Here is a 60,948-nt window from a genome sequence, read left to right as displayed (position 1 = left end):
ACATTATTTTAATGAAATCATGTTCACTAGGCTTTACACTGTTTTTCAAAGATTACATATTTTTAATTTAGTAATTTATCTATTTTTTTTTTAATTTCCAAGACAAGAAATGAATACTAACGACAATAGCATGTGTTATTCTTGTCACTTTTTCAACCCTTAGACATAAAAAATAGCTTCAATTCAAAGGCATCAAAACTTTTGACAGCAAAAGACAACAACCAGAACTCCTAAAACTTAGGGCTTCAAATTCAAAATCCCTTTTGTTGAAAATATATCACAAAGTGACAGGATTGCAATCACACTTCTTCTCAGGCAGAGATATTTTATTTTAATCGACACGTGCTGAAGACTGTCATCATCTCTCTCGCTTGTTATGACTGGAGAAAATCTCTTCACTTTTAAAGTTCACTGATGCTGCACTTTCTCATGGCTGTTCATATCCCTCTGGCATACAGCTGTAGAAAACACAAATACACAGAGAGAGAGAGAGAGAGAGAGAGAGAGAGAGTGGAGAGAGAGAGAGAGAGAGAGAGACGGTAAGTGAAAGTGAGCACGAGGAGGCAAACGAGAATCCCCTCGCTCTCAGTTTTCATCCTCGTTTAGGAGAGGGCAGCAGTGAAAGAGAGGAAAAGACGAGGAATCAAAGCCACACTCATTCATACAGCTTCTGTCTGTGAACATTTCACTTCTTCATCATCACAGCTGCTTCTGAACACAGAGGTACGTCTTTCTTTTTTATTTCTTAAAAGCAATTCAATAATCCATTCATTATTATTTATATTAATGCTTTTTTGCCATCTTTCCTATTTTAATTTTTTCCTCCTTTCCTCCATTGCGTTCAAAGTGTGCTTGCTTGTGGTGATGCTTTTTCCCTCTCTTTTGTAGTTCTGTCTATCAGAGTGAAATGTAGCACAGTGTTGCTTTTAATAGTTTCACTCCCAGCACAGAGCTGCATTGCAGATACATATGTGATTGGCTCATGAAGAGAAATCTGAACCATGACAAAGTCATCAATACTGTGAGAATCTGGCTCTCGTTTCTCCAGCAGCTATTTCAGTGAAACCCATTCAGTTCAGACGCCGCAGTTTGTGCAGGTGATCATTAATCATGTGTGAATGTGGCTCACTTCTCTGGGACTCTGCATGCACGTTTATGTTTACTTTAGCATGTATGGGTCACTGAATACACTGATGCACAAAAAGGTTTTGGGTAAATTTAAAAATCTGAAAAAGAAAAAAAAACCTGTTTACATCTTATGATGTGCATCCCTGTAGTTCTGCATAGTACAAACCTGTTGATGATATGTATACTGTATATATGTGCCCACATATTTACACAATCAATACTAATGACTTTCTTAATAATTATCTTAACAGACTTCAGTATGTTTATTAATGCTGTTATACTGCTGAGTGAATCTCATAAGACTATGACAGTTTCATATTGAACGCAAAATCAAAATAACAAAAATAAATACAAATTTCTGCATTTTGCTTGAACAAAATTAGTCCTAATTTTAGGACTTTTTTTATTATTATTATTGTGACATTTCATGAAAATTAACCATATTTATAGTTCACATTACTATAATGGATTTGTTTATTATATTATTGTAATGTAGATATATTATCAATAATAATATAATTCTAGATAATTCTAAGGATTTTACACAAAATATTTGTTGTACTGTCTTTAATTTATTCATATTGTATTACAGTCATTTTAATGCAACATTTCTATCATATTACAGTAGGTTTTCTTCAAATTTTGATTCTAAGTATATATATATTTGTTATATTAAAATATATTTGTAATTACACATTTATAATGATGAAGTTCTAATTTAGTACATTTAAATATATTAACTTAAAGTGTAATATAGAATAACACACTACAGTTAATTTATTTTTATTTTGAAATTAATTATTAGTTATCAGCCTTAATGAGAATCTAATAGTAAATTATCAATGAAAAAAATTACATTCATTGTTGCTGATTTTTTTTTTTTTTTTTTTGCTTTTTTTCAATGATTTATACAATCATTGCATGAAAAATTACTATAACATTAATGAGAATTTAATGAGAATCATCATTTAGAATAATTGGAATTAAACACACACACAAACTCAAAAGTAAAATGTCTGAATGTAATGAGATATTACAGTAATGAGACTTTTAACTGTCATAAAAAATGTAACAATGCAAAAAACTTTATGTTTCTTAAACATGCTTTATTTTATATGTGCAAAATAAAATTGTTTATTTTTTTTTCTTTCATTATGGGGTAAAATGTGACCTAAACATGTTTACATGAGATTTTCTTGCTGTTTTTTAGGCTTATTTTGTAACAGACAGCATGTAGCATCTTGACTGAGCAGTAGAGCAAAACTCAAAAATGTTCAAAGGTTTTTCTAAAATAGTAAGCAGGCAGCAGTGTGTGTGTGTGTGTGTGTGTGTGTGTGTGTGTGTGTGTGTGTGTGTGTGTGTGTGTGTGTGTGTGTGTGTGTTTTGCAGCTTTGATGCAAGTCCTGTGAGGATGTTTATCATGGCCTACATTCCCTTTGAATGAAGGCAGCAGTCTGGGGAGTTGATGTGTTTCCGTGTCATTATGGCAGTTACTGCCTTCCCACTGCTGTAATACCTCGTCCAGAGAACGAGAGCGGATATTTGAAAACTCACAGTTCGTTAATCTTAAATTAACGTTTTCAATTATGTTCAATCATGAGGCAAAGCGGATGATCACTTCAGGCCACACACACATGTCCTCTGTGACAAATTGCACTGCATGTGCGCTTGAAGTGTAGTTCAAAACTTAAATGTATACAGATAATATAATTTCACTGAAATAAATGGTCACTGAAGTGTCTCTCTCTTATCACATTTCTAAAAAGTGTACTTTGTAATATTGTCAAATTAAAAAAGTTTTATCTTAAACTACTAAAATCGTTGTTTCAATAAATGTATGTCATGTTTTAAAGAAGTACACTTATTTGTATGTTGAATAACATACTAAATCACATGCAGGCACGTGATTATAATTTCAGCTGTACTGTATTATTTAATATTGCATTTAAAGTTAATATATTTTAAGTGTACTAAATTGCAACTTCATTAGTACAAATGTGTAATTACAAGTAAATACATGGCATAAAAGTTTCAATAGAAATGACATTAAAGTACATTTTAGTTTACCACAAATGCTTGTCAGTACATTCAGCAGTACGCTTTAACCATATTTCAAAAACAACAGAAGTAATTATGAAATTACATGTAAAGATGTACTGAAAAATTCATTTAATTACAAATAACATGAGTCCGAAAACATTCAATTTAGTACACACTTAAGTATGTTCTTTAAAGTATAATATTTCTGTAATAAATTCTCATTTAAAAGTGTATTTCTCTTTCCTAAGGGTTGCCATATGTCTCCGAGCCAAAGCATTCATGTGTGAAGTACTTGCTGTAAAACATATTCTCATTTTCTGGCATGCTCACATTTGTGCCATCCAGCGTTTCCATGCCAGTCTCTTGGCATTGCTCTGCCTCAGCATACAGTCCATACGGGAGATTTATAACAAAATACACCAAATCTGTGATATTTGAGCTTACATGTACATTTTACATATACAATTGACCCCTATTTGGACACTTATCGAGTAGGTAAAAATGTAAATATCAAAGAGCAAAACCAAAGAACAACTGAATGAAGGCAATGAAAGGAGGACAAGAAAGAGAGGTGGTTATAAACCACCTGCTCTCTCTCTCTCTCTCTCTCTCTCTCTCTCAGAGTTATGGGAGTTTCTCAGAGCACAAGGGCAGATACAGTAATAGATTGTGTGACTTCACATTACTCTAGAGTCAGCAGTCACAGGGACAGGAAATGACAGCTAATCAAACACACAGTCTCGTTCACTGCACTTCACACTCATGACAGTAATCACACACTGGAGGAGAGCAGAGAGCATTACTCACACATCACACAGCGGGCTTATTATACCTCCTCTGAGAGGCAGCAGTCGGGTCATTCTGTGAAATCGGCCTACCGGTTTAATTAGATGATCAGCTAAATAATGCATTTACCTGTTGATAGACTGCATTGTGCCATCTAGATTAATACTGTATATTTAATGGTTTAATTTAGGGATATAACTATGTATTCGTTAAACGTAACAGGGTGAATGGCAACAGAGTTGAGTTTAACTGGAGACTGCGAGGTTACAAAGCACCTCTTGGGAATTTCATTCTGATAGTTCTGTAAATATCCACTTTTTAATGATCAGTTGTTTTCAGTACAAATCATGGTAACATTTTATGATTGATTCCTACTGACTGAAGTGATAAAGTGATAAATATGAGATTTAGATTTGTGCTGAAAGAATTCTTGAAAGAATAATGATGTCACCATGTCAACGGATTATGTAAAAGTATTTTTTTTCCCCATAATATATATGGTAACGGGGTTCAGTAACCCATGTAGAAGCGTTTTTATTTTTATTTTACATAAAACTCTATTTGCTACTGTTGAAAAGTTTGGGGTCGGTACAAATTTGTTCATGTTTTTGAAAGAAGTCTCTTACCAAGGCTGCATTTATTTGATTTTTTAAAAATAGTCAAACTAGTAAAATTGTGAAATATTACTGCAATTTAAAATAAATATTTTCTATTTGAATATATTTGAAATGTAATCTATTCCTGTGATGCAAATCCGAATTTTCAGCATCATTACTCCAGTTTTCAGTGTCACATTATCCTTCAGAAATTATTTTAATAAGCTGATTTGCTACTCAAGAAACATTTCTGGTTATTATCAATGTTGAAAACAGTTGTGCTGCTTAATATTTTATGAAAACCATGATGCATTTTTTCCAGAAGCCTTTGATTTACAGAAGGTTCAAAACAATAACATTTATTTTAAAATATTTATATTAAAAAAATGTTTTTACTGTCACCTTTGATCAGTTTAATGCATCTTTGCTGAATAAAAGTATTTAATCATTTTAAATGTAATATTACATTTTGAAAGGTAGTGTATATAGACATTAAAAATGACATACTTTCTTTGCATATTTTTTATCATCATTAGCTTATTTGCAAGGAAACGTTGAAAAAACAGGCAAGACATCATCATGAAGAAAGAAAAAAACATTTAAAATAAATTTACTGGATTTATTCATTTATTTATGTGTTTATGTTACCAAAAAAAAGTCAACATTATCTATACATTGTTTAAATTAGTTTTGCATATGTACCTCACTGTTTTGTACAATTTGTAGCATTTACATCCATAATGACATTGCTATATCTTAAGCTTTCAAGCATAAGCACATTTAACCCTCAGTTGACCCTTTTCTTTAAAAAAACAAAGTGGCAAATGAATAAATGATGAGTAATACTGTGTCTGAAACCAGCATCTGTCTGTAAGTCAATGACTAAACCGACTCTTATGACATCTTGAGGAAACTGGTTTCAGACCGGCTAAATGGACATTTATAACTTAATATACTAATTTATAGATCAATTTAATTCATACTGAAGGCAGTATTCTGTGTGAGGGGAGGGTTATCTGTCTTATTCAGCTGAAGGGTCATCTATTCACAGGTTAATTGAATTTCATCTGAGGTCAGATTGTTTTTTCCCCACTGACTGGCTGTAATTTTTCTCTGTTTGACAGTTTCTCGTGCTCTGTTCCTGCAGGCGATGGCTGAGGTGGAGCTGCTCTCCACACCTCATAATATTCAGATCAGCGATGTGACCTGTGACTCGTTCCGGATCACCTGGGAAATGGCCCATGAGGACACGTCCCGAGTGACGCATTACTTCATCGACTTGAGCCGTAAAGAGGGCAGCGAGCACAACCGCTTCAAGCACAGAGTCAGTATCCGCCGTCATTGTGTCATTTAGATCTCGTTCTGCTCCACTGCTCTCTCTGTGATCACACAGGATTAAACACAACCCTGATTTGGTGTCGCACAACGAGTGCCAGTGGAATCTGTGAACTTATTATGAACTTATGACAGGGACAGTCCCTTCAGAACAATCTGGGGTTAAACAGGGACACTGGACATATCTCTGAGGACTGTGTGGGGATCACTGGACAGGACCATTAACTGAGGACTCGGTGTCAAGACATGATTTTCACTGTCAAAAAGACATCTTTCAGTATAAACTCAGAGGTGGAAAGTAACGAATTACATTTACTCGCGTTACTGTAATTGAGTAGCTTTTTTGTGTACTTCTACTTTTTTAAGTGTTTTTTTTAAATCTGTAATTTTACTTACTTAAGTACATTTTGTTTGAAGTATTGTACTTCGCCACATTTTAAAATACATTAAATACCCCTGGAAACTACGTCAGTAAATAATGGGCAGGAGGGCAAACTGCGCGCTAAAATCACAAGAAAGATGCAGACGCACAAAACAGGCGTTAGTGGTGCAGACACGGCTGAAAACGAAAACCCCGTCATATTCTGAAGGTGAACTCGAAGGAAATGAAGGAACCCCTGGCCATATTCATGCTTTATTGTGCAGTGTAAGCTGTGCTCTGCTTCCTAGGGAGACCAAACTAGCAGCTTATCTAAAATCTCGACAAGACATCAACCCTTCGCAAGCATGTAGAGGGCTTTCGTTTGAATTGGTGCATTTGGTGTTTAAACTGTCAAGAGGTTTTGCACAAATTAGTCAAAAACACAGTGTGCGATATCGTCTGCGATAATAAATTGTTGTTTTAATGATGTGCGCGCGCATTTATAGTGCGTTCTTTCACTGTGTGATTCAGTAATGTTGAAAATTTTAGAATGATCACAAAATTGAAGATATAAGGGCAGAAAATGTACATATTTTTATATCATTTCATATAGTAAATCAAAATCACACAAAGAATGCCGTCTTTTCCTCTAAAAACCATCATAATCACACACACACACACACACACACACACACACACACACACACACATATAGTATATATAATATAGTTTTTTTTTTTTTTTTTTTTTACAACAGGATCCTCAGTAAACTAGTTAATTAAAGAGACTTGCGTTTTAGGCACACAATTGCGTTTCATAAGCGCATATATTGCCTGTTTTTGCTCTATTTATACAACAAAAAGAATCCCAAACACAGCCACCAAAGCACTAGTTTTTGCGTCTCTGATTTGACAGTGTTTCGTTCCTGAAGAATCAACAGTTTTAAATGATTCGGTTTCAATCGCAATGACCCCCACTTATTAACAGTGACTTGCTGACACATACTGGCCATTTTAAACATTTAAAGTATCTTTCTTTTTTTTTTTTTAAATAAATAATTTCTTATTTCAAATGAGTATTCAACATTTTATGTCACATGCATTTCTAACAGCAGGGCAGTTATAATGCATTCTTGTCCTGCACTAAAAACAGTGTGTAAATACATCTAAATGCCACTTCCGACTTCTGCCTTTTCCTCTGCATTGAAAAGATGAGTTTGTTTGATATTATTCTAAATAACTGATTCCTTTAATTAAAAACAACTAGTTTGAGATTAATAGGCCTATCCCAGGGGTGTCAAACTCAGTTCGTGGAGGGCCGTAGCCCGTAGTTTAGTTCTAACCCTGCTCCAGCACACATACCATGTAGTTTTCAAATAATATAAATGATTAGATTTAACTGGATCACAAACTGTGCATGACTGTGCCCTCCAGGAACTTGAGACCTCCCTCCCACTGTTAAAATGTAACTAAAGACTTTTAAAAAAAATGTTTTTTTACTTTTTTACTTGAAGATTTTTAGACTGGTACTTTTACTTGTACTGAAGTAAAATTTCATTAATGTAATGGTATTTTACTTGAGTAGAATATTTTTGTACTCTTTCCACCTGATTATTTTTGGAAAATTTGGCAGGTAATCAATTGAATTTTAATTTTTTACAAATTTTAACAACAATTTTAATCAAAGGCCGAAATCAATTCAGTCCAATAAACCCGGTCCAAAACTCAATTTTAACAATCTAAATAAATTGTTAAAACTCAATCAGTCATAAAGTTCAAACAGAACAGTTTTAACATTAATGTTCTCAAACACACACACACACACACACACACACACACACACACATAATAAAAATTATAAATAATTTTATTATGTTTTTTTTTTCTTAAAAATATACTAAAACCACATGCAACAACTATTAAAGAAAAAAAATAACAAATACAAAAACAAAAAAAAAATCATAAAACTGTAAAATGTTAAAATTAATACAACTTAATCTCACATATAACAACTGCATAAAAAAAATTCGTTTTCACAAATTATGAACATCAACTTAAATCTCACATGATAACAATTTTTTTAAACTGCATACAATTTAAAATTTTCACAAATTATGAATATTAGAATTTTTTTTATTTTTTTTTATTTAAATTTTAAACAAAAGAAGTAGAATGTGATGCTTGCAACGTCATGATCATAGGTTTGATTCTTATCAAAAATAACATGCATGAACTATTAAAAATGTATGTCTTCAACACAGTGTATGTTTCTTCGGATAACAGCATTTGCCAAATGCATAAATGTAGCTAAATGTAAATATCCTGAGCTAACAAAAAACATAGTAACATTTTATTTTAAGGACCAATTCTCAATATATGCATATTTCTAGCATACTGGCTATTTATTAGTGAATATTTCTGGCATATTGGCATGCACAGACCTCCAGAGGGGCAGGGGAGAAATGTCATTAAGAGGGCACAATGGAGGTGGTTGGGGGGGTGTCTGGGGGCACCTAGATTGGACCGAAAGGGCATTTTAAATTTGCCGAATAAATTAGTTAAGATGAATTAGTCTTTAATCTGTTTGTATGTTATATTTCTTTAAGCTGAACATCCTCTGCTTTCCTGTCTGTGTAAAGGTTAAATTAAGGACAGACAGAATAAAGCAGACGCTGGAGAGGCAGATGGTAGGATGGGGAGCAGGATGGGGGTGTAGAAGGTGGCTGTAGGTGTGTTGGTTATGAGCACATCTGACAGCTCAGCGCAGGGCAGCCCTTCAGGGCTTCTGTGATGCTCATGTCTCTTCTAATACAGGAGCATGAGAAACTGACCGAAACTGCTGTGAGCGGATAATGACTCACCAGGACATGTTTCCTCCCCAACAAACACATAAACCCCCACCCAATCCCAGGCCAAGCACCCCTTTAAAAGCATGTATAATATTGCTTTGAAAAAACAGTCTAATTTAGTACACTAGTAATTTAGGGCATCATGCATTTTTTTATGTATTAGTAACAAAACACTTTTTTTTTATCAAAAATTATTTTGTCCATGCAATCCCAGGCTAACAATCCTTTTCAAAAATAAAACCAAAAATACATATACATACATACACTTGTAATTTTGACCACCTATTTAATTTTTATAGTTTTTCTTTTTTTTCTTTTTTTTGATGAGTCCTTTCCATTTGCATATGAATATCTGCAGCAGTGTTTTAAAAAGACACACATTCTTTCATATAAAATAATTGTGAAACTTAATTATCAAGTCTAATTTTCTTGAAAGCTGCATTCAAAGCCTGCTTTACTGTAAAATATGAGAAGACACAATAAAAACTTAATTGTCAATTTAGTGTGCTATTGAGAGAATACTGGTGAGATGATCATAACGGAATAAATGTATAACTTCTTTGTGTTTAGTTTTTAAAAATGACATAATGTAGGAGCATTACCAGTATCTCTTTTGCACTTATTGTTTGCCAGAAATAATACAGGCATGAACTGCTGCTAAATGCATCTGAAATTACATCTGATTTTGCCATGGCTCTAATATTGCATTTGCGGGTGAAAGGAAAGGACTTGCTGAGGGGGTTGCTATGGTTACGCCCCTCTGAGCATTTCATAATCGGTTCTGCTTGTCAGAAACTCGAGCCTCCACAACAAGACTAATTAGCTGTGATAGATATGTGAGAGGAAATACGATACGCTTTAGTGAAGTTTGAAAATGTCTTTCACCTTCCAGTCCGAAGAGTCATAACACATAACAGGCGTAAGATTACAGCACTGGATGTTACATACAGATACGGATGCGGATGTTATCTGCTCAGAAATCATATTTTCTCACTGATTAGGCTGCTTATATAAGTATCAATGAATCACAAACTTTATTGCATAATATTATAATGTATAAGTAAATTATAAGGAAAATATTGTAGATTAGAAATCATGACTCTCCACTTTAAAGTAACACACAAATTACTCTTAAATTATAGACAACAATTATCAAATAATAAGCAAATAACCAAGTTCATTGCATTGAGGTCTATGCATTGTCATTTTCTAGATTAAAAATCATTGCTTGTGGTTTTTATTCAGTGAGAGCAGTGTTTCAGCTTTCCTCACCTTGGCAAAGTCTCTGACAAGCTGACACCTCCTAATCCAGGCAAGTGACAGCTCTGCTGACAGGAGGCTAAAGGGTTCCTTCACAATTAAATCCTGACAAGCCTTTTGCAGGTTTTGCACCTTTTCTTCTTTACACTCTTTTTTTTAACCCCAGTGGACTGTTAATCAAGCCAATCATTGTCAAACTACTGAGGCCTTATAATAAGACAATCAAATATCATCTGATGGCTGTAGCTTTCTGCAGTGCAGACTTTTCAGTTTCAATTAGATCTCTCTTCGCTGACCAGATCACACTTTATACCAGACTTAGGGGTAATCTGTAAATCTGTGTTTGGTTGTTGTTCTCTTGAAAGCAAAACACAAGCCCTGTAAGCCAACAATTAACTATAAGCCCCCTCTGGTGTTTGGCGTTTCAGGATGTCCCCACCAAGCTAGTGGCAAAAGCAGGACCTTTGCCGATGGCTGTGAGAGGCCACTGGTTCCTGAGCCCTCGAAAGGAGTACTGTGTCGCTGTGCAGACCGCCATCAGACAGCCGGACGGAGACTATCAGGTGTCTGAATGGAGCCAAGTAGTGGAGTTCTGCACTGGGGGTAAGCAGAGACGGAGTAACAGAGATTGAAATGTGTTTTCACTGTTAAAATACCTCCTCCTAGCTATACAAAGACAACTGACAAAAAGATATTTCTTAGAGTTGATCGCATTAAAAAAGGAGTAAACTCTGTGACTCTGTCAAATCTTAAGCAGCCCAACACAGCAACAGGCTCAACCAATGATGTGAGTTTGGGGGAGGGGCCAGTTTTGTCCAACCAATAAATAAACAGAAGGACTATTTGGGGAAACCTGTCTGGAAATAACCATCAAATTACTCACTACAGCACATAAGTGTCATGAGTATCTTAACTTAATCTTAATGTCACGAATTTGTCACTGAATACTAATGCTAAAAATATTACAAATAAATAGCTTATTTATTGTTGACTCTGTATGTAATGCTCAGATAGAAGACACAACCAATCGTGACACATCTTCCTTTTTCTTGCCTTCAGTGTCATGTTTATTGTCCTAAGTGCTTTATAGGAAGTATTTATGTTTTATGTTTATTAGTAATGGTTTAATAAATGGGTTCTTTTCTGCAGATTATGCCATGGAGCATCTCCAGCAGCTATTAGATAAAGCTCAGGCCGCTTCTGGGAGGATGCTCAGGTTCTCTGTCTTCTACCGCAATCAGAGTCCTGAATATTTCCAGTATGTGAGGTTAGTGTCATCTGTCCTCCTCAGTCTCTCTGCATGCTGCTTTCGACATATATCTTTCCTTGACAGCTCTGAGACTGCAGTGTCTGATTTATCATGAAATCACAATTCCTTTGTATTCCTAAGGCCATAGCAAATTATCCATTGTTGGCGATTACTGTTTGTAATTAATGCCACCCAAGAATAGAAATTTACACAAATGCGGGGATCAAATATAAAAGTTTATAATGTCTGTCAAAAGAGCAAGATGTTCCAGATGGTGTAGTTCTGGCATCTACCAGCAGAGGCTAACAGAGTCATGCTAACTAGACCACATTCAAACTTACATTCAGGTCTGGCTTCATTCTCTAATGGAACGTCCACTTTTCACAATCTAATCACTTCACCATGTGTTTAATAGGCATTCATACTGAAGACATTAACTATAATGTTAATTAGAGTCCTCCAAAAGTGCTTGAGCATTTAAAGCAATGGACAACATTACTACAGCTTACGCTTAGGATAAACATCAACTGGTGTGGACGTTAAAGGAGACATCAGTTGCCCATTTTCAACAAGCTGGTGTGATTCTTTAGGGTTTTCGTGAAATGTCTGTAACATAGTTTGGTTAAAATTCCTCAATGGATGTGTAAAACAACATTTTGTACCTGTTTCGGTGCATGTCTCTTTGAATTATAATGGGCTCTGCTTACCCCGCCCCTCTCCTGTTTTTTTGTGTAGTTGGTGGTGAGTTACCATGGAAAAAAAATGAGTGGTTGTGGGTGGGGCTTCAGCAGTATGACATCATACTGCTCAGAAAATCAAAACAGCTTGATAATTGAGACTAGGTTTTTGGGGGGATTAAAAAAAAGAGTGAATAGATTTTTATCATTGTAGGGTGGTTGTGTTCACACACTGCTGAGACACATTTATATGCAAACCATATAAAAGTGAATTTTGCATCCGATGTTCCCTTTAGTTTAGTTTGCATTACAGTTATTGTTATAGTTATTGTTCTTGGTGTAAATGGTCCTTACAAGGGGTAATATGATGTTGCTAAAAAAACATTATGTTGTTTTTTCTGGTGTAATGTGTTTATGCGGTTTAAGGTTAAAAAAACACATTATTTTCCACATACTGTACATTATTGTTGCTCCTCTATGCCCCGTCTTCTGAAACATGTCGATTTTTAAAAAAGCTCATCGTTCTGAAAAGCAAGGTGTATGCTAATTGGCCAGCTATCCAGTGCATTATGATTGGCCGAATACCTTAAGCGTGTGATGGAAATGTTATGCCCCGTACCATACTATGATGCCGTGTCCCACAAAACCAATAAAACGACGAAACAAAACCAATAAAACCCATTACAAACGAGGCATTTGTTGCATCCAGTGGGGACATAATTATTGATTATAATGACTTATACTGTCTTTTTACGCGTTGTGTTGCGTATCGCGCCACGTAAACATAAAACCATGTCTGTATTTGTGATCGGAGAAACAACAAACAACAAGCCTACTCTACACTACTCAAAACTCACGTTTGAATCATCAGTGGCAAATCCTTTAAATATGAAAACGTACTTACAGGCTGTGAGTCAGAAGCGGCAGACTGTACTTGCAAAGTTGGAACTGCCCAACTTTATAGAAACAGCCTTTGTGCACAGACGGCATTATAGTCTACTCTTCCAGTTTCAGGAAACAGTCCTCTGTAAAATGCACTGCACACATCTGAATATTTGGGTTGGACTGTTCTGGAACAGTGTTGAAAATACAACTTAGCCACTGATTTCTAGTTGTGTCCTCTTTTGGAAGGCCAAACAAAGTAGTTTTGCTTTCACAATGAAACAGAGACTCCACAACATGGCGCCGTCGGCAACAATACTACAGCGAGAATAAAAGTTATGCCCTCTTTCTTTGGGTGAACATTTGGGCAGCGTTATGCAATCTTCCCACATTGTGACGTAGACATGTGGGGGCCTGTTTAAACGAGGCGTTTTAGGAGGGCGCAGACAAGTCTTAACTTTTATAAAGAATATCTCTTAGGGTTTGAGACTTCAGTCTTTGCAACTTTAGGGATCTTATCTATTCACAAACAGCTTGTAACACTCAAAAGAGAAAGGAAAATTTGAAATGGCATCATACGACCCCTTTAAATGAAACCCTGCCTTTCATTTTTTCACATTGATTATTCTACTTTACTCTGAAATACATGACATCAAGGTTTCTTCTGTATTGTGATGTACATTAGCGTGAAAGGGATTATGGGGGAAAAATTTATGGCAGGACTTTGTTTTGTCTATCAGTTGTTGATTGGGCGGAGGAAGATCTGAATGTGAGCTTGCAGTGTATTATAAGAAAAGGGCAGGTTTATGACTATATGATTGGAGAAGTCCAGCATATTGTTTGTCACCAGAGAAGACAGTCATTTCACCAGAAGATCTATGATATTTGGATTTAATATTAGGGGGTGAATTTTTTTTAAACATATGCACAGATGAATTGTCAACAAAAAGATCAGATGCATTTAGAAAATAGAATTTTCATTTCAGACTTTTAAGGAGTCATGAACTGAGAAATCAAAATTCCCTTTAGCTTTTGACATATAAGAAGTCATTGTATCATGAAAACAGTAGGCCCTATTTAAACGATCTAAGCGGATGGTCTAAAGCGCACGGTGCAGGTGCACTCGGGGCATGTCCAAATCCACTTTTGCTAGTTTAACGACAAGAAAATGGTTGGCGCCCAGACGCATGGTCTAAACGGGTTGTCCCTATTCTCTTAATGAGTAATGGGTGTTTTTTGGGCATAACGTCATCTCTCATCCCCTTTAAAAGAGGTTCGCTATTTACATGGCGCAGTGTAATTTTTCATTTTTAAAAATGTTTGTGTGCTGCTGCTCATCCCTGTGTGTGTAATATTCAAAGTGAATATTGTGGCTGAAACTAGCAAAAATACTTCCAGTTGTATGATAGGGCCCAATAAGTTTTAGGACTCAAAACTTTCTGGTTAGTCTAAGAACAGCTTATATTGAGGCCTATCTGCCAAAACAACAGATTGAATGTGCCACTTTATGACATAATAGTGTGGCTAAACCCTACCTCCTCAGAAGAAGATCAACGCCTGCTTCTACATCACTGCGTGTTTATCCCCGCCCACCGATTCTACATCACTGCCTGTTTAGCCCCGCCCACCGATTCTGCCTGTTTAGTCCCGCCCACCAATTTGCGCATGCAGTGTAAACAATGAGAGAAGCAAACGAAGGTCTACACCAAAACCAAAAGATAAAGATGACTCTGAAGACAACAATACACTGCAGTGCTAAGTTGTGGAAAAACATTCTTTGCATTGTCTTCATTCTGATCTCAACATTAGGAAAGAGAAGATGAACTTTATTTGTAATGAAGTTCCAAACTGCGCCAGTAAGAACCTGGTCTTTTATTCACTTAATTTTGCCGTGGATTCCTTTACAAACAAGGCACAATTCGATTCAGGATTTTCAGAAAGACTGACACTTAGAGACCATGCTGTGCTACTATATTGGATCCGACATTAATGTCGCACCACACAAGTGTGAGAAACTGTTTTTATTAGTGGTCACTATTGCTTTGTCTGTTATTGATATGTACTTTTGTTTAACCTAAATCACAGCGGTGTCCATCTATGAAGGATGTAGGCTGTCAAACATACACAACTGTTAGCCAATCATAGCAGTGGGTGTTTACTTCTGAGTCTACAATCCAAACAGAGCGTTCTGATGAAGGAGCTCAAACCAGGACAGAAAATAGCATATTACTTCTAAATTATGTTTTTTGATGTTAAAATCTTGAAAATAATAAAAAGACAGTTCATGACCCCTTTAATCTCAACATTTCTGTTTTATGGTGTTTGAAATGGTAGATTACTGATTATTCTACATCTCTCTATATAGATCAGAGTGTGGAGGTGCAATGCTCCCATCTTTCAAAGACAACAGTGGAAGTCACGGCTCCCCCATTAACGGAAAGCTCCGTGGCGTCTTCCTCAGCTGCAACACAGAGTTTGACACAGGCCTTCCTCCCAAAGATTCCCCATATGGTCCTCTGCGCTTCCAAATTTCTGCCGAATGTCTCCTCAACCCGAGTACAAACCTCTACTTTGCTGACTTCTACTGCATGTACACAGCATACCATTATGTAGTGTTGGTGCTGGCCCCTGCTGGATCGGAGGGGGATAGCTTTTGCAAGAGCCACCTTCCACAACAGGACCTAACAACCAATCGTTTCCTGACATACACGCCCGGAGACGCACCGGTCTTCTGTCACGCCAGTGACGTCATTCTAGAGGTGCTGTACACAGAGCCCTTGCTTCTGGAGCACGGCATCCTGTCTCAGATCAGCGGCCGTCACCAGCTCATGAGCCTTTCCACTGCAAATGCCAAAAAAGACCCGAGCTGTAAGGTGTGCAATATCAGTGTGGGCCGCTGAACTGTGAATGGCAGCTGTCACTGGAAGTGCAACTGGAAGCCAAATCATGAGCACCTCAATGGTCTGGAAAGGGACCCAAAGTTCTAATGAGAATCTGAATAAATATTCACTCTTTATAAAAAGTGGTATTTGGAATTTTTAAATATGCCAAAGGCATTGCACACAAGAGTCAAGAATAAATAATAAGAACATGAAAAATGAATGAGGTCATGATAGTCTGGTTACTAGTCTAGCCACTTGTTATGAAATCCAGCCATATGATCTGTGAGGCAACTATTCAGATCTTAAAGAGACAGTTCACCCAAAAATGTTTCATCATTTACTCACTGTTTTAAAACCTGTATTATACAAAATGGAGGTAAAAGCAGTCCAGGGTCATTTGGGGTATCACCTGTAATAATATTAATGTCTTGAGTCTTTGTGTCTGTAGAAAATGTGAAATTAAGTGTACAGAATGTTTTAACAAATAATAAAACACTTCTGTGAGTTTCTGCATGTTACTTTTGTAGGTTGTCTGTTGATTATATCGAAAAACATGTAATGGATGTATTTCACCTAAGATCAGATTGTATTTCAGTTCACCTCTAAACAAGTTTTAGTTATTGTGATACATAAAATATTGCAAGAAGCTTATTAAATATAGTACTGCATGGGTGTCATGGAGCAAGCCATTCACATCTCTCTCTTTGCTTCAGAGATCCATGTCAAAACAGTGACAGGCCTTGACTTTTCAGTATTTGAGTGCAAGCGAGAATGCCTGCGCTCCAAAACCTTAATGAAGTCTACAAATGTTCCAAAATGGAAATATATGGATAACTGCCTGAAATTGACATTTCCAAATGATATAATGTCACACTGTATTCCACAATGTTAATTTACAGAGCGCATAGCAGTCATTAAATCACTGTTACAGATTCCAAAACCTTTTCAGGAAGTAATATTTGATAACTGGAGGTGGCCAGTGTCTGCATGTAATACATAATCTGATCAAGGCTGATTATGAAAAGGCCACTCATAATCAGACTGAACAAGCACTGATCTCTCTGTCTGTCTGACCGCAGCTGAGAGCAGGATTTATCTGTGCTGGCAGCCTGGCACGTCCTTAAAACTCTCACATGAATGAAATAAATTACAATGCTGGCTCTCAATTTCCGTGCCAGCAGGGATGATTTCCTTATGGCTTCTGCAAAGCATTTTACACAGCAGTGCTATATCCTAGAGGTCAAATGAAAGATTTCAGTTGGTTTTCCACTTAAAATGCAATGTCACAAACCTAATACAAAGAATAAAATCACAATTCTCAGATAAACAACCCATCAAACTACATTAATGACATATTCAGTTTCCAATCAAGGGTTCTCGCGTCAGTCAAAAGCTCCATGTCGGGTACCAATCCTGGGAATTAATAGATTTAAATGGATTATGCTTTGTGTCCAAGACAAAAACGTTCTGGGATTTGAATGAACATCCTTGATCCTAGTTTGTGCCAGGGCTGTATTACTCGAGTCCGGACTTGGACTCGAGTCCGGACTCGAGACATTTTTCTATCGTCTCGGACTTGTCTCGGACTCGGTGGTGTTTGCACTCGGACTTGTCTCGGACTTGGTCATTGGACTCGCTGTCGAGTCCAGCAAAAAAAAAAAAAAAATTCTCCTTCAAAACAGCTGCTGCCATTTGCATGTCGCGACTGAAAACGCATGGAAAACGCTAGGCGCGCCGCTTTCTCCTTTTTTCCAAAGCACTCTGTAGCCTGCGCTCTATGCTTGCGCTCCAGTGGCGTCTGCTGCTGCTGCTAAGAAAACCATCACCCATGCTATCCATGAAGACGCACAAGTTTCAGCAAAAAATAAATGGATTTCCAGCACTAAAAATCCATTGCAATAGCTCTGCTAATAAATTAATTTTAAAAATGGCTATCCTTGTACAGCTATGATCACCTGTTTCTCCATCTTGGCTTAGCTTTCAATTTTGTTATGGAAAGGATGTGCATGACCACTGGCGCACTTGTTGCGTTCTGAAATGTTTAGATGTTTCTAATTTAATTTTCTACCTGTTAGATTGTGTTTTATTTACGTCTACACATAGGTAGCCTAAATTTACCAATAATGAAATACTTATTAATGTTGTACAGTATAGGGGTTGCAAGACTACTGATTTCTACTAGTCGATTTTTTATTTTATTTTAGTTACTCAACTTCTCGTGGTTCATGCTATTGTAAATGAAAACACATTAAATCGTTTTTTTTAATCAATAAACGCTTATTAATTTATAGCCTTATGCAACCAATTACATATGTAAATTTGCAAAACTTTATAATTATGACATTACATATTAAAATTTTCATGTAACAGCCAGTATTTGTAGCAATCACAACATTTTTCGTATCTGCATTCGGATACAACGTCGTACAGTTACTTGACAAGACCGTTATGACTTTTTATCTTTTTTTCATAGGTTATCACTGAAGTAAAAAACAAGTATGTCGTGTTAAAACAAAAATAACTATTAATTTCTAAAATGATATTTATCATGCAAGCAGAGAGATGTCATGACAAACATTTAGTGATCATTTGAACACGACTGAATCCATTCAATGTGCACATTTTCATTACGCAGAACTCTTTAAGCAAGTCTCAATGTTTAGTGAACTTCACTAAACAAATGTGGGTGTGCCGCGCAAACCAGCAAAAGATAAAGATGCAAACATGTAGGACAAGTAGAAAATGTATCCGTATCTACGCTAATTATTATCCTACTCTTGAGAGAGAACTGGTTTGGTTTTTAAGAGACTGAGACCCGCAACGCGGCTGTTTGATTGTTGAGCGCGCTGTGCTTATTCCATTCATTCGTATCATATCGTAGCCTAAGGTTTAAATCATTGCCTTTTAAATATATACAAATAATATAACGTGTATGATGTATTATTATAGGTGATATTACTCCTGCCAAGCTCTGATTTCTGAGAGATGCACAGAGAGGAAACACTAATGCGGTGTTTGATTTGTGCTCTTTTCGCTCATAAAGTTTACATTCATTCACTTCACACTCGTGACTATAGAGGTCTGTGTATACTATTGCGCTGATCACATGACTCAGCTGTTATCTAGCAAACACCGACTGTGCCAGCTTCAGCCGATTCTTCAGGCAGAATTCGTCCGTTATTCGTTTTTGAAGCCATTATCCAGGTATTAGGCTTTAGGCACACGCCTAATTATTACATTACATATTTTATTTTTACATGCAACATAGATAAGGTCATAGAAAGTAACAGCTCCACGCAATATTGTAATCCTAAAATTCACGCACTTGCAAAACTCTTTGTATGCATTATGGTTTATACATGCTCGAGTAGTCGTTTGTTTCCGACAAGCCCTAGTACAGTATTACAAAAATTTCGCTGTATTTATGTGCGCATGCCCAGTAGAGCCAAACGTATCCCTTCTAGCCTTAACTGCGCGCATTGTCATATCCCGAGCTTTGCGTGTGTGTGCTGCGCCAAGGCATCAGTCATTTTAATTTTTGACCACAGACATAATGTCAGCAACAGCAGCATTATAAAGTAAATAAAATGTAATAAAGTACATAAAAAATAATTTGACCCTACAGCTCCAATCTCGGTCCTGGAGGGCCGGTGTCCTTTAGAGTTTAGCTCCAACCCTAATTAAACACACTTGAACCAGCTAATCAAGCTCTTACTAGACACACTAGAAAACATCCAGATAGTGTTAAGGCCAGTTGGACCTAAACTCTGCAGGGCACTGGCCCTCCAGGATTTAGTTTGGAGACCCCTGTCCTACAGAGTTGTTACTTTGCACATGCTTTTGATCATTTACAAATAATAATGTAAAATTATTTTCTTAGAATAGGATGCTGTCTCTCGCATCACATACATTAGTTACGTAAGTGGTCTTGAAGAGGATCCTTTTTTTCTCTCATTTGGACTCGGTCTTGACTTGGACTCGAAACTTTTGGACTTGGACTTGACTTGGACTCGAACCTCTTTGGACTCGGTCTTGACTTGGACTCGAAACTTTTGGACTTGGACTTGACTTGGACTCGACAAAGCTGGACTTGACTACAGCTCTAGTTTGTGCCCCATTTGAAATCATTTTAGCTAGTAACATTTGTCACCCAACTGAATACCACAAATAGAACTCGAAGCATAACTGACCACAGAAACTTTCTTTGAGAGAAAACAGCAATAGATAAATGCAAGAGATAATGAACAGTCATTTGAAGCAATTTCAGTGATCTTTATTTTATGCAATAAAATATTTTCTATAAAAACTTTATTAAATTACCCACAGTATGAAAGTGTTTTATAAACATGTTAAAGTGCTCAAGTTCAAAATAAATAAATGTAAAACTCCATTTTAAAAATAGAAAACATAAATCACATTTTTGATACAATGTCAAAAATATTTTCCACAGCATGCAAGGTTTAATAAACATTTCCACAGTATATGCGAGATATTTACGCACATTTGTCGAGTTGCCAAATATTATTTAAATATATAAGATAGGCTACGTTTGAGTGCTCAGAGAAGCACTCTGTGATCGTGGGACAGCGTTTCAGTCAGTATGTGCTAAACTGGTCAGCAATCAAAGTTCGTAGTTGTAAGTTTGTACAGACGCAGTGTAAACCAGCACATTCAGTCACACACGTGAATGCAGTAGTTGTCGCCGTTATTATTGTCCCACAGAGCAGCACTGAACGCAGCCGGAAAGTAAGAGACGCAGAACTCGATGCGCTCCCGCGGGTCTAACCGCTCTGGGACGCGGATGTTAAACTCAAACACGTCGGTTCCAGGTTCCCCGTAACTCTGATCCAGGTAAGTACACGCCACGTCCTGGTGACTGCGCCAGGTGTCGAAAGTTATACGGATTTGCACCGCTTTCTCAAAGCAGACGTTCTTGACGCGCACGGTGCCGAGGATGGAGCACCTGGTGACGTGACAGCTCTCCAAAACAACCATGTGATCTTGAAGCCGACTCCTGAACGCCTGGAAATCTCTACAAGGCTGCTCGAACCCAAGCCTCAACCGCGAAGCATTATTAACAGTCTCTTTAGCGCAGCTCGGCTTCTTCTTCAGCCGTGGTGTTTTCAGCGGTTCACGCGGGATCTTGTCCTCTTTCTCGGAGAACAGGCGCACCGTGATGAGCGAAAGTCCTTTGGCGTCCGCAAACGCGACGCGTTTTTCCCTGCGGCTGCTTTTCTTGGCTGTGTGGAGGCCTGTGGAAGGGGAGTGTCTGTACTCGAACACCGGCTGATGGGCGAGGCAGGGCCGCAGGGGTTTGGGCGAAGACACGGCGAGCAGGTGGTTGATGTTTGGTGATCCTCTGCACCTGAAGCCCACGGTCATGTCCACAGACCTCACGGACACCGGCGGGCCAAACCTCGACATCACACTGCAGGGGCAGAAACACCACAAAATGATGACTTGCATGCTTTTTACTTTATAGTCTCATTTTACAGGGTCCCAACACTTTTTAACCAATGAATGTGTGTTTTCAGCCCTGTTTGCACGCACTCACAAACAATGACTTCAAGTTGAAGAAACATTTTTTATATTTATACTAAAAATAAATATTGAATAAATAAACACTAATTACAAAAAAATCACTTTTCATTACTTATTGAGGCCTGGAAACCACACTTTTTGAAATTCCTCCAGTATTTTCTTTTTTTTTTTTTTTTTCTTTTTTTTTTTTTTGTGACTGTGGAAACCCTGGCTTTAGTAGGTTATCTTATTCAGACAATAAACTTACTTTGCACAAGTCATCTTCAGCATGTAATAGTGAAATCGTCCTGCAGAATTATTATTTCCTTTCCTCCCAAAGTGGTCGCACACTTTAAATGCTGATGCTGTAAAAACAGACATAAGTGGTTTTAACAATTTCAAGTTATTTAATCAATATATATTTTTTTAATAAAACATGAGGAAAAAACAAATCTTACTGTGCTTTCATTTAATCATTGGATTATCCTATGAAATCTTTTTTTTTAATATTTTTTGTTTAGTTTTTTGTATTGTAGGACATAAGTTTGAGATGCCTCGGTCTACCTGCTCAGCTGAGCTTCAGGAAGCATTGTGTGAAAGCTTGCGTCACTTCGTCTTTTATAGTAGCTTGATCCCTCCTCCAAACTCAAGCCAATGAGCTTTTCAAAGACCGGATAAGACTTAACCAGCTATTTATGACCTGATCTGTGGGCTAAAGAGTAGGAGACTAAATCCTAGGGAAAATATATGGATGCTTGACAAATATCAGGAACATGAATTTTAAAAAATCATTAAGATTTTAGGTTATCATTCATATCAATGTTTAGGGAAAACAGCTATATTGAAGGTCTTGTGTCTTTTTTCTTTAATTTTTAAATTATTTAATTATATTATTATTATTATTATTATTATTTCTTAATTTATGTTTTATTTTATATCTATATTTTTTTCTGCAGGTGACTTAAATAGTCCTTCAGAGTGACAAATGAATTCTTCAAGTTATAAATACGCCATGTGCTCTCAACTAATGTAAGTAAAAACTGCATCTTTAAACACTGTGTAGACTTTCAGCATATTATACAGCAAACCTTCACTGTTTGAAATTTCATTTATAGCCTAAAGGAATAAAGTGAAGTTTATTTAGCAAGTAAATTACTCTTACAGGGAATATCTGACAAATGAGCAAGAAAAAAAATCTGCACAAATGCATTGATTATTTATTTATTTATTTACAAAAAAGAGCTTCGTGAAAAATTTCCAACAAATCTGGAAAAACAGTGATGATATTTCTATTGTGATTTATGTAAATGTCATGAAATTAATGTAATTATGCCTTAGGACAATCAGGAAATGCATGAAAACTCGAGGCCATCTACCCATAAAACAACCCAGTGAGCATGATTTTAAACCTCATTAGGCTTTCATTCTTCATGATTGAGCTTCTTTTACAAAGAGAGACAGAGCAAGAGAGAAAATTACCATATAGCTGCCATATCAGACCTGTAGTTAGGCACGTAGCGCACATAAATGTGGTTTGAACCCTTGCCAGTCATTGCCTCAAAAACAGAAATGCCAAACTGACTCAATGACGGTTTGCTTAACCAATTCTAGCTATAAGCAAAAATAACTTGGTAATGGTAAGCAGTGCAAATGACATTCATGGCCAAATATATGGGCACGAATGCATACTAAAGAAGCCAGTCTGGGCCTAAACATTGCAATATTTCACATGGAAGAGTCTACTAAATATAGTAGTGTTGCAGTGTAAAATCACATTGACATGATCAGACATGAAGATTCTTGGGGTGTTTTGGGGGAAAGCATCAAACTAAAACTAACATCACAGAGTTAAGATGAGGTACAAGTCTGGATGTGACATCTCTTAGTTGTTTTTTTTTTAGGCTGAAAATGCATGATAATCAAATTGACAGAAATGCACTGCTGTGCGGTTCTTTGAAACGCTGCCTCGGTCGACTGCTTCCTGCTGCGATGACTTCATGCAGATCTGTGGGTGTCAAAATATCTAAGATCAGTGTTTCCAAAGCCTTTTTTGTCTCATGCACTGTCACAAAACCATCAGCGAGGCTCAAGAAACCCTAAATCATCACCAAACCTGAAATGTGCTTGTATTAATTCATAATGGATATCATTTAGCATCATCAGAAACACCATTATAATACTCATTATTGCAATGATTCACTTTTGAACTTGAAACTGTAGCAAAGAATCTCATTTCATAACTGCCTTTAGTTTGCTAGCAAACTTCCATTGTATTTTTTGGAACAGCATAAGCAGTGTTTTATATGTCTGTAATGCAAGTTTACAGATGTCTTGTTTGTATTCCTGATTATTGGGTGATGTGTGCACTTCCAGTGCCTCAAAACAAAAGACTATTCATTCCAGTATTTGTATAATGCATTAGCCAATAGCTGGATTCTGACCTAGTTTACGAAAACAGATGAACAGTTCTGTGTAATTTCTGCCAGATCTGATGATGGATGGCGTGGGCTTCCTGTCACTCTAGGGTTAAAGGAAGTCACTGTGAAATCGGAAGCTGTGACAGGGGTTAATAAGCTAGCTTGAGTTTACAAAAAACCCACATTACCAAGAACTATGTTAATTGACGTCAACAAACTCTGGGTGTGGTTGTCTGACCAAAAGTAGCTGATAAAAATATAACAGCAATTCTGTTATATTTTTGAGGGGATATTTCACCCAAAAATGTACATCTTGTCATCATTTAGATGTTGTTCCAAACCAGTATGAAAGGTGTGGGGTTTTTTTGTCTTGTTTTGTTTTTCAATACAATGAAAGTCAGTGGGGTCCAATATTATCTTGTTCTGGACCGCATTGACTTTCATTATATTTTCAAATTTTTATACAGATTTGGAGCGACTGTAAATGATGACAGAATTTAAATGCTTGAACTATGCCCTCAAAGGACATTTAATAATAAATTGGCAAGCGTATCTATTACTTTCATTGTATGAACAAAAAGAGTTCACATTCTTTAAAATATCTTCCTTTGTGTTCCACAGAAGAAAATTATACAGGTTTGGAAAGACATGAGGGTGAGTAAATGATGACAACATTTTTTTGGGGAAATAGTAATATAAATACATTAAATACAATATGAACGTGATATTTGTATTAATCCAGTGATAAAGATATGTTTTGTCCTGCACAACAAAACTAACTGTGTATATATAGTGACTTATAGGGATAGTTCACCCAAAAATAGGAATATCCTCTTATTTTACTCAACCTCAGGCCATCCAAGATGTATAGGTGACTTTTTTCTTCTGTAGAACAGAATTTTATTTATTTATTTTAAGCTAAAAACTGTGGTGCTTTGTGATTCATGAAATGCAAGTCAGTGCCTACCAAAAAAAAAAAAAAAAAAAAAAAGGTCAAAAGAAGTGTATCAGGCAACACAAAATTAATATCTATGGTTTATCTTATGAAGCGAACAGATCAGTCTGTGCAAGAAACTGAACATTATTTATGAATCCATAGCCTCAGGCAAACAGTGATGTTTCACGAGAATTATTCCTCCAGCAGTCACTGAACTGAGGAAACAGTTCACACCCGGACCAAAGACCGATGAGGCGGTGATATGTGCAAACGTGAATGAAGAGGCAGAATTAAACACTTAATGGTTCCTTAGTGTTTATTCACATAATATGCTTTAGACATGTAACTCCTCTGCATTTCACATCATTATCGTGTTTTAATAATATTGTGTATATGTTACATCATTGTGTGATTACATAAACACAGTGGTGAATTTCTGAAAGAACCAGTTTGCGGTAAAGAATCAGATTTCCCCGTTGCCTGAGGGTATGGATTACAAGTAGCATGTTGTAAATGTAATGTTCAGTTTCTTGCACGGACTGATCGTTTCACTTCATAAGACCTCAATATATTGTCAGGAGCAATTAGGATTGCTTTTGTGTTGCCTGATTAGTTTTTTGACTCAGTAGTCATTGACTTGCTCTTTATGAATCAGTAAGATCCAGTTTCAGTTAAAAACTTTAACTTTACTGTTCTGCCGAAGAAAAATAATCTGAATCTTGGATGGCCTGAGGATGAGTAATTTAACAGCAATTTTTCATTTTAAGGTGAACTGTCCCTTTAAGATGCATTCACATTTACTGCTGCTCAACAAACGTTCGAAGGCAAAATCCAGTCAGTATGAATCCATAATTTTGGGAGTCAAATCATGAAGAAAACAGTCATTCATGTTCAAGTAGGCCTCTTGAATTCTTCACGCTGACCAACAGAAATCGGCTTGTTTGTGACTTTTGTGTGAGCTGTGCTTCATACATTTCATACAATAGACAGTTTTTTCCTCTGTGAAATTGTGCTGAAATATCACTAATGTGTCTGCGGTTTTACTCATCGTGTTACTCTTTACCAGTTACAACCAGTTTACGTCGCATTAAGGGGCGTTGACCGTATGATTTACACATGCTTCAGTATTAGCTGGCTACATTTCCATGATTCAAATGTTAATCTTGATGTGAATCATGATTCTAGATGAGATTTCCACCTGTGTTCCACCACATTTCACAACACTGAAATTACAATAAAACACTTCTACTGCTAGTTCAAGCCTGTAGGCAGAGGTTTCGGCATGTGAAGCCACCACAGGTGTATAATTCACATAAACACTGAGGAATGATCACATACAGTGCACAACACTGGAGGAGTGGTAAGAGTGTCAGCACAGGATATGGAGCAATAGGTGTATTTCTCAGGGTGGAATAAGAAAGGGCAAAGCGTGAGATCAGGCAATGTTATCTTCTGCAGAGTCAGGTCACAAAGGTGAACGCAGGGCATAGTGGCTTTTATTTACCTCGAACATTAGAGCGATGTGTGGTTTCATGAGAATTCAGCTGAAATCACCACTTGCTGATTTAAATAATACTGAATGAATAATATTGGACCCACTAAAATCAGGGCATTTTAACCCCATAACACCTGATATATAAATCTATAATTTTTTAAATGGAATGGTTTATTGAAACTTTGGACAAAGTATATAAACATCTAAAAAAGTATAAAGTTGCATATATGTTTTATGTTTTGTATCATATTTGATAAATCAGGCTTTTATGGCCCTTATAATATTATATAAGAGAAAATGGAACTCATTATGAAATTCATAATTATGGGGCGGTTTTCCACTTTTTTGCACAGACCCAAACCATAACATAAAATACAATAAAATATAAAATGAAAGTGCAATAAAAATGCAAAGATGACTGAGATATGAACAAATAAATTTTATAATCAAGTACATCAAAGTTGCTTCAGTTCAATAAGTGTTCACCTTACTAATAATATAAAAGTTATTCTTATGTATAATTTATAAGAATTTCACAGCAAAAAGCCGTGAATCACAGGCTGAAGGGGGATTTTTTTTTTTTTTTTTTTTTTTACAATTACAGGTCTTAAAGTATGAATTGTTATTCAGACGAAATAAGGCATGTAATAGATTGGGTACAATAGGTATTTCTGCAAAGTTTTATCATGTCTTATCACAGAAATTGATGCATCAAACATGACATAATAACCTTTATCTAGTTATTAAAAATTCAATTAGACAAATTCTGCTTTAGTCATCCTGAAATTGAACTTTTAAAGTGTGTTTCAAAGTACTTATAAATGCACTCAGAATAGAATGATAGAATTTTGATTTCGAAACACAAAAACTGGTGACTCCTATAATAAAATACAAGATACCCATCGCTGAAGTATGTCACTATAAATGTGTTTTTCAGAAACTGAGGATCAAAATTATTTTAAGTTGTAATTGACATTATGCCATAAATCCTGTTGACAGACTTACAGAGTCAGATCATTCTAGCAGCAAGCTATAATATACAACAAAACAGCATGCAGCAAACAACACAAAAAACATGGTGGCCCAGTATAGAAACATAAATAATGCAATTTTATTCTAACACACCAGCAAAACCCCAATGACCATTTAAACGACCGCATACATCCAAACCAGCAACTTCCCATTTACAGAGAAAACCACAGCTTCCGCTTCAGAGCAAGCGTGTCAGGTTCACCAGTTTCTGATCAGACTGCAATAACTGAGCTGTCAATTAGTGATGAAATATTGCAGGGAGGTTGCAATAACCCAAGACAATCCAAACAACCAGAATACACAGAAGAATGTTTGTTCTTATAGATTACTTTCAAAGTCAACAATAACAATCTATACTGCTTTCATGTCAGTTTCATGATGAGAATGAGCCATTTTAAAATAGAAATGCTTTTAGATTCAGAGATGCAGACATGCTCAGGGTCCAGACTGGATCTGTAATGAAGCTGGGATACTATGTTTCAGGCGGATGGGTGTTCAAGCATGTAAGGGTGCTCCTCTGTGGCGTCTTCATTCCGTTCCTGAGGCTCTGCAGGTTTAAATGAGTTGCACTGCACCGCTGGCCACTAGAGGTGCTATAGTACGGTAACGCATCAGGTGCTGCGAACCTTTGTCCAAGTCCACAACATACTCCCTGAGAGAGACAACAGCAAAGATGTCTAAATAAATACTGTTTATAAACTCACTTTGCTATATCATCTCAGCCAGCTGATTAAAATGAAAACAAATGCTGTCTACTATAGGACATTGTGCATTTTGATAAGAAAATCCATGGCATTTTATTAATTTAAATTCATTTTTGTGTTTGGTTATGAGGCAGCAAGCTCTGTTCCAAAAACTAGAGAGCATCTTTGCTGTCTCCTGCCCACAAGCCACTGCCCTCTGACACCAACCAGATTAGTGATCATCCAGTATGGGATTTTCAGCGTGTGACTGCTGAATGAAAAGGATGGTGTTCTTACCTCTGCTCGTCCGTCTCAGGCTCCACCAGGATATTCTCCTGCCTCTCTTTCACTCTCAGGAACACAAACGAGTCCAGACACGGCTCAGGAACTCACACAAACACACACATCCACCAATTAATCAACCAATCACTGCCACCTGATAAAACCTCATTCTCATTTGTAAGTCGCTTTGGATAAAAGCGTCTGCTAAATGATTAAATGTAAATGTAAATAAAACCACCATCTGGCTCAAAGCATCTGGAATCAAAAAATTAAATAAATAAATGACTAATATTACAAATACAGCTCCTGCTATCAACTAATAGTGAAATTGGTGATTACAGCATTCCATTCAGGTCTAGTCTGAAAAATGCAAGATGTTTTAACATTTCTGAAACCCTCTTATGCTCACCAAGGCTGTATTTATTTTTAAAAATACAGTAAAACAGTATTAGAATTTAAATCATTTTCTATTGTAATATACTTTAAAATGTAATTTATTCCTGTGATGTAGAGCTGAATTTTCAGCATCATTACTCTAGTCTTCAGAGTCACATGATCCTTCAGAAATCATTTGGATATGCTAATTTGCTATTCAAGAATTTTTTATTATTATTATTATTATTATTATCCATTCTAAAAACACTTGTGCTGCTTAATATTTTCGTGGAAACTGATACATTTCTTCCAGCATTCTATGACGAATATACAGTTCAAAAGATCAGCATTTATTTGAAATAGAAACTTTGGTAGGAATTTCAAAGTCCTTATGTTTACTTTTAATCAATTTAATGCAATCTTGCTCTATAAATTCTTTTAAACAAACAAACTTATTGACTGCAAACTTTTGAACAGTACTCTAAATGCTTTTCTGATCTATTTTTTTATATAAATGCAGTACACATTTGTACCTTACTTACCACTATAGGGTCCATAATACCTTGAAGGTACTGCCCCAGAGAGAGCTTTTGTACCTTTATTTGTTATGTGTTCACTGCCAATGTAATTCAAGTTATTTACTGTAAATTCCCGCTATCCAAATTAATGGATTTCTGTGAAGTTGTGTTGGTTAATTCTTAAAAAACAATGAAACGTTTCTCACCGGCCTTCAGCATGTCAATGCTCTGCAGGTTTGGGGGCATGTGTTTTAGAGCCACATTTCGGAGATACACCTCTGTGTTGGCCAGAAACCTGAACACACAACATATAATGTTTAGAGACCACACACATCACTTTGTGAATTATGTGAATTAGATGACTAACAGACAGTGCCAAATAACACTCAACGTTCTGCCCAAAACAGTCATTCTCAAAGAAATGAAGAGAACGTTCTGGCTCTGTTTGCACTTTACCACACCGTCTGTCTATCGGCTGACACGGACAACAGAGAGCATTCAGAATGAACTCACTCTTTAGCGAAGGCAAACTCTTCAGGAGAGAGAAATGAAGGATCTCCATCAGCCCGTGACTTTTCTTTCTCCAAAACATGAGGGAAAAACCTCTCTATCTGCAGATGAGACAACAACCATAAATGTATAAACAAGTACCTACAGTGCAGTTTACCTTTGCTTCATCTTAAAATCTTAAATACATCTTAAAGGGATACTCCACCCCAAAATGAAAATTGTGTCATTAATCACTTACCCCCATGTCGTTCCAAACCCGTAAAAGCTTCGTTCGTCTTCAGAACACAATTAAAGATATTTTGGATGAAAACCGGGAGGCCTTGTGACTGTCCCATAGACTGCCAAATAAATAACAGTGTCAAGGTCCATAAAAGGTATGAAAGTCGTCTTCAGAATACTCCATCTGCCATCAGACGTGCAATCTGGATTATATGAAGCGACAGGAACACTTTTTGTAAGCGAAGAAAACAAAAATAATGATTTTATTCAACAATTCCTTTGTCAACGGTCTTCTCTGCGTCTCTCCATATCACTGTATGCTCTTCTGTGTCATCCGTGCCACAAGTCACAAGCCTCCCGGTTTTCATCCAAAATATCTTAAATTGTGTTCCAAAGACAAACAGAGCTTTTACGGGTTTGGTAAAAAGCTGTCTGTGTAATACGTGTAGTTTAAGTCAATAAAATGACTGTGGAGTCATGTTCAGGATACCTTCTGCAGTCTTGAGCGCAGGTAGCTGCTCAGAACGAAGCGGATGCGATCGATCTCCATGCGATGCACACTGGCCTTCACATCACCTTTCCTCACCCGCTGCAGATTTTCCTCCTGCACACAAACATAAATGACTCATTGATAAGGAATTTAATGCTATATTTCATCCAGAATCTTTTTTAATAACATTTAAACATTTTAAGCATTTTTTTTTTTGATTTTCAAAATTCTAAAATTAAAATTATACATTTTTTTAATTCTTGCATAATAATTTTTTACACATGCTGCTAAATGTTTTCATGTTTCTTATTTTAACTTGAAAACCTAATACTGACCACACACAGCTGAATTTTTTAATTACATATGTTTATGATTTCTATATGTTTTTCCAATCTGTTCTTTAATATAAATGCTGAGGTGGACATCAAGATTTTTAAAAAATAAATAAACTCATAAATAAACATACCATGTGTGTGAGCTGCTCCATCACACACTCCACCAACTCTGACTTGTTCTCCATCAGTTCTGGAGAAAACTTCTCATTGAGCCAAGCCTGAAACACAAGAGATTGACTGAGACGCATTCAAAAACACTGCTCCTTGAAAACATGTGCAATAAGACTCATATTACAGACTCTATCTAATGCATGCATTTATTTTTCCAATTAATTACTCCCAAAAAGTACAGCATTTTTTACATACTAATGATTTTTTAGCAAAAGTTTGAGCTTAAAAACATACATTTGACTGAATTTCAATGCTTCTAATCAGTTTTGGACTTAGTTTTACACAGATGAGTCTACATATGAATTTCTTTCATTACATTCTACATGCTTCAGATTCTCCATCAAACAAATGTCCAGCATACAAGTGAACTCATTCAATACTGTTTAAAATAATCACAGGATGCAGCTCATATAATAGACATATAATAGCGAAAGTTTGGAAACACTATGACTTTTAAATGTTTTAATCAAGTCTATTCTGCTCTCCAAGGCTCACATTTGTGAGCTCAAAAACACAGTAAAAACAGTAATATTGTGAAACAGTTTTACAATTTCAAATTTCTAGTTGAATATATTTTAAAATACATATTTTTTCTGATTAAAGCTGAATTTTCAGCATCATTACTCCAGTCTTCAGTGTCACATGATCTTCAGAGATCATTCTAATATTCTGATTTGCTGCTCAAGAATATTTGTTTATTATCAATTACTGAAATCACTCAATATTTATGCAGAAACCATGAAACACTATCATTCAAATGTTTGGGGTATGTGTGTGTGTTTAATAGAAAATAATGCTTTTATTCAGCAAATATGCATTAAACTGATCAAAACTGACAGCAAAACATTTATAGTGTTACGAAAGATTGTATTTCACATAAATGTTGTTCTTTTGAACTTTCCATTCATCAAAAAATCAAACAGTTTCCACAAAATACTAACCAGCAAAAACAGTTTTAACATAAATAATAAGAAGAGCCACAATTAATAACTGAGCACCAATAATAAACAAACATCAAATCAGCATCTGAATGATCGTGTGACTCTGAAGACTGGAGTAATGATGCTGGAAATTCAGATTTGATCACAGAAATAAATGACATTTTATACATTTAAACAAAAAAACAATTACTTCAAATTATACTAATATTTCTCAATATAATATGCAAATAAATGCAGCCTTGCTGAACAGAAGAGACTTCTTTCAAACACATTACAAATCTTACTGTACTTTCATCTTAACATTTACATTGATGCATTTAGCAGACGCTTTTATCCAAAGCGACTTACAGTGCATTTAGGCTATACTTTATTTATTTATTTATTTATTACCAGTATGTGTTCCCTGGGGATTGAACCCACGACCTTCTGCGTGGGTCTTAAAGTAACTGTCAAATCTTAGCTTTTATGAAAACACGCCGCACTGTCAGCATGCAGTGTTGATTTCAGTGATTTCAGTGTGATTGTTGATTTGAGCAGCCGTTAGATGTAGTCTGACCTGCTCCAGTCTGGCGATGAGCTCCGCGGGGGTCATCGTCACTTCCTCCCGGCTCTCCTCTCCTCCGCTGAGATCACTGTCCGACACTCCTTCTGCCATCCTGACACCCTGCAGCCGCTTCAGACAGACACCGCTCTTCGAGTATCAGCGCAGCACCAAACTTCACAAGACACGCGGAATCAATCCCGAGCTCTGCGCTGTTTACATTCGCGCACGCGACCACCGCGGAACCTTCAGACGGAGACTTTCGCGCCAAAACAACAACAACAACGTGACGCCGCGATGACGTCAGCGTGTCCTCAAGCCGGTTAGAGTCGCGCGAGTCTGCGCAATGCGCGCCAAAACAAAAGATGAGGTGTTTTAATTAAAAATGTATTATTATTATTATTATTATTATTATTATTATTATTATTATTATTATTATTACTATTATTATTATTATTATAAACAAATGTAACAGAATGACAGTATAAAATATGCCAGGGAGCAAGACAATAATGTAATGAAACAGTTTTCATAGCTTTCTTATTAGAAGAGTCAGAAATCAAACACTTTTTTTTTTTAAGTTTTAAATCACATTTTTTTAATGAGTTTTAAATCTTCAAGATTTAAAAAATTCTAAAATTCTAAAGAAAGGCTTACGATTACAAAATTGACATTTATGTATAAAATATTTAGCCAGGAACAAAATAAGGTTGAATAAATAAAAAACACCGTTAACTCTCGTGTGTAACGTTAGCTATATCCACAACATTTCCTTATTTCAAAAAAAAAAAAAAAAAAAAAAAAAAAAAAAAAAAAAAAAAAAAAAAAAAAACTTAGTATATTAACAATACAATAAAAATAAAAAAAATCACAAAAGGAGCAAGTTACATCAAAGTCATCAGAGATAAACCTTTGTAGAAAACACTTTGTGTTTTAAAAAAGATGAGATGAGATGCGTGTTTTCTAGCGATATATCTATATATTCAATAATACAATTTTAATATATAATTTTAGTTCCCAATCGAAATAGAAAATTCAGATGTTGTGGAATTTTTGTTTTTGTACATTTTAGACATTGTTTAATACTGTCTCCACAAGACTGTAGCCCAAGATTAGATTTTTGCTGATTGCTTATGTTGTTTTCTAAATTAAAATTAAAATAATAATTAAAAAAACTTTATACTAAAACTTAATATTATACATATATAAAAAACGTTTTATTGATAATAGTAATACTTTTGCTGAATGGACACATTTTGACACATTTTCATTCGTCCAGACCGCTAGATGTCAGCATTGAGCTTCATATGAGGCGCGCAGCAGCAGCGGCGCATGCGCAGTGTCTCGCTCAGACCGGCGCCGCGCGTGTTTTGAGATCAGCGGCTCGCGCTGTTGATGTTGTTTACAGTCTTACAGTCTCAGGGGACTGGCTTCTCGAGGTAACTTACTTACTGCTCGATCAAAGGCTTTATTTTGTGTGCGTGTTTGGACGGTTAGCGCTGGAAAATACAGCTTGGGTCGAAGTGTTATCGCCTGTTTGAGGAGCACTTGCAGGAAATAGTTTGTTGCACACTAACAGTAATGGCATGGAAAAATAGATTTGCCTTTCATGCCAATTTCTGCCACATAAGCCAAAAATGACTAAGTACATCGTAATTGTGTTAATAATTACAAAATAGCATTCAAGAGATAAAAGTCGAGTCATAATTAAATCGAGTCATAATTATGATAACTCGAAATTATGACCAAAAAGTGTATCTTTTTATTATACTTATGAGGTCTTGTATCATAACTGTAAAATATAGACCAATAATTATAACAAAAGCATAATTAATTTGGCATTGAAATAACAAGGCATAATTATAAAAACTCAAATTATGATCAAAAAGTTATTTTTTGTTGTTGTTAAATTTATGACATCTCATGTCATAACTGTGACTTTCTCAGAAGTTTTACTTTTTGTCGTAATTTTTACTTGTGTCATGCTCATAATTATATCTTAGTATGTCATAATTTCAATTTATTTCATAATAATTGTTTTTTTTTCCCCTTAAGAGGCTGAAACGGGCTTCCAGTAGTACCTTTAAGTAGTTCAAGACAAATGATTTGCAAAAAAAATGTGGAGAACAACAGAAATAAAATGCTTGTGAACATTAATACGCCTTGCAAACGTGGTCTGTAATATTATTAATTTATAAACTTGTGTTCAGGCATCCCTACAGATGATGAGCAGGCCACCGGTCTGGAGTAGATCGTGTTAGAGGCATCCAAGAAAGGAACTTGTACTGTGTGCTATTGTACTGTTGTGGCTTCTTGTGAAATAAAGAGTGCTGTGTGAGCAAACAATGCTGTCTTCTTCACTAGGATCCATACAGCATCTTAAAACCGCAGGAGTATGCAGGCTCCAAACACGATTTGACATAAGAGCCCCTTAACAAGAACCCTCTTATTGTCTCCTCTGTAACCAACGAGAGGATTGCTGGTTGTGTTTGTAAGTGATAGTATAATTTAACCATCATTTTGATATCAGTTAAATTGTGTAGTCATACCAGTTCTATGTGTTTCTTATCAGTATGAGCCATCGTGACAACATAGTGATCTTTGGTCAAACCCATTAACCTCTGTGTCTGTTTTATGAAGATGAAGAGGACAAAACTGCAGTGGTTTGGTTTTGGTTACATCAGGGTGAGGCCCAGCGCTGCCCATGCTGTGGCTCTAACTACAAACTTGTTCCACACGAGTTACCCCACTGAAATATACACTTCACCGCAGAGGCAGCCTGGACACTCCCATACTGACTCAGACACCATAGATACTCTTATAATGCACAGTCCCCTTGGATGTTCCCTGTTCTGAAGAGTAGAATTGCACTTTATAGTGGCCTAGTTAATTGTTTCTCATTGGTTGCTTCACGAAAGCAGACTTAACATAAAGAAAACAGGCTTGCTTCAAATCTCGGCAGTGTTTTCCTAATTGTGAATGTTGGTTTCATTATTTTTAGAAGAGTCGTTTACATGCCCTGTTGTTTGCTGTGCAGTATCAGCTGCTTAAACACATTCCTGATTTTCCTTACAAATGCAATGCATTCCTTGCCCTGTTACATAAATGAGCTGTTACTTTTGCACATTCTTGCAAATGAGATAATGTCTACAGGCACTGTATTTGATTTTTTTCAATGTTTAGACAAAGATTGTACACTCCCAGTTATGTGGGACTTACTGTGAAAGTCTTGAGACTGTATGCTCTCTTTGTGGAACTATTCTTTAAAATAAATTTAGTGTTTCAACATGTGTGATGTGTCTTGTGTGCATCTCATTGCTAGAATCTTTGCAGCTGATTCACAGGAAGTGTCTTGAAGACCTGACATGATCTTGTAAAATTTATTTTATACAAAAGTATATTTTCAGTTTGCAATGTACAACTTTACATTACAGACATTTTTTTTACATTATTGGTGTGTTTTCAAACACATTGATCTTGTTGAGGGTCTTGAGACTGTGATATAAATGTAAAAAAAAAATTAAAAAATTAAAAACAATTTCTAGGATGTACCCTTATGTGAATATTCCTATCTGAGCCAGACCAACCCTGGAGATTATTTATCAAGATATACAAGAAACTTGATTATTCACATTGGACTCTGAATTGTACCACAAAGTAATTGGTATTCATACGAAGAATGGCATTAAAAAGATTATTTATACCTATTCCACATCAACTAGGAGGCTATTCTCTTTTGCAGATATAGATACACTGATGAACATATCAACATGTAACATTTACATTTGCAGATGCTTTTATCCAAAGTGATTTACAGTGCATTCACTGCTACATTTTATCAGTATTGTGTATACACTGGGCATTGATTCCAAAACCTTGCAGTTGCAAGTTTCATGCTCTACCAGCTGAGCTACAGGACCGTGTATGAAACTCCTAAAGGTAGCATTAGTTTTTAAAATCAACATGAAACAAATCGCAACCCATTGTACTTCATGTAAAACCATCCTGAAAGTTGATCAAGAAAACTGCCTTGATCCTTCAGTATCTGAGTTTTTTAGTAACATGTGAAGGAGTCTGTATTGAGAAAGTAAACTCATCCATTTTGGTTTCATGTTGACCTATAGATCTGAAGGACCAGTCGTTTCAGAATCATTCAGTATGGCTGCAGGCCTGCCATGCTGTACCCAGCGGGTGGATGCCAGATGGATAATGGGTAAGGGTAGGAGGACAAAGCAGTCTCGTAAGACCCAGGAAAGGGGGTGCCCACTGGAGGGCAATGCATAGAGTGGGTCTGAGCAGGAGGTATTGTTAGATGGGTTGGAAGAAGGACATGTTGAAGAGGTAGAGCCTTCAACTGTTCGGTTAAGTCTGCCCGAGCTCTTGGCAGGTAGGGCATTGTTACACCGGCATGAGGGTGGTAGAAGAACTGCTGGGTAGGCAGAGGCTTGGGCAACTCTGTCTTTGCTTTATCTTTCCTGTCGATAAGGCGGAGTGGAGAGCCCACTTGTGTCTTCTTCAAGTAGGCTTCATCGGTGATGGGCCTCTTTAGGAGGTGCTGGTGGTAGGACATGTGTGGTTTAAAAGTGGGCTGTAGTGACACAGGTCTACAAGGATCTCGTGGTAAGACCTTGGAGAAGCTGGAGGCATGAGGGACCCAGCAGGGTTTGGTGTATGCAGGCGAAGGCATCCTGTAGGATGTAAGTCTGGTGCTGGATTTACCATCCAAGGTCCACGGCGAAAGACTCCTCTGGGTCTTTTCGCTATGGGGTGGGCCACCTGGCAGGAAATCCCTGTAATGGTTGCGGTGATAGTTGACAAGTTCTTTGCTGCTGGGATAACATCCGAGAGGCTTGCAAACTCCTGTGCTAGCAGCCTTGGACGTGGGGAGAGCAGACAAACGAGAAGGTGTCTTACTTTCGGTATCTTTGGAAGGAGACTTCTGGGTCGGCACGGCTATACAGTCCTCAGAGGAGACAGAGCAAGGAGAGAGGCTACGGGACAAGGAGCCAGACGGAGAGGAGACCGGGAGGGGTGAGCCATCGGAAGAGTGGCGAGTGCGATTGGAAGAAGGACACACAGGAGACTGGGAACAGTGGGACAGCTGAATAACAGAGGGTCTCTCCAGTTCTGCACCGTCCTCCAAGGCACCAGAGGCAGGGATGGTCAGGCTAGCCTGGGCCAGACGCTTCTTCTTCTCCAAGGGAGAGATCACCTCAGTCGGGGTGGGAGTATGAAGGAGGGGGATCTCTCTGGAGCAGGTGCCTGGGTGGGGACCATGGACAGAAACCACGGATGACTGCTCAGAGTCCAGGCGATCGGAGGATGCCAACCATGTACTGTGATGGGAACACATGCCTCTCTCACAGTGATGATCTGATCCCATTTTCTCCTGAGAACAAAAAGGACATGCTTCAGCACAAGGAGCAGACAGATACATCTCCACACATAGGACATTTGGAGATATATTCTATGCATCACTTAGATTTATATTGTTGTATGTAGGGTTTGGTGATAGATGATTATGCTGTTGATATAAAATCAAGCAACATTGTGAATATTGCTAAAGTTCTAATGTGTATTTTATTTGGCCATTGAGTTTCTTAAAGAATGTTATTTGGATAGTCCAGTAATCCCTCCTTCTCCCAAGACTTGAACATGGGAGCATTTAGACCAGGGGTGTCAAACTCATCTCTTAGAGAGCCACAGTCCTGCAGAGTTTAACACCAACCTGCTCCAACACGGCTACCTTTAGCTTTCAAGTAATCCCGAAGACCTTGATTAGCTGGGTGAGGTGTGTTTAAACTCTGCTGTTGCCCTCCAGGAACTGTTTGACATCACTGATTTAGACAGTAACATAAATAGCACTAGATTAATTTCCATTAATGGGCTCAAACAGCTAACCGTCCAGCTAACCGCCTATGGCCTGAGCCACTGGGACTGGCTCCAGATGCCCCTGACCCTACAAAGGGCAATTGGTTTAAAGAATGGACGGCGGGTTCAGATAGTTCATTTCAATGAATCAATTTAACAATCTGTTTGCGTCATTACTTAAAAATGTCCCATTAAAAAGCTGAAGTTCACATAGCACTGTCCCCACCCTAACTATACATTCGACAAAGACTTTCTTTGATCCGAGTACATTTTCTTCCTGCTCACCTCGCACTCTTCTCTCTCCATCTTCCTCTTCTTCTTGCTCTCTGGCTTACTTCCCCTGTTCTCAGGGCTCCTCTTGTACTGTTTTCGAGGTTTGGAAGGTGGCAGTGGTTTGTCCTCCTCCCCTCTGAGTTGCCGCTCAAAGGGCAACACCAACCTGCACAAAGAAAGAGTTTTACTGTTGAAGCCATGGCCTAGTGGTCAATGCAAGTGCTCTGAAACTTTGATCAGTTGTGTGCATGTAGGCAATGTGAGTTTGAGTATAGCTAAGCAATCCAACATACAATTTTTGATTGGTGAATTAAAAAATGCATGGTTCGTTACAGTTAAAAGTGAGTTTACCTTTCGTAGTGTCTGCGTGTGCAGGTGGCTGCACTGGTACTGCCTGGACTACCTCCCAGCTCATCGTACACATTCTTCCATAGCCTCCGCACTGTTACCTGTGAGCAAACACAACATTATTACACACCCTTAGAAGAAAAGACAACTGAATTTAACTACCTACTGCATATAGCAACTTCTCTGACAATGATTCACTTAGAAACCCAGATGCTAATGACTAATTCACGAGTTTGCACTTACATATATTCAGATATGTAATTCTGAACATGAATTTGCCTTGACCAATGTAACGCTGTTTAATTGGAAAGTGACCACTGAGTAAACGGCACTACATGCATCATTATTGACAATGGACAACGTTTTTTAATGCGATAGCGCCTTAAGGCTAAATGTGTTTAATGTGCAATTCTAAATTAGCATCTGTGCTTGCATTTTGTTTTCTTGGACTGACAGTGTGTGTATTGCATGCACTGCATTATCATTCTGATCAGCTCTTGTCATAGTGGAACTTCATGATTAGTCACTGGTTAGTTTCAGAGGTTGCCTCAAAGTACAAAAAGTAAATACCCTAAATTTATTTTCACAGGCTGATAAAAGTTTCAGCTTTACAATGCTAATACCACCCTTACTGCCTGACACATTGCTAAATCAATTAATGACCACGGTACTTTTTATTTACAGGTGTCAGTCCTCTGAACTTCGTTTAGTCACAGCAAACACCTTCCGTTTAGTTGTGTTACTGGAAAAAAGTTTGACTGATGCAATAATGGCATTTTTTTTTCAGCATGACTCTTTTTTGAGTACAATGTCAGACTTTCCACTTCCAGACCCATTTCACACACAGAAACAAGACCCCCTTTGGGTCAGACAGACAGACAGACATTGTTTTGTCAAACATCGGTTTTACTGACCACACGCACACTCATTAAAAATACAAACACTTTAGCACCTTAGAGTGAGTGGAAACTTAAGGGTGAGAAAACCAAGCTTTGAAGCAGTGGGTTTGGGCAGAAAGAGCTAGGCGGAAGATGGACCCTCGTTCTCATTGTGGTCATAACGGTCACTGTTGTATGTATGGTGTGGCCTACAGCCATCATAGTTTCCACTGTGCAAGAGCAAGTGGCAAGTGCATGACCTGCTTCTCAACTTCCTCGTTAGATGCGGAAGCCTCGGGCAGTTGGCATACTTGCACAATATATCGACATGATAATTCTATCAGTGGTATGAATGAGAGATGAGGGAGATAGACCAGCACCAGGTTGTGAAAGGTCTGTCTGGAGGTCTGTTTGCTCAAGGTTGTGTGAGGATACTTACCGCATCATATCCTCCAAGTGTCTCCACAGCTTTGTAGATTTTCCACAGGTTGACTGGAAAAAAGACAAAGACACGATTGCGTCAACACACAATCTTAAAGATCAAGTTATGAGATGTAGATGGCACTTCTCATCAAAACTGTGATCAGTGAAAATCAGTGAAATGAGGTGCTCCTCATCTCAAGGAAGTCAGACTAAATCTTATAAGAGCTGTTTTGTTTTCTATTCATTTTATATGTGATATGCAACCCTGTTACCAAATGTTGGGACATCTTGAAATACAGTTTAAAACTTTAAAAATACAATGCCAGACGGGGTAACAGGGTTGCAAATTTAGCATAAATATAGCCTCACTCAGTAGTGGCTAGCTAGTTTGGTTTGTACTTATTAATAAACATTTTCCATGAATTAAAGAAAATATTTGGTAACATTTTACAATAAGATGTTAGTTCCTGTTAATTCACAGTGCAATAACTAATGTTAACAAACACAACTTTTGATTTTAATAATGCATTAGTAAATGCTGAAATTAATCAACTAATGCTGTAGAAGTATTGTTCATTTGTAGTTCATGTTAACTAAAGTAGTGAACGAATGTTAACTAATGAAACGTTACTGTAAAGTGTTACCAGTATTTTTACAACATTGTGGTTAACAGACTTGCATGTTTGAGCTCAACACAGCAACATTTTAAAAAACTGACAAAATGTACTGTCTTTCTGTCCCATTATAAAAAATCCAAATTAAGTCGTGTGTAATGATGAAAAATCACTTTGTAACATAACTATGCAAAATGTGGGACTACAGATTACATTTTTAAAAAAAAATTATATTTAAAAAAAAAAAGTAATACAATGAATTAAATATGAGTTCAAAATTCTGACTAATGATAATTAATTAATTAATTTTACATCTGTTTTATTTTTGTTTTAACAGTTAACACGACATTCGACATGATTTCTGCCTCATGGTTTAAAAGAAAAAGTCCTGACACACCAAAGTGTACCGCATTATTGGAAAGTGGCAAATACAGTACATGATTTAGTCAGCATGTTGTTGCTTTTTAATATGGTGCTGCATCACCACCCAAAAAACGGTTGCGGTTGTGTTCTGTGCTGAAAAATCAAGCTAAATGTAAGTAATAAAATGCAATTATCTAAATAGTTGTACATAGTTGGAATAGCATAATAAATAGGCTGTTCAACTTTTAAAAGGAAGGAGAAAACCTTTAACTTTGTTACTGATGTCAAAGTTGGTGTATCTGACCTTTCACTAATAAAAGTTAGTCAAATCAGAGAGATGCCAACACGTAACATGCCCTCATACTCAAAAACCATGAACAAAACTATAGAAGGTAAAACTATAGATGAGCCCGAGACAACACTAAACACAGGTTCATTTGGATTGTGACGACCACAGAGTGTTTTGGTATGGCTGCAGAGAGATTGAAACTCATTTTTTTCATATTGCAGGGCCTGGACAGTTCTTGGTAATAGAAAAACAATTACATTTACATTTACATTACATTCATTGAATTGCATTGCATTTGCATGATTTTGAGGGCTGAGGTTTTTGTGTTGTGTTATTACATAATGTTCAATGTAAAATCTACATCTTGAAGCAAAACTAGTTGAAAAGCACTGATTTAAATGTTGTAATATTATATGCAACAGTATTCAGACTCACTCTGTTTAAAGCCAAGATGGGGAATTCTCTCTATAGGCGTGCCTCTTTCCTTCATGAAACAGTACAGATTGGTCACAAAGGTTCTCTCTTCACTCTCAGATTTTTCAGTTCTGGATCCTTCCTCGCTGCTATTGGTGGAAACCATGTTCTCCATCTCCCTGTTGGTCTAGTGGAAAAATAGTGTACGGTTAAAAGTCACAAAATCACAAAAGTTGCCAAAAAATTTATTTAATTGTCAATTTCTGTCCAGTTCAGGAGTTCCCAACATAACAGTTCAGTAACCAATAAATCTAAACTATGCATGTGCACTGTACACAATATAGACAATATATGAATATATGTGGGTGAGTTTGTGTCATTTACAGGAAGCAGCGTAACTGTGCTTCGAACAACTCCAAATTTCACTTTCACACAAATAGCCTGATAAATCTGCTCACTGATTCATTTTCTCAAAGTCTCATGCAAAATTGCAGGTGATATAGGTGTTCATGCAACCCCGTTCCGAGACCAGTCATATTCAGAGTGTGAGACTGAAAACACAACAGCTTTGGCTTTCACCACCACTTTCAATAAGTAACCAGACATCCTGTTTGAAGGGAAACCGAACCACTGGTGGGGTTTTCACAAAAGAAAGCTGCACTGGTGCTGTACTCCACGCTATGATAAAGACACAAGTGGTGCAAACGTGAGAAACTTTGCAGTTACTGCAAGAGGGCGGGAGTTTGATGTAGGCAAATCTTGTGATTTTCAGCTGAAGCACAAGAGCATGAAAGTAGCCTTCCTTATCTATATGATACTAAAAAGGTGAAGTGGGATTATGAGATATGTTCCTCAGATCACACTTTCGCACAATCTGATCAAAAGACTTTGTGGAAGAAGCTAAACTCCAGAATAAAGGGCTGTTCATGATAACTACAGTTATAATGCTTTAATAGTTCACACCACAACTATAACAATAACGACACAGAGGAACAATGACGTTGAAATCACTTTCAGAATGATTTTTTTCCAGCTGATGAATAATGATAAAAACATTCACCGTAAATCAGAGTCCACCCAACTTTAAAGCAGCAGACTATAAAACTGCAGCACACGGTTATAATAAGCAATATGTTATCGTCCATTATTGTGGGCACTTGCATTGTTATCTTAATATTCATCATTCTTGGTGTGATCGGGTCTGGACCACACAATCAGCCGTTGTGAAAAAGAAGTGCGTTTAACTGTATTGCATGTGCACTTGTATTCTGAATCTTAAAAAAAAAAAATACTTTCAGATATTGCAATATTAATGATAAAAGGCCACTTAAGTATACTTTTATGACTATGTTTCTAAACACAATTAAGTACACTTTAAAAAGTGCACTTTGTAATCACTTAAATGTACATTTTAAATAATTGTTTTAATATTTTATCATGATTTATAGAGTTATGATGTGTTGACTAACATATTAAAGCGCATGTAAAGTACTTGATTGCAATTTAAAATGTGTTAATATTACATTTAAATGTACTAAACTGCAACTTCATCATTACAAATGTGTAATTACAAATATATTTAAACACATGACACACGTTTCAACAGAGATGACATTAAAGTATATTTTAGTTTCGCATAAATGCTTGTTAGTATTTAAAATGTGCAATTAAGTATCCGAAAACATATTTATTTTGCACATAGATAGGCCTACATCCTTTAAAGTATATTATTTCCATAAGAAATAGTATACAGCCTAATATAGACAAAAACACAGGTTTTCAGTAAATGTGAGCGGTTCTTGCACTTGCAAAACTTGCTGCTATGTATGTTAGCATTGCTGTACAAATGCTTTCTGAATGTATATAAGCAATAGGATATTTAGAAAGGAAAATTTAAGATAGAAAAAGAAGAATTAGGGCACGTTATTAGGGCCATTATGTAAATTATACGTAATCATGTAATCTATAAAAAGTAACTGATACAGTAACTGTAATCTAATTATGAGCACTTTAAAATGTAATATAATCTAAGTACAAGTAATTAATATTTTAAATCTGATTACGTCTTAATCCCTCCTTTAGTGTACTTTTATTGTTTTTTTGTTTTGCCTGTTTAACTGTCTGCCATGTGATAACTCAGAAACACCTCTTCTCATGATTTGGGGTATGATCCATGTCTTTAGCAGAAACTGTTCAGGATAAGTTACGCACTGATGCTCTCGCCTTAGCAAACACCACTAATAACAGGTTAGCATAGACTATCAGCACCTTATAAACCTTGTTGATGTTCTTGCAAAGCAAGGAAGGAACAAGCCCTGTTGAAAAAGGGAAGTAAGTGAACGTTATCTACAGAAAAACAGCACATTCACCCTGAGTGGCAAAGTGCTATAAGATGATCAGGCCAAAGTGGAACTGCTAGCATCTAGCGCACAAGCACACAGGACAATGACCCACAGTGCAGGCAGGCCGCAAGTGAGAAACGAAAGAGTGAAGGCATGCAGAAATGAATGCCAACCGTCACACAGGATCGCCCAGTCAGTAACAATACACATGACTTATAGGGGGGAGGCAGAAAAGTTGGTAAACCCTAGAAAATAAGTTCATGTAAGCAAATTATGACAAAAGCTGCTTATGTACAGCTGGTATATAAACTGTGGCTTGATGCATGTCAGGCCAACTGCAACTGAGATTAAAACTATGATTTTACAGAATTGTCAGAAGTTAGTCAATCACAAAAGAGGTCATTTACATAAGCAGTTCTTAAAGATACGGTAACGGTGGAAAATGATAAAAGAGAAATGAACTTTGATGAAAGAAACCTTGACCAACATCAACACTGAACTGACTCGAGCTGAATAACGAACGAAAGAACAGCATTGCTGCCTTTTGTAGAACTACTTATAGCTGAATTGAACTTGGTTCAAAATTGATGAACTTCACACTGTTATTGATCTGAATTGACACAGCTGACTTGTGCTAAATAATGACAAATTTTATTGCTTTAAAGCTGCTTTACAGCAGAATCTGCATTGTCTTTATAGATGATTTCTCATAATTGATTCTGTTATTTTGCTGTTTATCTTTGTGAAGCTGCTTTGGAACAATCTGTATTGTATAAAGCGCTAAAGAAATAAAGCTGCCTTGACATGAGTAACAATATAAAATGACATGAAAACTTAATTTGTATACAAAAGTGTGTAATATGAACCCCTTGCCCTGCCTTTTTTTTTGTTTTGTTTTTTGAAACCAACCTAAACTGGTTTGCTGGTCTCAGTTGGTCATCCAGCCTGGTCTGTTTGCTTGGTTCTGGGACTTCTCAGCTAAGCTTAGACTGGTTTCAGCAGGTTTTTTAGCAGGCTTAATTGTTTGTGGAAAAAGACAAAAACAATGCATAACAGCTTGCGAATAGAAATTCCCCGGTGACTATATACACTACGCACAGAAAGCTTTGGATTTCCATTTGATGACTTTGGTGGTTGTTCTCTGCCAAAGCGATGTTCAGTCAGAAAGTTTCACACTGAATAGAGTTCCTCAGAGAGCGTAACTTCTTCCCAGAATAAGGCCTTTACAATGACTAATATTGTGCGCATAGGGCTTTATTCTAGCTACTGAGTAATATAGAAGCTAAGAAGGCCCCTTTTCAGCGAACTGAAATGAGTAAACATTGAGGCCAAAGATTACATCTCTCTCATGTGAAGGGAATAATATCATACATGTAGGCCTAAAAGCTGGGGCAATCTAAAAGAGTCTGATTCATTCTTTCCCTCACTTCAGTCGTAAATACAACAGAGAAAAATTGACACGTCTATTTCTATGGCTGCTGCTGAGCTCCAGTGTGTCCTGAATTGAGTCATCTTCACTGAAATTTCATATACGGCCTTATCTGATTGCCATCTACCCAAACACTTCCTGTTATATTGACAACACTGATAACCAGCTTTGAGGAATAGTTTGTTAGCACTAGTTCTTGGAATAAATATTTGAATATCTTTTAATCAAGGGGAAGTGCTTTTTTGAGAAAGACGCAGATGGTATTTTCTTCTGAAATTGGTTTATAACGGTCTGTTAATATTGTATTACACATAGCCAATGTATACATTTTGTGCATTTTGTGTCTTTTATCTAATGAAATTGTAACAAAATCATTCTTTAGCCACAAATGTCATCAAAGAAGAGATTTAACTGGTGGGATGCATATATTAAAATGCTTGAAGCATGCTCTCATGAAACTATTTTGGCCAATTGACACATTACTAAAAATTTAAGATCAGTCGTTCAATTTAATACAGTCATATCAAGACCACAATAGGGAAGAGCTTAGCTCTTAAACGCTACCTTCAAGTTTCAAACAGGAAGGGTTTTTTTGTGTTGAGAACTGTGCCCCCAACCCTCTTGAACTGTGGCTAAAAGTAGCACAGGCCCAAGTGTGAGAGACTTTCTGCGAGCTGCAGCTCTTCAATTTCCACCTCATTCAAATTTCGGAAAAGTGCGTGGGTTAGTCTGCAGCGGACGTGTCAATAACACTCAGAATGAGAGTTTATAAATGTTGATGAAGACGCAGTGGCATGGCCAGCGCTCACCACCAAAACCACAAGGCTTTCAACTTCTGACGCCACCCTGGAAATATGATGCATCTTTGCACTAGCATAACAAACACTGTTTTCAATTACCAGAAGTGTGAGAGAGAAAAAACATCTGTGATTGTTTATATGAGTATCCATGTGCGTCGCATAAAAGAAATGACTATAGATGTCACATCTTACCAACCCCCTGCAATCTAACACTAAAAACTCACTCATTCACTTGTTATTCTGATGTACTACAGAAATGAAGAACCGAAAACTGTAACCGAAATAAAAGTGGCCAGAGGATGTTGCGTCAACACATGTAAATATACTGGAATATGGATTTTTCCAGCACACATTAGAGGAAAAAAAAATAATTCTTGCAAAATGAAAGTCAAATGGACATTCGGTAACTGTGTCATATCGTGTCAAGTGACTAACTACTGTTACTGACATCAGCATTCTCCGTAACCGAAATATTGCAATGATACCAGAAATCAATTTGGCAACAGTCATTAGACCGAAAGGGGAAGTGAGATGTTATTTTTACAAGCAAAATTTGCACTTCAGCCACATCAGGAGAATCAGTTATGTGAAATTTACATAAACTCCATTCAAATTCAAATTCACGTTCACAGTTAAATTATGGGAGACGATCCATGATCATGCCTTAAACGGACAGTTCACCCAAAATAATGCAAATTCTCTCATCACTTACTCATTTTCAGTGGAACACAAAAGCAGAATTTTTGAGAACTGTTACGTAACTTTTGCCACAGAATGACCACCATAAAAATAGTCAGTATGACTGAAGTCATTTGATAGCCTGTGGCAAACTATGAACTATCAAGAAATGTTCTCTACAGTGTTTATTTCCACAGGGAATAACACCATACATGCTTAAAATGACAAGAGGAGGAGTGAATCATGAGGCACATGTGCTGCCGTGTGTCTTACCTGGTTTGGTGAATTCAGCTCCTGCTTTTTCTTTTCACAGTCTTCTAGTTCCCCTTCTCCAACATCGACCTCTCCTCGAGGGTCCAACACTAAAACAAAGCCCAGCATACTAGTTACACACAAATGAAGGTGTAAGCACGCAAATACATCAAAAGAATGCACACAGTGTTTGAAACTTTCAGTTAGAGGTCAGCTGAGTTTTTCAGTGGCTACCGTAGATGCAGGTATCTAGAAAGGAGGCCGGCTGGTCGCCTTTATAAAAGTGATAGAATTCTTCAGTGATAGCCATTCAAAACTGATTTTGGGAACAGAGAGATAGAGGTCTTTTCCAGAGACACCACAGAAAATCAATGGAAAGCGATTGGGTAACTATAGAACTGGTTCACCCAGAAATCGATATACTGTACAAATTCTGTCAAATTTCAGTGTTAATTATATTCCAGTTAAGAATTTATTAACATTTTGAATGAGCTTTTTGTTTTTATATTTTCAGTTTTCCTTTTATTTTATTTTATTTTTTTAGCTTAAGTTTGAGTAATTTTGCTACATGTTTTTAATTTTTTTACTTTTATTTTTTATATAACTTTAGTGAATTTTTATTTCAGTTTTAGTTTTAAGAATTTTAGCACTTCAACATTTCATTTTAGTTTTCTTTTTTTTAGTTTGTGCTTCTGTCACTTTTATTAGTTCTTAGGGTTTTCTATATATATTTACTGAATTGTTTATTTCAGTTTTAGTAATTTCAATACTTCAGCTTATGCCGAAATGCTGCCAAGATGACATTTCTAGTTTTCAAGTTTTTTTAAATTTAAGTTTTTAATCTAATAAAAATATTGTATTTCAGCTTTATATCAATTACTGAAAATCTGTAATTGTTTGAGTTTTAGTCAACAACACCACAGTCTTCTTTTTTTGCATTCAACAAAATGATTTTTTGGCTGAACTGTCCCTTTAAAAACCGCATTTACACTTATTAGATCTACATAAACATCCCTCACCCCTACACTCTTTAAAAAAAAGCTGAGGTACAAAGTTGTAAATTGGGATATACCTACAATACTTACAGAATACCTACAAAAAGCTAAAAGGTACATCTTTGTACCTTATTTACCCTAAATGGAACATAACAGTGCTTTAAAAGTACATGAAGTGAACATATTAGTACCTTTAGAAAGGGTATCGGCCCAGTGAGAGTGTATCCGGTGAATCCCAATGACATTAAATATCAAAATCAGCTGCTAATTTAGCATGAGCAGAGCAATGCTCACTGTTTACCCAGCACCTGCTTCATAAAATGCAGTTTTGAATCTGAAGAATTGAATTAAATGGGCGTGTAAAACAGAAAGAAAGAAAGAAAGAAAGAAAGAAAGAAAGAGAGAGAACATTCTAATATGTAACCACACGATTACAACACTACTTCCTGTCTGTATGCATAAACCACAGCTATGTGATGCTCTGCACAAATATAAAAATAAACATATGTGAGCTGTCTAATAAAATTGACACTCCAATGCATCTTCTGATTATTATAATATCTATATCTTGCATAAACTTAGCAGTCGTGTGTTTATTACACAATCTCTTATCATTCAGACATCAGTTCGGCCAATTCATCACCGCTGTTTGTTTTGAAATGACTGGATTGTGGAGGTGAATGTGCAGTGACTCCATTTTTATAACATTTTCAGAGCTTTGTATTTCTTCAGGAGGTGCAGAGGACACCATTATCACACTGAACTTTCGATGGCCAAATTTCAGGTCAAAACTGGCACAAAGGCGAGCATATCAAGTCATCTACTGTTCAGGCATCTGCTGTGAATAGCACCAGCACAATGCAACCATCAGGCACCTGACAGCATCTTATTCACAAACCACACAAGCATTGAATTATAGGTTGGCTCTGGGCAGCCTCTACCTCAAAGTCTCCACTTCCCTTTCTCACAGCCTCCTCACCGCTCTCTACACTCACATCTCTGTCTGTAACATCCAGCAACGCTTCGCTTTCGAGATCAGACGTTTCCTGTGCCAGGGCACTCAACAGGCTTCTGTTATTTTACTTCCCCTTCAGAGCCACAGTGCAGAAAGACTGTGACAAGTTGGACTGATATTATCACTGGTGCGAGAGCAACTTCTGCATTGTTTCGGGCAGCCTGCTATTGTTCGGATGGGGCAGATGGGATGAAACCCAAATGAATTATTTCATCGAGCATCCCCTCAAACATCCGAAGACCTTTAACTTAGGCTTTTCTTCTGATATGCTAACCATGAATTTGTCATATCCTGGATCGTCTCAAAAATAAAGCCATAACGTGCGATAACATCACAATGTGATAGCCTCATAATGTCACAGACAAACTTGTGTTCACATTATGACAACATCAAAGGACGATACAAAGTTATCAGTGCAGAAATACATATCTGTGATGCTCGATAAAGCTTCCCAAACAGAAATGGCCTGTGATGTTTGGTCAAGCAGCTTATCTGGCCTATTCTCATCAGTTTGCTGTCGGTGTATCAGATGAGGGGCTTTACGCTTCAACAGCAATGTGCTGCTATTTCTCTAAACCACTTCCTCAAAGAGCAAAACCTGTTATGGTTACTCATACCTAGTCCTTATTCAAATTACTACAAATGACAGTAATAACCATTATGGTAAGCCACTTGACATTCTTTCCTTCCAAAAAGCTAATATTTCATCTTATGATAGCCTAACTACTACTAAATAATCAAACAGTGATTAGTATCTTTTCTCTTCAGTATCTATCAGTTATACTAGTAGCTATCTATTCATTAGGCTACTATCCCAGTTTTTCTTCTAAGATTTCCTAGAAAGATTTTGAATTTAAATATACAGTAGCTAATCTGACTAGTCATTATATATGACAAGTAAACATACAATTATAATTTGTGAGATCAGAAGTAGCGTCTCGGAAAAGGTTACTTTTGAAACTAAAAATAGCTACTGGTCACCATTAGATTACTTATTTGTAAAGTTAAAAAAAAGTGCTAAAAAAAAAAGGCATGCTAATTTTACACATTAGAAAGTCATCGCTCCATTCATAGCATTATAAGCGCTTACCCATTTTAGAAAAGCGCGTCGTCCAGAGATGAAACGTCAGGAGCGTGTTTTGATGTCTGTCCTCGAGTCTCGCGCAACAGTAATTGACAGCTCGCTCTCCAGCGCGCTCTGCCTCTCATTGGACACTCGCTCTCTACAGGACTTCCTCACTCGAGGCAGTCAGGAACCCTGGGACTCTGAGTCTTCTTGAGCGACTGTTTTTTTTTTCTTTTGGTTTACAGACATCGTGTGCGTGTTTCCGTTAATACGTTTTCAGTATGTCTAACTGCAGTTTTGTACTGAGTCTTTAATCTTCCCTCAGAGTTTCAATTTTAAGATATGAAAGATAAATGCATTATTATATGTTTAAAATTAGATGATGTATAAGAGCAAAATAAAGCATTTTGATATTTAATGTGTGACAATGATTTATATCATTTCCGTTTATACCGTGCCTTAATTATGGCATCATTTCCACTGCAACAAACATTTTTAACCTAAATAGATTGAAACACATGACTCATAATTTCGACATGGTGGTTCATAATTTCCAGTTTTTGATTTTGTCAAATTACGTTAATTAAATTGATGTAGCCTAAATGACAGAATGCTGATGTAGCCTAAATATCCAGTGATGCATAAAATGTTGAACATTACTAGCGGATTGCATGTATTAAATTAGTATTTCACCCAAAAATGAAAATTTCCTGAAAATATACTCACCCTCAGCTCACGCAAGATTAAATGAGTTTGATTCTTCATCAGAACAGATTTGGAGAAATGTAGCATTTCATCACTTGCTCACCAGTGGATCCTCTGCAGTGAATGGGTGCCGTCAGAATGAGAGTCCAAACAGATGATAAAAACATCACAGTAATCCAAAAGTACTCCACATATCTCCAGTCCATCATTTAATGTCTTGTAAAGTGAAAAGCTGCATGTTTGTAAGAAACAAATCAATCGTTGAGATGTTTTTAACTTTAAACTGTTGCTTTCGTCTAAAATAGAAGTCCTCTGTCATTGCTTTCTTCAGTGAAAAATTTGTATTGCCCGAATGTACACACAAATCAAGCACTGATTACAACCCAAATCAAGTAAAACACACACACACACACACACACACACACACACACACACACACACACACACACACATACACACACACACACACACACATACACACACACAGTTCTAAATAAATAATTTGGTGAATTTTGATGTTAGAGGACAAGAGCGAATGGGCTTTTTTGCACTGGAGGAAACATTATATGGATTATGGACTCCATGATAAAATATTTTGTCCAGAAACAAGTGTTTAAAGTTAAAATGCCTTGGTGTATATGTTTATTTCAAACACACAACTTTCTGCTTCACAAGATGTTAACTGATGGACTGGAGTGGTTTGGGTTTCTTGTGGATTATTGTGATGTTTTTATCAGCTGTTTGTTCTGACGGCACCCATTCACTGCAGAGGATCCACTGGTGAACAAGTGATGCAATGCTAAATTTCTCCAAATCTTCTCAGATGAAGAAAGAAACATCTACATGTTGGATGGCCTGAGGGTGAGTAAATGTAAAGAAAGAACATTTTTATTTTTGAGCGAACTATTCCTTTAAAATAAGAAATAAAAAAAACAATTGTTTTTCTAAAACTCAGCACAAGTGCCTGTAGTTTAACACCCTTACATGGCTGGATTCAAAACCTGTCAGCAGACACATACTGGAAACGTATGAGAAAGGGGTTTGCCCTAACACAGAAGAGCACTTGGTGAAAGTACAGTTCTCAGTTTTTCCCCTTTGTATCTGTTATGAAAATGATAACCAGGACAGATGTATTGTGCTATGCAAAACCTCAAAAACTGTAAAAAGGGGACAACTATATTTTAGCATAACAAAAAGCGTGCACATTTCTGTTCTGCAAAAGGAGATAATGTAGAGTAATGAAAATAAAAAAGAACACAACAGCTGAAACATTTGAATACTTTCAACCATCAACAGCAGTTCGAAGTTGTGAATAAAACAAAGATTATTCGAGTATGTTTTACAAGAAAATACTATTTTTTTTTCTACTTCAAAATAACATGTTATTTTAATTACGTTAATTGTTTGTGGAATTTACCAGCAATTTATGAGTGTGATTCTACAACAATTTTTTTTGAGTAGTGCGAAGCGAAAAGTAAAGTATTATGAATAGCAGTTATTAAACATAATGCACTTAATGGTTATTACCTTAGTTTATGATGGAGATGCACTTCATCAGCTAGACACTTTACACTTAATTACTGTTCTAACAATTATTCAAATAATTAGAATATTCTGCAAATTTATTTTAACATCAAAGCACTTTTTGTGACTGTAGTCTTAAAAATTACCCATTTTTTATTAGAAGTACTAATTATTACTAGAAAACTGATTCGTTACTATATATTAAATATCATAATATTAATGCAACACTAAAGCTATATTAAAACACATAAGGATGACTGTCCTATTAACCAAGTTATTGTAGCAAAAAAAATATGTAAATCTTTTTCTCAATTAATTGAAAATATAAGTTAAGTCTGTTTACTACAAACTAGCCTTTGATTCATGGCATTGCATTTGTTAAATTACCCATTCTGGCATTATATATTAATCCATTGATTTATAAATTTAATTTATACAATATAAGTAATAATTAATACATTTTTATGTTGCTGTTAATTTAATGTTTATTGCTACAAGATTACAAAAATACTTAATAATTAACATTTTCTCAGTTTTTTTTTTCAGCAAAGAGGCATGGTTTTACATGGTTTAGATTGTGGGCTGCACTAGAAGACTGGACTACAGGACTCATAGTGACTTAAGAATTAAAGGGGCTTTAAGGACATGTGACCATTGTTAAAATAATAATAAAAGATTCAGGAACGTTGTATTTCATGTATGACGGTACAGACATATATTTTAATGTCAAAATGTTGGGAAATGCCCGCTAAATGCAAAACACCATTATTACAGCCATTGTTTTGTTATTAATGGACCGTGATTATATAGTGCGGGTGTTTTGTACATATTTAACATGAACTATAAAAAAGAACACCGGAAAGCCCCATCATTAAAATCTGTCTTTGTTTTGAAGCTGACAGATGTTATGTACTGGCATGATATCTTAGAGCGCTCATGAACTAGTCTTGCTGTCGAAGTTTCGGATGTGTCGTTTATGGAGGGGCCTCTCTCACCTGCTCGCATAGTCCCTGACATTTAACCATATTTAACCTTTAAATGTCACAATAACAGTTTTCAGCCCAGAGCCAATCGCTCTGAGGGAGTTTCTCAGGTGAAATATTAGACAAAACATCCGTCCTCCCTGTTATTGGGAGTGAAAGCGTACATACAGTACCTCAGCCTGTGCACGATAATCTGGTGTATATTACAATTCTCCAAGATGATTTATTTCGGGGAGTATGAAATTGCTTATGTTGATATCAGACGAAATGGAAATTAGGGAGTTTATGACTTGTGTTTTTCATCTTCGATTTGAGAGGTTCAGGTTTTACTCAGTCTGAGATCACACCAGAGTTTCACAATAGCTTAGGTGCTTGTCATAGCTAGTGTTCTGGATCAGACGGACATAGAACCGTTTGACTACCTTGCCATCAAATTAAGTGATAAAGCATGCAAATATTACACTGTTGGCTGTTGATCATATTAATATGGCATCCATTATGTTAGTAAATGTTGGTTATAAGTGATTGCTGTCAAGCATCACTATTGGTTTTGCTTATAGATGAAAAATCCTTAACCTGCACGGTTTCTATGAATGATAGCTTAATCATGCAGCTTATTGAGAAAACATCTGCTATTATTTTGATAAGTGACTAAATTTGTGATTTTAATTTGGTGATTAAACAGGCGAAAAAAAGATCAAAACCCATATCTATGGACCAGAATATCATCAAAACTATGCAGTTTTACAATCAAAACCACCTAGAAAACTCAAGCAACTGCATAGCAACACCATGTTAACCACCCTCTACACTAGGGCTGGGCAACTTTGGTCCTGGAGGGCCACTGTCCTGCAGAGTTTAGCAGGACCTAATCTCTGCAGGACAGTGGCCCTCCAGGACCGAAGTTGCCCAGCTCTGCTCTATACTCTACATTACATTTTACATTTAGTAGACGCTTTTATCCATTTATATACATTTATCCAGACTATACATTTATATACATTCAGGCTATACTTTTTACCAGTATGTGTGTTCCCTGGGAATTGAACCCACAACCTTTAGCACTGCTAACGCAATGCTCTACCATTGAGCCACAGGACACTCTAGAACACTCTAGCAATTGCATAGCCCTGACAACTAAGACACTCCAGAGATCTCATAGCAATGCCTTAGCAACCACCCAGAACACTCCAAGGATCACATAACTCTGGCAACCATTTAGAACATTTTGCATATCCCTGGGAACTATCTAGAACAATCCAGATATCACGTGGCAATGCCTTGGCAACCACCCAGAACACTCCAGCGATCACAAAAACCTGGCAACCATTTAGAACACTCTAGAGATCGCATGACCCTGGCAACCATTTAGAACACTCAAGATATCGTGTAGCAATGCTTTTTAAACCAACCAGAACACTCCAGTGATCACGTAACCCTGGCAACCATTTAAAACAGTCTAGAGACTGCATAACCCTGGCAACTATCTACAACACTCTATAGATCACATAGCAATGCCTTGGCAACCACCCAGAACACTCTAGAGCAGTGGTCTCAAACTCAATCCCTGGAGGGGCACAGCTCTGCAGAGTTTCGCTTCAACCAGCTCCAAATCACACCTGCATGGAAGTTTCTAGTAATCCTGAAAACCTTGATTAGCTGGATCAGGTGTGTTTGATTAGGGTTGGAGCTAAACTGTGCAGAGCTGTGGCCCTCCAGGAATTGAGTTTGAGACCAATGCTCTAAAGATTGCATAACCTTGACAACTATCTAGATTCTACACTCTAGATATTGTGTAGCAGTGCCTGGGAAATCAAGAACACTCCAAGGATCACATAACCCAGGCAACCATTTAGAATACTCTAGAGATCGCATTACCCTGGCAACCATTTAGAACACTCCACATATCATGTAGCAGTGCTTTGGCTACCACCCAGAACACTCCAGTGATCACATAACCCTGGCAATCATTTAGAACAGTCTAACCCTGGCAATCATTTAGAACAGTCTAGAGATCGCAGAACCCTGGCAACCATCTATAGCACTCTAGCGACCACATTAACCTGGCAACCATCTAGAACACTCTAGCATTTGCATAGCGACACCTTGGCAACCACCCAGAACACTCTAGCGACCACATAACCTTGGCAACCATCTAGAACAGTCCAGAGACTGTATTACAATGCCTTGGCAACCATCTAGAACACTCTAGCGACCACATAACCTTGACAACCATCTAGAACAGTTCCGGAGACTGTATAACAATGCCTTGGCAACCATCTAGAACACTCTAGCGACCACATCAACCTTGGCAACCATCTAGAACAATCTAGAGATTGTATAACAATGCCTTGGCAACCACCCAGAACACTGTAGCGACCACATAACCTTTGACGACCATCTAGAGATTGAATAACAATGCCTTGGCAACCACCCAGAAATCACACCTGTAGCGACCACATAAAACCTTGACTGACCATCTAGAACAATCTAGAGATTGTATAACAATGCCTTGGCAACCACCCAGAACACTGTAGCGACCACATAACCTTGACAACCATCTAGAGATTGTATAACAATGCCTTGGCAACTCTAGCGACCACGAACACTCTAGCGACCAGAACAATATCACCCTTGACAACCATATAGAACAGTCCCCATAGAGATTGTATAACAATGCCTTGGCAACCACCCAGAACACTATAGCGACCACATAACCTTGACGACCATCTAGAGATTGACTGTATAACAATGCCTTGGCAACCACCCTAGAACACTGTAGCGACCACATAACCTTGACGACCATCTAGAGATTGTATAAACAATGCCTTGGCAACCACCCAGAACACTGTAGCGACCACATAACCTTGACAACCATCTAGAGATTGAATAACAATGCCTTGGCAACCACCCAGAACACTGTAGCGACCACATAACCTTGACAACCATCTAGAGATTGTATAACAATGCCTTGGCAACCACCCAGAACACTGTAGCGACCACAATAGAACAGCCAACATCTAGAGATTGTATAACAATGCCTTGGCAACCACCCAGAACACTGTAGCGACCACATAACCTTGACGACCATCTAGAGACTGTATAACAATGCCTTGGCAACCACCCAGAACACTGTATAGCGACCACATAACCTTGACGACCATCTAGAGACTGTATAACAATGCCTTGGCAACCACCCAGAACACTGTAGCGACCACATAACCTTGACGACCATCTAGAGACTGTATAACAATGCCTTGGCAACCACCCAGAACACTGTAGCCACCACATAACCTTGACGACCATCTAGAGACTGTATAACAATGCCTTGGCAACCATCTAGAACACTCTAGCGACCACATAAACCTGGCAACCATCTAGAACAGTCTAGAGATTGCATAGTAATACCCTGGAAACCACACAGAACACCCTAGAAACCAGATAGCAACGCCCTGGAAACCACCCAACTCCCTAACAACAGTATTGTAATACCCCAACAACCACCCAAAACGTCAACCACAAAGCAATGTCCTTGCAGCCACACAGAGCACTTTAGCTTTCTGCTACAAGTGCTACAGGGGAAGCACCATTCACACTTTCATCAGAAAATGGAAAAATCTAGTTTGGAAATATTTTCTCATTCGGCAACAAAGTTTTACACATTATAGCGGATCGGCTTGACTAACACATTTCCTCATGGTGAAGCACTCAGCTTTGTCAAAACATCCACGTCAGCAAATTAACAAACACAAACCTCTCATCGCTGTCCAGAGCTACCATATGTACTATAGTAATACAGTATCACATGCGGACCAGCCTGCAGTATTTGAATGGGTGGAGGGGTATTGAGCTTATACGAATGGTGACTAGAATCTAAACCTGTAGGTTAAACGGTGAGTAGGTAGATGAGAGTGTAATGAGAGAAGAACGTTTGAGATGAACGTTTACTCCGTTGAGTCAGTTAAAAACACTCCAGTCAGAGCTTTGAAGGAGAGTGGAAGATCAGAGATTTACAGAAAACAGTAATTCCCCCTTTATTCATGTCAGAGAGAGAAAGACTGAGAGTCAAAAAGAGGGGTAACAACAAAGAATGAGATGTGGAGGGGCACTCGAGCAGAAAACAGACGTTAAGAGTTAACAAGAAGTGTGATGGGTTGGTCATATTGATCCAGAGCTACGGAGGCTGATTTGACTCATTCTCCTGGGAACAGATTCCTCCAGCAGACGTTCATCTGATTTTAATCATTACAGCATAATAAAGTTCACCTGTAGATGAAAAAGAAAGATGAAGAGGAAGATGAAAAATATGACGAAACTGGCTGTTATTTAATATAGGCCTGTAGACAAAACAAAAAAAAAGAAAAAGAAAAAAAAGATATTAAATAAAGTATTGGCACCTGCTAGTTTCAAAAAACTTGTCAAGAACATGTTTGGGTCATATTTCACCTATATAAATAATAATAATTAAATAATTAAAACAAGAATAAAAGATAATATTTTGCTTTACCCAAAATTAAGACTTTTAAAGTATTTTCATATTATTAAAACTATTTTCACATACAAATTCACTGCAAATCTCATTTTTCTAATGCAGTGAAAAAAGTTGCATTCTCATATAAACAAAATGAAATACTAAATAACTTGTAAAATATTCACGATATATCACGATAGCAATTGATGTATTTATTTTAGAAAATTTTAATTGCATTGCTATATATATATATATATATATATATATATATATATATATATATATATATATATATATATATATATATATATATATATATATATTTGTGATCAACTTTTTTTTATTGTTTTTACTTCAACAAAACAACATCCATTCAAACATACCAAACAGGGAAGGGGGAGCAACAGACACATCATTAATTTTACAATCAAAAAAAAAAAAAAAAAAAAACTTTTTATGATTATTCCTTTATATAGTCCAAAATTTTGGAAGAGAAACATCGCCATGCATCGATGGTACTAGGTTTAGCATTGCTATATATATATATTATAGAGTAATGAGAATTTGGTGAGAAAATATTTTTATTATGAAATCAAAAGTCTTAAAGTTCTTAAAAAAGATTTTACTGAATAAAAATAAAGTAAAATAAAAGTACAAATCTATAATAATAATAATACTAATAAACTTTGTTTAATTTTTTATTATTTTTTTGTGAAATGTGACCTTATTTTGCAAGATTTACTTGTAAAACTAAGAGGGAGCATTCTGATATATTAATATTTCACTATTTGCAGCTTCATAAAGGTAAATAACCAGATCATTTGTTCATTTTCAAATAATTTCTCCATTTAATAATGAATGATCTGGCCATACACTGTAAGTATACTGTAGCAAAAAAAATAAAAAAAATAATAATAACTTTTCAATCACAGTGCAGACAAATACAATAAATATTAATGTATGAATATGCTGACTGATATGGATTTCTATATTAGTCTACATTACTACACATGAATATTTATATTTATCATAATTGTCTGCACACAATTGTTGGTAATGCCTGAAGTATATGCTATGAATTATTCCCTTATATAGGCACACCTCACCTCTGAGAACATGCCCATAGGATATTAGACTATTGATGGTATGATACCACTAGGGTTTTCTGATATTGGCTAGAGATCATAACGCTCATGTTAGGAATCAAATGAGTAATGCATAAACACACTCATGTTACGTGTGGTTTGTGTGACTCGATTCAGAAGTTACATTACTGCAGTCAAGAGTTTTACATTGAGTAGGTATTACAGTTCAGAGAATAAATTTGTTTGCAAAGTCTCATGGGACGTACACAATCGCCTCTCTCAGCATGAAATAAAAAAAATTCTCAGAAATCAGAAATTTCCCAAAATTCAACACAAACACAAAACAAACCGATAAATCCCATCAATCAGCCAATACAGTTTTAAACAGAATATATCTGACAGAATTCATTTTTAAAAACAACAAATTGCACATTTTTAAAAAATTATTGTATTTTTTACTACTAGAAAATATTTTAGATTTTTTTTTCTTAAAAATTAATAAAAAAAACTATTCATGTTTTTTTTGTAATATACATATATTTAAAGAAAAAGCTGTGCTCAGATGGAAATATAGCTGATGATCATCCACTCCCAACATTATCTGTGGGTCAGCAAGGACTTCCACTGCCCTTTTTTGCAGAAGTGATTCGATATTTTCCGTCAAGACATTTCTTACTTCCCTTTTCAAAATAAAGTTAATATTGTGCTAAAATACATCACGTCCCACAGTTACATCTCAGCAAATATCAGATCTCAAAGTTATAGTAGATATGATATGGGACAGAAGGTAATATGGATGGAAAAACTAATAACGGATAGGTGAAACGTTATCTGAAACATCGGTTAGACTTTCAGTTAAAAAACAAGAAGATTGTGATCTCTGAAGAAGGGGGGAAAAGTACAGTCTCTTTTCTTCTGAAAATGAAACTGGGGGTGATCAAGCTAAAGAAGAAAAGAAAAAAAAAGTCCCCAAACGGCCATGTTGATTTCGTTTATTCCAGGAAACCCGGTGAGTGTGACACACGCAGGTCACAGGTCTCTACTTGAATTCAATCTTTTTTTGTATATGCCAAGGAAATTGATGAGAAAAACACTGCCTGGTAACAGTGTGTTTGTTTACATCAAATACCTCAATATGAAATATGCATCATGATCACTGTTATCATCATCAGCTGTCGCATTCCAAAAAAAACAAAAACAAAAAAAAAGTGAGCTGAAGTTCCATTTTTAGAATTGAGGTGGCTTGATTTCCATTCATTTCTGGAGTTGAAGCCATTTATCTGTTTCTCTTCACGGAAAAGTAGATGACCTTCATTTTCAACTTTCAAGATCTAGAAGATGTGTATCTGAGTTGACTAAATTGTATTTAATAGTTATAGTTCACCCATTATTTCTGCTTTTTGAAGCTTGAAAGCTTTCCTGCCCATTCACTGAAACTGCATGGAAAAGAACAAACATATTAATACCTTTTAATTAGTGCATTAATTAAAGCAACTCCTTTTGTGTTCCACGGAACAAAGAAAGTCATGTGGGTTTGGAACAACATGAAGGTGAGCAAATGATGATTGAATCTCATGTTTGGGTGAGCTATCCTTTTAAGAATGAACACAAGTGCTATCA

At 36.6% G+C, this 60,948-nt stretch overlaps 4 protein-coding genes and 1 long non-coding RNA gene across 8 annotated transcripts; 2 read left to right on the top strand and 3 right to left on the bottom strand.

The window, feature by feature from the left end:
- Positions 1-549: 549 nt before the first annotated feature.
- LOC109046512 (phytanoyl-CoA hydroxylase-interacting protein) lies at positions 550-16,562 on the top strand. 2 transcript variants are annotated; one of them, XM_042762738.1, is made up of 5 exons: positions 550-723; positions 5,698-5,874; positions 10,783-10,957; positions 11,504-11,621; positions 15,528-16,562. In XM_042762738.1, the coding sequence occupies exons 2-5, from the start codon at positions 5,701-5,703 to the stop codon at positions 16,060-16,062; spliced, it is 1,002 nt and encodes a 333-aa protein (XP_042618672.1). In that variant the 5' UTR covers positions 550-723; positions 5,698-5,700; the 3' UTR covers positions 16,063-16,562. The 2 variants fall into 2 exon arrangements, with proteins under 2 accessions (XP_042618672.1, XP_042618673.1); XM_042762739.1 differs by having other exon boundaries at positions 5,675-5,874.
- A 3,733-nt stretch (positions 16,563-20,295) lies between these two features.
- Positions 20,296-22,172, bottom strand: LOC109063509 (protein phosphatase 1 regulatory subunit 3C-like). 2 transcript variants are annotated; one of them, XM_019080574.2, is made up of 3 exons: positions 22,023-22,172; positions 21,833-21,929; positions 20,296-21,472 (listed from the first exon to the last, which is right to left on the bottom strand). In XM_019080574.2, the coding sequence occupies exons 2-3, from the start codon at positions 21,853-21,855 to the stop codon at positions 20,716-20,718; spliced, it is 780 nt and encodes a 259-aa protein (XP_018936119.1). In that variant the 5' UTR covers positions 21,856-21,929; positions 22,023-22,172; the 3' UTR covers positions 20,296-20,715. The 2 variants fall into 2 exon arrangements, with proteins under 2 accessions (XP_018936119.1, XP_042618671.1); XM_042762737.1 differs by having other exon boundaries at positions 22,129-22,163.
- A 98-nt stretch (positions 22,173-22,270) lies between these two features.
- Positions 22,271-35,800, top strand: LOC109063511. Of its 2 annotated transcripts, XR_006160686.1 has the most exons (4): positions 22,271-22,411; positions 22,521-22,593; positions 34,721-35,001; positions 35,083-35,800. It is a non-coding gene; the product is annotated as an uncharacterized LOC109063511 (long non-coding RNA). The 2 variants fall into 2 exon arrangements; XR_002013241.2 differs by lacking the exons at positions 22,271-22,411; positions 22,521-22,593 and adding an exon at positions 32,804-33,949.
- On the bottom strand, positions 26,833-32,770 carry LOC109063510 (DNA replication complex GINS protein SLD5). The gene is made up of 7 exons (XM_019080575.2): positions 32,526-32,770; positions 30,989-31,075; positions 30,523-30,636; positions 29,817-29,914; positions 29,510-29,598; positions 28,426-28,516; positions 26,833-28,097 (listed from the first exon to the last, which is right to left on the bottom strand). The coding sequence occupies exons 1-7, from the start codon at positions 32,622-32,624 to the stop codon at positions 28,001-28,003; spliced, it is 675 nt and encodes a 224-aa protein (XP_018936120.1). The 5' UTR covers positions 32,625-32,770; the 3' UTR covers positions 26,833-28,000.
- Positions 35,801-35,876: 76 nt separating the features above from the next.
- LOC109063513 (AT-rich interactive domain-containing protein 5A-like) lies at positions 35,877-50,739 on the bottom strand. The gene is made up of 7 exons (XM_042762736.1): positions 50,585-50,739; positions 47,506-47,594; positions 42,005-42,170; positions 40,320-40,372; positions 39,006-39,103; positions 38,667-38,820; positions 35,877-37,899 (listed from the first exon to the last, which is right to left on the bottom strand). Exons 1-7 carry the CDS (start codon positions 50,586-50,588, stop codon positions 36,664-36,666), a joined length of 1,800 nt encoding a protein of 599 aa, XP_042618670.1. The 5' UTR covers positions 50,589-50,739; the 3' UTR covers positions 35,877-36,663.
- Positions 50,740-60,948: the final 10,209 nt, after the last annotated feature.

This window comes from Cyprinus carpio, chromosome A8 (genome assembly GCF_018340385.1).
Source record: "Cyprinus carpio isolate SPL01 chromosome A8, ASM1834038v1, whole genome shotgun sequence".
Taxonomy (NCBI): Eukaryota; Metazoa; Chordata; class Actinopteri; order Cypriniformes; family Cyprinidae; genus Cyprinus; species Cyprinus carpio.
This window is presented reverse-complemented; position numbering and strand designations above follow the sequence as displayed.

Excerpts from the sequence above, each read along its gene's own strand:
- LOC109046512 (XM_042762738.1), top strand. The coding sequence starts at position 5,701 with ATGGCTGAGGTGGAGCTGCTCTCCACACCTCATAATATTCAGATCAGC. Across the intron at positions 10,958-11,503 it reads AGTGGAGTTCTGCACTGGGG|ATTATGCCATGGAGCATCTC; the intron begins GTAAGCAGAGAC and ends TCTTTTCTGCAG. Across the intron at positions 11,622-15,527 it reads GAATATTTCCAGTATGTGAG|ATCAGAGTGTGGAGGTGCAA; the intron begins GTTAGTGTCATC and ends CTCTCTATATAG.
- LOC109063510 (XM_019080575.2), bottom strand. The coding sequence starts at position 32,624 with ATGGCAGAAGGAGTGTCGGACAGTGATCTCAGCGGAGGAGAGGAGAGC. Across the intron at positions 29,915-30,522 it reads TGCGCTCAAGACTGCAGAAG|ATAGAGAGGTTTTTCCCTCA; the intron begins GTATCCTGAACA and ends TCTCATCTGCAG. Across the intron at positions 28,098-28,425 it reads CCTGAGACGGACGAGCAGAG|GGAGTATGTTGTGGACTTGG; the intron begins GTAAGAACACCA and ends TGTCTCTCTCAG.
- LOC109063513 (XM_042762736.1), bottom strand. Across the intron at positions 42,171-47,505 it reads AGCTGAATTCACCAAACCAG|ACCAACAGGGAGATGGAGAA; the intron begins GTAAGACACACG and ends TTTTTCCACTAG. Across the intron at positions 38,821-39,005 it reads ACACGCAGACACTACGAAAG|GTTGGTGTTGCCCTTTGAGC; the intron begins GTAAACTCACTT and ends TTCTTTGTGCAG.
- LOC109063509 (XM_019080574.2), bottom strand. The coding sequence starts at position 21,855 with ATGCTGAAGATGACTTGTGCAAA. Across the intron at positions 21,473-21,832 it reads CTGAAGATGACTTGTGCAAA|TGTGATGTCGAGGTTTGGCC; the intron begins GTAAGTTTATTG and ends CTGCCCCTGCAG.